The 60,948-nt window shown below is 40.8% G+C and overlaps 5 protein-coding genes across 11 annotated transcripts in view; 4 read left to right on the top strand and 1 right to left on the bottom strand.

Annotated features, from left to right (window-relative positions):
- Nucleotides 1-378: 378 nt before the first annotated feature.
- TEX30 (testis expressed 30) lies at nt 379-6,878 on the top strand. Its single transcript, XM_030477407.1, has 5 exons — nt 379-443; nt 2,318-2,548; nt 4,001-4,052; nt 5,482-5,690; nt 6,564-6,878. The coding sequence occupies exons 1-5, from the start codon at nt 426-428 to the stop codon at nt 6,735-6,737; spliced, it is 684 nt and encodes a 227-aa protein (XP_030333267.1). The 5' UTR covers nt 379-425; the 3' UTR covers nt 6,738-6,878.
- A 1,302-nt stretch (nt 6,879-8,180) lies between these two features.
- Nucleotides 8,181-19,624, bottom strand: POGLUT2 (protein O-glucosyltransferase 2). 2 transcript variants are annotated; one of them, XM_030475908.1, is made up of 10 exons: nt 19,473-19,624; nt 17,213-17,418; nt 16,584-16,789; nt 15,762-15,839; nt 11,779-11,951; nt 10,572-10,809; nt 9,776-9,985; nt 9,311-9,400; nt 8,659-8,763; nt 8,181-8,450 (listed from the first exon to the last, which is right to left on the bottom strand). In XM_030475908.1, the coding sequence occupies exons 2-10, from the start codon at nt 17,292-17,294 to the stop codon at nt 8,433-8,435; spliced, it is 1,200 nt and encodes a 399-aa protein (XP_030331768.1). In that variant the 5' UTR covers nt 17,295-17,418; nt 19,473-19,624; the 3' UTR covers nt 8,181-8,432. The 2 variants fall into 2 exon arrangements, with proteins under 2 accessions (XP_030331768.1, XP_030331766.1); XM_030475906.2 differs by lacking the exon at nt 19,473-19,624 and adding an exon at nt 19,016-19,402.
- Nucleotides 19,625-22,136: 2,512 nt separating this feature from the next.
- BIVM (basic, immunoglobulin-like variable motif containing) lies at nt 22,137-37,834 on the top strand. Of its 5 annotated transcripts, none has more exons than XM_030475902.1 (11): nt 22,137-22,489; nt 23,871-24,478; nt 25,971-26,097; nt 26,952-27,047; nt 27,154-27,258; nt 29,081-29,175; nt 29,991-30,123; nt 32,358-32,429; nt 33,246-33,329; nt 35,370-35,466; nt 36,313-37,834. In XM_030475902.1, the coding sequence occupies exons 2-11, from the start codon at nt 23,989-23,991 to the stop codon at nt 36,601-36,603; spliced, it is 1,590 nt and encodes a 529-aa protein (XP_030331762.1). In that variant the 5' UTR covers nt 22,137-22,489; nt 23,871-23,988; the 3' UTR covers nt 36,604-37,834. The 5 variants fall into 5 exon arrangements, with proteins under 5 accessions (XP_030331762.1, XP_030331761.1, XP_030331765.1 ...); XM_030475901.1 differs by having other exon boundaries at nt 22,486-22,601; XM_030475903.1 differs by lacking the exon at nt 22,137-22,489 and adding an exon at nt 22,854-22,912.
- Nucleotides 37,835-39,551: 1,717 nt separating this feature from the next.
- On the top strand, nt 39,552-54,237 carry LOC115603725 (DNA repair protein complementing XP-G cells-like). 2 transcript variants are annotated; one of them, XM_030475900.1, is made up of 16 exons: nt 39,552-39,642; nt 40,020-40,135; nt 40,761-40,936; nt 41,465-41,580; nt 41,668-41,760; nt 42,546-42,606; nt 43,593-43,736; nt 44,078-44,285; nt 44,564-45,514; nt 45,936-46,165; nt 46,528-46,647; nt 48,328-48,541; nt 50,197-50,341; nt 51,139-51,339; nt 52,165-52,249; nt 53,594-54,237. In XM_030475900.1, the coding sequence occupies exons 2-16, from the start codon at nt 40,048-40,050 to the stop codon at nt 54,128-54,130; spliced, it is 3,369 nt and encodes a 1,122-aa protein (XP_030331760.1). In that variant the 5' UTR covers nt 39,552-39,642; nt 40,020-40,047; the 3' UTR covers nt 54,131-54,237. The 2 variants fall into 2 exon arrangements, 1 of the variants encoding a protein (XP_030331760.1); XR_003989978.2 differs by lacking the exons at nt 39,552-39,642; nt 52,165-52,249; nt 53,594-54,237 and having other exon boundaries at nt 39,910-40,135; nt 50,197-50,712; nt 51,139-51,224.
- A 3,041-nt stretch (nt 54,238-57,278) lies between these two features.
- Nucleotides 57,279-60,948, top strand: part of LOC115604438 (protein-lysine methyltransferase METTL21E-like) — a 15,318-nt gene continuing 11,648 nt past the window's right edge. The window contains exon 1 of the mRNA XM_030477563.1: nt 57,279-57,414. Within this exon, the coding sequence (XP_030333423.1) occupies nt 57,279-57,414 (136 nt within the window). The remainder of the gene's footprint in view (nt 57,415-60,948) is intronic.

Here is a 60,948-nt window from a genome sequence, read left to right as displayed (position 1 = left end):
GTGCTCTGACATCGCCTGATGCCGCGCCCGACACTTAACTGATAGTAAGGATCATATCTGCACTCCTTGAAGTCAGCGACAACCTGACTCTCCAAGCAATTCCTAAGCAATTTGCTTTATTCCTTCATAAATACTAACAGCAGTCCATGTTTTCCATGTACAGTGAATAAAACCGCGATGTCCCGTAGCCCCAGCAAGGACACTCTCACACCCCTCCTCGCCGCCACCGCCTCGCGCCGCCACCTCCTCCCTCCGCCATCACCACTCCCCCCACAGGCCGGCAGCCTATCCCCGCCCTCGGGGGCGGGCCCTTGCGCACCAGTGGCCAATCAAGCACCGCGGTATCCGCCCGCTTGAGACGGGAGGCGCTCTCAAGCGATGGAGGGGAGGGTTGTCATTCACTTGACGTCAGGGGCCGGAGCGGCATGGGCGGGCGGGCAGAGGTATGGCCGCTGGAGCGGATTCTGGCTCCCCGGCGCGGGGGGTGTTGGGCTCAGCGGTCCCCGTACTGGGGGCACCCGCGGGGAGGCCGGCGGTTGAGGGTGGGTCTCCTCGGCCGCAGCATGGAGAGGGGTTCGTGAGGCCCCGAGCGCGGGGGGAGCCCCGCGGGGCCGCCGGCAGTCGGGAAGGCCCGGGCTGCTCTGGGCAGCCCGCAGTGGAGCAGCTGCCCGTGGGTCCCTGTGCCTGCTCTGCCTCTGGGGGGTCCTGCAGCATTCGCCGTTCCCCTCGGGGGAGCCCCGAGAGTCGGGGGGTGGGCTCGCTGCCGCCCGGCCCTGCCCTCCCAGCAGAGGCGTGGAGGTGGCGGTGGCTGAGCCCGGCGCAGGCTGGTGTGTTCACGGAGCAGCGGCCTGGCGCTCGGGCAGCAGCAGCCCCCGCTGTCAGGCCGCCTGCCCATGGCTGTGTGCACGTGTGGCTGCTCTTTGTGTCCGGCTGCCGTCCTCTCGCCGGTGTCTTCCCCTCTTTCCAGCGGGGCAGAGGCCTCTCTCTGAGGCCACTGACCACCTCCTCCTTCCCTGAGCGGTGCCTCTGTAGGACCACTGCCAAGGAGAGAGCCTCTGGGAGGCAGAGGTGGAATGAAATAGTGTTTCATCCCTGCCTGCCCTGGGTGGTTTTACTTTCAGCCGCTGCAGCACATACAGGGACACTTGCTGTGCAGCCCCCTGTCATTCAGCAGAACATCAGCTGGCCTTGGGCCTCATTCAGCTCCTCCAGATGTCTGTCACGAGGCTCTCTGCCAGCCGGCTTTATCTGAACGTGTGCTCTCTCCTTCCTTGAAGAAAGTTCAGTCTTTGACTATATAGAATCACAGAATAGTTTGGGTTGGAAGGGACCTTAAAGATCATGTAGTTCCAACCCCCCTGCCCTGGGCAGGGACACCTTCCACTAGACCAGGTTGCTATATGCAGGTGGCATATGCAGACAGCTCTCCACTTGTGATTACCACCGTGTCACTTGGAAATGTTTGCTTCGTGTTGTATATTTGTCTGCTTCAGGCTGCTAGTTAGAGAGTAAATGCGTTGCTTATCTCACAATATCAATTATACAAATACATGAAATATGTGACATCTGCCATCAGTTATTATTGAACACATTATGAGGAAAAGTAATCCATGTGGGGTTTTCCATATAGTTGCATGTAATTTCTAAACCTAGTGCATTCAAATCCATTTTTCATACTATTGTTTTTCTGGTCTTGTCCCTCGGTAGTGAAGCTTGTACATGGATCCTACAGCTGCAATATTAAATAGTTGCTGTCAGCATGGATTTCTGTTCATCCTATGTACTCCATATGGCTCTACAGACCCAAAGTAATTTGATCGTAATAAATGTGTAGACGCTTCCTTAATTCTTACATTTAATAATGTCAGTGGGAGAGGGGAGATAAAAATAGACCTTTTCCACTATAGGAAACCATAGTTATAGAAGATTTAATATTTCCTGTATATTTTTAAGTCTTACAGAACAGTTAATTTTTCTTTCAGTGGAAGACAATATTCGAGTCAAATATGACAGTTAGCTCTCGAATAGCTAGATGTGTAGAGAAGGTTGAGAGTTTATGCTTGGAAGCATCCTTTGAAGCTAGGAATGATTCATTTTCTAATGGAGAAAATAAGGTGTGGAGTGATAAAGTGTCCATTATTGCTTGGAACATCTTTGAGCCAGAGGTAGAGTTACGCATTTAGTACTCCTAAATAGAAGAAATAAAAGTGGACTTGCAGTTTTGGTTTCTTTCTTGTCTGATTTCTCTTTGTCATAATATGTAGACTGGGAACATGTTTCTTTTTTTAAATTTTATTGGTTTTTGTTTCATTTCCAGGTTAAAGTGAAAATACCTTTTGGAAACAAGTATCTCGATGCCGTCTTTTCTGTCCCAGAGAAGAAACCAACATATGGAGTGATTCTTACCCATGGAGCTGGAGGAGATATGAACTTCCCTCACTTAGTGTCTTTGGCAGCCTGCCTTGCATCCCATGGAGTCCTGTGCCTGCGGTTTACTTGTAAAGGCCTTAACATTGCTTATAGGGCTAAGGCCTTCAAAACAGTTGTGGTAAGAAGTGACCGAATTCTGCCAAAGCCTAAATCGATGGGTCTCATCTTCTGGGTTTCTTAAATCATGACCAGAGATTAGTCAAGCAGCAGTGGGAAAATCAGACGCAATGGTTAGCTAAATGGAGCACTGCCTGCGAACAGGAACGGTAGGATCAATTTTATATGGGCAGTGGCTGAACAGCTGCAGCACGTATGTGGGTTTGAGTGCCAGGAGAGAAGGAAGAGCTTGAGAAAAGGATGTGAAGAAAGCGAGGGTGTTCTGTGGGAAAACTTACAGCTTGAAAAAATGGAAGTATTGAGGATGGAAATGAGATGGGTGTTCTCAGGGGGCTTGGTGATGAGAGGGGAATTAAGGGATACAGCTTTAGAAGCGGTTTTGAGAGGAAAGCTGACCTGGGAGTTGTGCTGAGCCTCTGAGGGTTGGCAGCTGGGAGAACAAGACTTTGGGGAAGGAGTAGGGGGCTCTGGGTCACAGGATGAATTGAAGCACAAGAGATTAGGCGTAGCATATGGGAGGCCTAGAACCTAAATAGTCTTTGATTTCAAAATCAGTTTAAGCTGTTACATGTGTGTGTTTATCTCTGCTGCTGCTACCTTATTTAAGATGTTCTTATGTACCTACGTTTTGTTAAAATGAGCAATATTGTGTTATAATAGTATCAGCTTAGACTATCTTCCTGTTGTGGAGCATGTAGGAAGGAGAGGAAATATTTTCCTGGTTATCTAGCTACTTTTACTGGGGCATGGGAAGGCAGCTTGAGCGCTTTGCATTGAACATCAGACATTTTTATAGGGGAATTAAGTGTAGTTCTTAAGGAATTAATTGGTATGATGTCATTGTGATTATATGTACGTTAATTTGAAGTCAGACTTTGCTAGATCTGTTCTCCAGTCTTTTATGAAGAAGCATAATGTTAGTGAGTTTATATTTATTTGCCGCTGTGTAAAAGCAATTAAAAGGCCTCTGCTAAAATAACGTCTGTTATCTCCTGAAAACTGAAAAATTTGTTGCTGAATTTTATCTTTTCTGTCAGACATAACTAACAGATAACTGAATGTGTCTTAATCTTTTCCTTGAAAATACATGACCTCCATGAAGGGCATTTTTGCTAACTTATTTTGCCTTTCCACAAGCTAAGAGTGTGCTTCTGGTTTGTTACTGTAAGTTGATACACAATTGTTTATGTTTTGGTAGCTGGATAGGGCATTTGATATTTTAAACTTGCTGAGAGCTAATGTGAAATTGCCTATGTTTATTATGTTGTTGCTGCAAAATGTTATGAAATTATTTGTGTGAAAAAGAAGAGAGCAACTTGTATGTATATGGTTTTTGTTTACTCTGCCGTGCTGAAGGAGCTTCCTGTTTTGTGTTTAGTAGCTAGAAACAAAACAATCCCTAGCCTCCTAGCTGTCTTAATTCTGGCTTGTAATGTTTATCTTATTTCTTTAGGAATACCTGAAGCTTTCTGATGATTATAAACTTTTGGGTGTCTTCCTTGCAGGTATTGTTTTTATTATCTATGATTTTCACCCTTACAGTGTCTCTAATGATAACAGTCTGTAATTACTCCATTGTTGAAGTCTGTCCCACTTTGGTAGGAGGTGGATGAACAGATGTGGATGACAGGTTTCAGTCTGAGGTGGCACTAAAAGCTTGCTGCCTGACATGGGAACAAGCTGAATAAAGTCGCACTGGTCAGTATTGCCTAGGGAGAGCAATTCAGCTCTCTGTTGACAGCTGAATGCTGTGTAACCTTCATTAATTGATTAGCGGTCCACTGGGAGCAGCAGTGCAAAGCCCGCTGACAGCTCTGCATTTGGGTCTCTTAACCTGGAGCTGAATGCTGCCAACCCGGTAGCTGGTGCTGTGCAGGGCGGGTGAGAGCTCAGCTGTCTCACTGCTGCTGGGGTCACACGTGGGAACAGAATCCAGATCTGTTCACCGTCCTTGTGATGCCACAGATCTCACTCCGGAAGCAGGAAAGAAAGAGCAATAGACTCTGTACTTTGGGAGAAAACTTTCCTGTCTCTTGTAAGTGACAGGGCATGAGTTCTCTGATAATCCATGTGTACTTTTTAACTGCAGGTCTTGAAGAACTCTGGTTCCTGGTAAATGAAAAACCATTTTCCCAAAATGGGTTTTGGTAGATGAAACCTAGTGGCTGGTAAAAAAAACCAGTTATGTGAAAAGAGAAGTAGGTGGGTGTGATTAGGAATAACTTGATACAGGAAATTCTGAATATTCTCTGACTAAGTGAAACCAAATCCGCGCTGATGCAAGGTAATCCCACTGGAATCAGCCACTTCTAATGCTCAATTACAGAGCATTGTCAGCTCATATGCCCCCTCTTTGAGGAGATATTTTGATACCAGCTTGCTGTTGTTGACTGACTTCATGCTATGAGTTCACACTTCAATACTTTTTTCCCTCCCTTCTACTTTTAGGCTGAAGTTCGAGGTGTGCATAAACACTTGCTGGATTTATTTGGGGAGTAAGGTGCATAAATATTTGGTTTTCATTTGAGCAGATTAAGATTGTATGAGCAAAAATTGTACAAGGTAATAGCATTGCTATCTCAGATTTCAAGGGTCTGGAGTATAGGACCTGTCTCTCTTTTCCCTCTGCCCCCAGGATGGGCTTTGTTCTTTCCAGTATTGCAAAGGATCCCTCTCCATTTATTTTTCCTTTCCCCCCCTCCCTTCTTTTTTAAGCAGGGATGTAAAATCATAATATAATCAGACAAATATTTTAGAAGAAAATACTGGAATTAAGATTAATATTTTTATGGAGTAGGTGAATAAAAGCATCTCTAGCGTGTTTTACTACTATTGGCTGAAATACACTAATTTTTAGCAGTTGTTTACTCAGACGGAATGTAGATGAGGTGACAGCAGATGTACTTTTTTCCTTTATTTTAACATGGGATAAAGGCCGCTCCATGGGCTCACGAGCTGCTGCATCTGTGATACGTCAGCTTAGCCAGGGTGATGATGATGATGACTTCATTCAAGGTCTTGTATGTTTATCTTATCCATTGCATCGACCAAAACTTCAGTCCAAGCTCCGGGATGAAGATTTGTTATTGATCAGGTGTCCAGTGCTGTTTGTCTCGGGATCAGCAGATGAGATGTGTGAAAAAGTGAGTACCCTTGTAAATCCTGCTGTGAAGGGGCAGTAGGGAGGAACGAGTCCCAGTGATGTCTGTACTGGTGTACACGGCTGTGACTTTGATTAACAACCTTCTCTCTCTCTATGTCTATATACATATATATATATATATATATATACACATCTTCTGAAGGAAGCCTTGGGTAGGAAACTTCATCGGACATCAGGAAGCCTGGTGCTTTCTGTTGCTGGTTGAAACAGCAAATACAGTGGTTTTCTGCCTTGTTCTCTTGCAAATGGGTACCTGTTGTTCTTGAACAGTTCAGCTTGAATTTGGGAGCATGTGCAATTGGCATTTTCCATGCTTGGACAGTTTCCAAGGAGTCAATGCTTTCATTTGCACCAAAATAAGTCAGGCTAGCAACCAGCAGATCCTTGGAGTGCCCTCTTAATGGGGAAAGCTCTTAAGATTTTCTGAGCTGGCTCTTAGATGTGTTTGCTCAGAGTTGAAGGGAGTCAAGGCCAATCTCCATGGAACTGTATTGGTGCTCTGCCACTGTAGACTAATCTGACTGAAGAAGTTCTGTCATTGTATTGCTGGCGCAACCCTCTGGCAGCAGGAGCGGATACCTTCATCAGTGTGGGGAAGGAGCCTGCACAGGCTTGTCACTTGCAGTTTTTGAAGTTCTAACTTCCTGCTATTCTGCTTTTGAGTGAGGATGAACCTTTAAGCACACTCCATTAGTGAACACAGTATCATTTTTTAATGTGTATGCAGATCCATTTTGTTTTGAAGAGCTGCCTGTTACGTGTTACGTGTTGCACAGGCAAAGCAGGGGACGTAGGAGTTGCAGTTTGTAGCAGCTGTGATCCTCTGACTCTTTTATTCGTATTTTCTCTGCAGCAATTGCTAGAAGGTGTGGTAAGCAAAATGAAAGCCCCTAAAAAAATCCACTGGATTGATAAAGCAAACCATGGGATGGCAGTCAAAGGACGAACAGCAGATGATGTCATGGAAGAAATAAATGCCCAAGTGTTTTCTTGGCTTAGAGATAATATGGAACTGGAGCACAAATGATTTGCAGTGTTTAAGCAAGGTCTTCATTTAGTTTTTCCTAAATGTGGCAAATTAGGTGTTTTTTCTGAGAGGTGTATTTTTTTTAAAACATGTTTTCAGAGGTGTAAGTGTAAATGCAAATAAAACTTTTTTTGTATGAATGAAAAATGATGCAAAATAATAAAGACCTTTTTAAAGGACAGAAAGTTTACAAAATATTTAAAATCAGGGCAGCATTGTTTTCTGTGTTTCTACGCAAATAACTGTAAAACACTTAGTAATGCAGACCACTAAGTAAATGCTTTTGCCTAGTGCTTGAATGCCTTAAGATCATCAAGTTCCAACCCCCCTGCCATGGGCAGGGATGCCTCACACTAGACCGTATCGCCCAAGGCTCTGTCCAGCCTGGCCTTGAACACCACCAGAGATGGAGCATTCACCACTTCTTTGGGCAACCTGTTCCAGTGCCTCACCACCCTCACAGTAAAGAACTTCTTCCTTATATCTAATCTAAACTTCTCCTGTTTAAGTTTAAACCCATCATCCCTTGTCCTATCGCTACAGTCCCTGATGAAGAGCCCCTCTCCAGCACCCTTGTAGGCCCCCTTCAGATACTGGAAGGCTGCTATGAGGTCTCCATGCAGCTTCTCCTCTCCAGGCTGAACAGCCCCAACTCTCTCAGCCTGTCTTCATACAGGAGGTGCTCCAGCCCTCTTATCATCCTCGTGGCCTCCTCTGGACTCGCTCCAACAGCTCCATGTCCTTCTTATGTTGAGGACACCAGAACTGTACACAGTACTCCAAGTGAGGTCTCACGAGAGCAGAGTAGAGGGGCAGGATCACCTCTTTGACCTGCTGGTCACGCTTCTTTTGGTGCAGCCCAGGATACGGTTGGTTTCTGGGCTGCAAGCACGCACTGAAGCCGGCTCATGTTCAGTTTCTCTTCAACCAACACCCCCAAGTCCTTCTCTGCAGGGCTGCTCTGAATCACTTCACTTCTCCATCCAACCGGCAGCTGTGCCTGGGTTTGCCCCAGCCCAGGTGGTGGTGTTCCACAAGCATAGCACTCTTCAAACATGTTTGAAAATAGGTTTGTGGGTTTGACAGTGAGTGGCTGTATTACAGAGAAAGTAAATCCTCACTTTGGACTGGAAGCATATGCATCAACTTTAGAATTTGATGAGTTTAGACTGGACTTTAAATCCACCTATGGATCATTTTCAGATGACACAGATATGCTCAAAAGTAACAGCTGAATTAAGTTAGTGGAAAGCAGGTGTTTTTAAAATAGACCAGACTCTTGAAACAATGATCAGTTCAGTTTCAGTGGTCACTGCTCAATGCTACTTACCTCTTTTCATATTGCCAAAGAGACTGGGTTTCACTGACAGTAAATCTGTGAAAGTAACAAGCACAAGTAAAAAGTACCTGCATTTCCATGGTGTCTCAGGACAGGAACGCATGACTGATACAAACATGGTTTTTATTAAAAAAAAAATTATAAAAATGCTTTGAACAAGGCCCTGCAACCATTACATGATAAAAAGGAAACAGAGGGCACTTGGTTTTCTTCCGTATGTAGATCATGATACAGTAAACTTATTTAATATCTGTTGACATTATCCACTGGCATTTTAATCCAAATTTTTCTTCTTTCTTTAAGAAGGCAGTCTGAATGTAGGTAAATATAAAAAAAAATTACTTGATTTCTTTGCGTCAGAGTTCATCTTTGGCCTGCAGTCAAGAAACAAGAAACACTTTTCAATTAATTGGAAACTCAAATTTTACCTGTCTAGTCCTGCAAATACATTAAGAAATGTTTCTCTATGTATACTAATGGTCTGGTAACTGATACCATGGGGTGCTGAGCAATATCTCTTCCAGCGCAGTAGAAACAGTGAAAGCATCCAGCACGTTATGTTTAACACTGTATGTACTGTACCTTTTTTCTGTGGCAAGTACATGGAAAAAGGTCATCTTCAGGCTGTGGGACTTTCTCCATCCCATCTCTGATTTTTGGCTCGCTCACTTGCAAGCTGGCATACTCCTGGTTTTAAAAGAGGAAGGTATTGTTAATGTCTAAACATGTTAGATTGTACATCTGGTTGTAAAGAGTCCACCAACTCAGATGAGTGATTCTGTAAAAACTCCAGGGTTACATATGCAACCAATCATATGTATACACACTCCCTGTGTAACCAACATGGTAAACAGACCCATAACTGTAGAGGGGAGCCCCTTCTGGTGTCCCACGGGAGCTTCAGTTATCTCAGTGCTAATGCATAGTTATTTTCAGCTGTGGATCACAGGGTGTGCATCTGAGGTAGAATTCTTTGATCGCTGTAGGCAACATATTCTTGCAGATGAGGTCAAGATTTATGGGGTCCGATTGCTTCTCCCAAAGCACCAGCCTTACGGGCTTTCATAGAAAATGACTGCATACAGTGTTCATAAACCTACTGAAGTTTTCCATTGCTGCTGCTTGCCTTGTGGCTTCAAGTATTGGACTGGCCAATTCCCAGCAGCTCCATTGCCCTTCATTCTTTCTGTGTGATTTCTGTTTTTGTGGCAGTAGCTATGAAAAACATACTAACCTGGAAAAGTTTGAAATAGTAACAAAAAATGTGATCTCCCATGAGATTGTTTCTTGCAAATTCTTGTCCAGATTTTGCAATATTTTTTGCCTGTCAAAGAAAATAAAGTTGGGTTTATTTTTTAAATTCTAAAAAACGCAGTAGTTATTTCAGGCTGCCAATATTGATTCTGGAGTTAAGTATATAGTGTTGGCAGTTTAGGATAACTGCTTTATTTTTATTTAAGCATTCTTAATTTTAAAAGTAAGGCATTCTTATGAATATACTCTTAATTTTCCAAAGTTCAACTTAATTTCAAATTAATGGATGTATTATATACTTTTTAAAAAGTGTTTTTCTTGTTTGTAGAGTTTATGACAATAATTTTTAAGTCCTTCTAATAGATTTTTGTTTGTTTTAAAGCAATGCACTTTTTGCTCTATTTTGTCTAGAAACATTGCTGAGTACTTCTAAATGTGTATTTACCTCTTCATCATGATCTTTTGCCCAATGCAGTTTTTCTAGTAGATCACTCAGGTCACTTTTGAATGGGATGTAGTGTTTCCATGGCTGCAGCTCATTATAGAAATGCTCGTAGTAGATGGAGTCTTGCTTTAGCACCACGCTGTTTCCTGCTAGTAGATAAGGCAATCTGTATGCTGCCACTGTGCCATCAATGTTAATTTGGTATTTATACTGGAAAGAAAATGAGTGTCAGTTATTAACAAACCCAAGATCCTAGCAGCTTGATTAGGTTGTATTATTCTGAGGGCACTGGTATTACTGACTTGTGGATATTGAGCAATGTAGGACTGGCTAGGCAAGCGTCAATGTTTAAGTAGCTTTTAGTATTTAGTTTGGAATTCATCAGAGTGCAGGGTACACAGAGATGCCTGCTTCATCAATTAAATTCTCCAGAAATTCTCAGACGCTCATCCTCGGATGTGAGAGGAGATGTGCCACTTCATCCACTGATTTTCCCACTATGTTAGTTATGTTAGTAGTCCTGATCGCTGAATCAGGGAAAAGAAACAAAAAGGAACTTGGAGTTATATAGATTACACAAGGTTCTACAGAACCTTTAGATGTAAATCAAACATTATTATCCCCAGTGTAAGAGCTACACAGCAGTTAATCCCACTGGAGGGATACCTATTCATACTTGTTACTGGTGGTGTGCTGAAAATCTGAAGATCATTTTATTATCAGTAATATCTACACAGTTATTTGATAATGGGAACCACTAAGAACCTAGTTCTATGAAAAATAGTTAGTAGCTTACCTTAAAAAAATCAAAAAATGAAATGTGCTTAACAATGGGGCCATAGAGGCTTTCATCATGTTTGAAAAAAAAAAAGTTTGTGAAAGCAGCATCTATGATCTCTGGATATTTTCTGCTGAGTTTTACAAGTTCAAGTCTCTCCTTGCGGCTATCACGTCCTCTCCAGAATGCTGTGGTATTCTTGTCTTCCCACGATGGGCCGGTATTTGCCTGCACTGACATCATGTCCAGACTGACTCTGGAGGAGAAAAAAAAGTGACTTACTAGTGAAGCCTGCTGGAAATTCTGTTAAGTGCAGTTACTTAAAGGAGGTTGCAATGCCAATAGGCAAATACCAAGGATGAAGGTAAGTCATGAACACACCCGTCTACGTATTGTATCAGTATTTTTGCAGCAATAAAACTAGATAAGGAATGTCAAGTTCAGAGGCAGGACAGCATCAGTTCAACAACAACATAGCATATGGAAAGAGTACTTGTTGGTTGTCTTTGGAAAAAGTAGCTAAAAGTGGATGTGGTTGCCAGACACATGAGGGTAATGTGGGGTAATGCAACTAGCTCAGTACAACGTATTTCCCTTCCTTAAGTACTTTGCTAAATTAAAACACAATAAATTAGGTGGGGCAGGGAATTTAGGAAAAGCCTTGATAATAAAGACAAGGAACCTGAACTAAATGTGGTTAAATGATAAACAGGTTCAAAACGGATCACAAAGAGCTCCCAGAAGCTGGCATTGTAGTGTTTCAAGACAGCAATGGAGCAGTTACTAAGGCCAGTTATGGTGAGTAATCAAAGTGGGAGATGGTAGGTCCTAGGTCAAGAATTCTGGGTACATTGGGCTTTAAAAAAGATTCTAGGAATATCACGAAAAAAGAGACCTGGCCAGTTGTCAACATGTTCATGGGTGGGAAACACAGCAAACAAACAAAATACCTCCCCTTGAAACATTCCCTTCAAGTGCTGTTTTCAGTGACTTGACCATGTTTAGATTAATTTTGATTTTTTAAATAAAACAGTATTTTAATATGCCATTTATGTTATAGAATCCATAACTTAATTGATCTGAAGATACAGATTACACAGTTATTGCCTACCTACAGGATGCCAATGTCTCAATGAATAAATAAAAATAATATACTGTTCATACAAGTATCTTTCTGGAAGATCATTCACTGTGAATTTTGTGGAAAATTTAAGCAATTTCTTACCGTCCCATAGTCTCCAAAACTGAGTCTGTTAAGTCATATGTTGGCATGACAATGTCCTTTGACTCGCTAGACCCACACCATGAGAAGATGGGATGCAGGCTCTGCGGGGGCTTCTTTTTCTCCAGAGGCCAGTCCCCCAAATTAACAAAAAATTCTACATCTGGCATTTTCACCTAAACAGAAGCAAAGTAGGCACAAACGCATTTTAATACAAAGCAGTATTGTTCTGCTGGCATCTTGCATTTTGAAAACAACCTCACTAAGAGAAAAAATAGCCAGGTCTCTACTTAATGTACCTGCAATAAATCTCTGAAGTTTAGAAACATATTAGAAGTACTGAGACCACAGAGTAAAGCCTACAAGATAATCTATTTTTTTAAAAATTAAAGTCACATAAATGCTCTCTATTTTTTTTAAGGGATAGGAACACTCCAGTTTAGAGAACGGTCTCTCGTTATACTTTACATGATTGGCCACACAATCTTTGTACCAGGCTCGCACTGGGATCTAGTAAGCAACGGCATAGTTCCTAGAAAAGGTGAACCACCTCAATTGCTGCTGGGTATTAAATGGGTTTGCTGTCACATCAGTGAACTGATTTGCCCTGTGTCTGCCTGATGACTAAATCCAACAGGAGAGAAGTAACAGAAATGAACAGCGATGATGGGAAGACCACGTTTAGTCAGTACTGAGATTAATTATTAAGCATAACATCATCACTATTTAAAATACTTGGCGGTATGGAATCATATCTGAAATCACTGTCGCAGCAAAAAAGCAAGCAAAATACTGTTGCTGATGGCCAGGAAGTGTTGTAACAACGGGACAGAGGGCATTTTTGTTGCTACATGAAATTTACATGCACCCTCATCTTGAGCATCGTGCGTGGTTCTAGCATTTGCAAACAAAGTAAGAGAGGGTACAAAGAAATGCAGCTACTGCAATAGAGATGGACCAGCTGCTTTATGAGGATAAACTGAAAATGGTGGGTCACTTCAGCTTAGAGAGCAGAAATCTGAAAGTGACATATGGTTGAGTTTTATGGAACCCCAAAGGCATGTATCATGTCAGTGCAGAACAGATGCCCTTATCTGTTCTTAGTTCACTCGTTTCATGACATTAATTTTTTTTAAATATCAATCTCTGCTACATCCCCCTCAGTTGCCTCTTTCAAAGCAAAAGAATCTAAGTCAAATTAGCTTGTCTGTGCACACCCAAACAGCCTTCTTGCTGTGTAGTTGTTTTTGAGAAGGTGAGATGAGAAGTGCACCATTTTTACAAGATAGGCATGTCACAGGTTTCATACTGCGACATAATCTTTCTTTCTTTTGTTTTTGTCTTCCTCCTTAATAAGTTTTAGTTGGGTATTTGACCATTATGAATATCCAATTATTATACTGGCATTTTTTGAAAACTATCTTAATATCTACACAAGAAAATACTTTTTCTGAAGAAAGAACAATTACGAATGTTAATAATTCTCAAATTAAAATATACGTAACACACATAAAAATAAGTTTAAAAATATTCCTGACTCCTCATTATATATATGCATGAAAGCATTTCTCCTCTCAAATCCCTTTATTCTTCAGATCCGAATGGCTGGACACAGGCTAACATTTCGGAATTTTTCTGTGGCCCAAATAGGTTTCATGAAGTTTCTGGTTTATCTTTAAGGACAGAGATGGAAATTAATAATTTAGTAAATATTGAACACCCTTTTAAAGGGTTGATGATATTCTTCTCTAACTTGATGACATGGGGAAACCTGCAGAGACATCCAGAAATTCTAAAGACAAGAGACCCAAAGCAGTACTTTTTGTCTTCAGTATACAGACTGACAAAAAAGGTTTTCTTGTGTACCTTCATTTCAGATGGGGTTTGGCTACACATTCTAATCTTCAGCACTAAACTTTATTAGTATAGTGCCATCTAATGGTTACAATGGACATGGTAAAGCTATAAATTGTATTTTATCTACATCCTCAATGGCAGAATCATTCAACAGGGCTAATCTTCTCCAACTCAATAGATCTATTGCCTTTCAGTGACGGTGTCTTAATAGAAATTCCTGAAGTATTTAATGGGGATGAGACAAGTTTTCTAGATCTGTAAACAGTTTCTGTCTTTGGAGTTAGCAAATCTTTCCCAACATTTAGCCTGAATACTTCTGATGCAATTTAATTCCATTATTTTGTGTCAAACACTACTGACACAGAGAACAGCTTACTTCCATCTTCCCTAGAGCAATCTTTTAGATAATTAAAGGCTACATTCATGTCTTCCCTTAGACAATCTTTTAGATTTTAATATTTTAGATTATACTATTTTATTATAATTTTATATTTTAATATATAATTTTAATATATAATTTTATTATTTTTACATTATATTATTTTAGATTATAAATACCTTTTAGATGAGACAATCCCCACTTAAATGAATCTGTATTTGTATGTCTAGTCATTCTTACCACTTTCCTGTGCAATGTCAGCAATTGAACAACCTTTCTTGAAGCTGACACCCAAAGGCAGGCACAGTAGCAGAACTGACCCATTACTAATCCCGAGTATAGGGGAAAGGTTACTTTCCACTTCTTTCATGTGTGTGTTTAGCTTTTCGCAACAGCATGACACTGTTGACTCACATTAAATTTGTGATACTATAACCTTCACACTTTACTACAGAAAATAACCACTCACTCCCTATTTTAAAATCGGTGTCATAACCATATGATTTGTCCAGCCTTTGAGTAGTACCCTGTCCTTGTCACTTTATTTTACCCATTTTTCCATGCAATTTCTCCTACTTGTTAAGAAATATTTTAATTATGATACTGTACCAGGAGGTGCTTGCAGATTCCTTCATTTTTGTTGTCTGAAAATTCAATAAGCATATTCTCTAGTCCATCATTCAGCCAAAATATAACTAGACTATTAAATGGGGACTGAACCTAGGACAAATCTCTGAAGAATACTGTTGTGACACCTTTCACCTCTCTGGAAACGTTGGCAACTATTGTTAAAGTAAGGCTATCTAAGCAGGTTACAGTAGTTTCTTCTAGGCAAAGTTTTCCTGTCTTGTTTATGAGAACCTTGGGAGACTTGCCCCCAAAAGCCTAACTAAACTTACGATACTTGACATCCATACAGGAAGCTTATTATCTTGTTAGAGAAAGAAATGATAAATCCATGCTGGTTTGTACCAATTACCTTATCTTTCAGCTGTTTATAAATAATGTGTTTATTTTTTATTAAATCCTTAAGGATTTTTTTTTTAGGTGAACAACTCCACACTTCAGAAGCTACTCTCTCTTCTTTCTCTCCTTTCAAAAAGACAAAGTGCATTGTATTTTTACAGTCAAAAATAGGTATTAACTTGGATATCTTCATATTTCTCTTACTACTCTCTTTATGTAACATATGTTTGTGATTATAGTCCTGGTATATTCTGTCACCTTGTACATAATGCCAGGTTTTTTTCCAAAGTTTCCCCAGGAAAGGGTCTGTATGGTGCTTTTTGCTTGTACATCAAGGGAGGTCCCGTGGGCTTTTGGTACTCTTTCTCAACCCTCCCTGTCTTGCTTTTGACGTACAGAATTCAATGGAGAACGATATGCATTCCCCAATTTTTTCTTCAGTCATCCTGTAAAACGTACTAGCAGAAGCAGAATTTTATGAGATGCTACAGATGATTTATTCTGTCTACACAAAAAACCCCAAACCGCAGTGTATCCAAATCTATTGAACTCTCCTATAAAAGCCTGCTATTCAATTAACATTTGTGATACTCTGATCAGAGTATCTATCATTCTAGAAAATGCCAACTTCAAAAAAGGAAAATCCATCTGACCTTTCCATTATTAATAAAAGAACAAGAGCCTTTAAAGAGAAACAGCAACAAATATGATGAAGTATATTTGTTAAGCCCAGGCTTCTATAGATCAGGACACACAGAATAAATGACTGTACAGAGGTACTCACTTTTCTTGTCAAAGAAAGCAGTATGGCATCCATGAAAATTCTGAAGCCAACATGTTCCCCATACGTCTTTATATAAACCTGAAAATAAACAGATTTTACTGGTCTGGTATTTTCATTTCGGAGAACAGCTGACACAATTTAGAGCTCTTTTAATCACTTAGTAACTAGTCAGATTGTATGGCTGTATAGATTTATGAATCAGCTGGGAAGCTTTAGGAATCTCATCTCTCTAACTCCTCACAGGAAAGTGACCAAAAGAAAAGGACAAGCTTTGTTTGCTTTTGAAGATGTTTTAGGTCTGTCTCATGGAAACAGAAGCTGGTTGCCTGTTTCTGTTGTGTTCCACTGTTCTCATTGCCATATGAAACTCTGCTGAAGTCAGTCCAATTGTGTTAAAAAGAACTGGAGCTCTGATCCTCAGTGGAGATAAAAGTGGTATTTCTCTACCTCAGAATTATACTCAACGTAATTTATTGGTGCATGTCAAATTAGATGACCATGACGCTCCACAGCAATATTACTCAGAGAACAGGAAACTAGAAGACTTGGGTCTGTGCCCGGTACTCATATTGATTGCTTGGAAAGTAATTTGTCTTCACGGTGCTTAAGTTGTAACATGGACAAAAAGCACTTTACAGAGAAGGACAGATATTGTTGTGCTCACATACAAACTGCAAAGTATTCAGGAACAGAGAAGCAAACAAAGGAAGTTTCTTAAAGAACTGGCTACCAGAAGCTTTTCAACTGGGGACAGCCAAACAGCCTAGTTGTATGACTTGCCACCAAATCCCTAGATGGACTTCAGATCAACCCATTCCGTACCTCATTATCTTTGATGGTGTAATGACACAAACTCTGTCTTTGTCCAAACCTCTGTGGAATTTCTTTTGCAATCTTATCTGGATCAACAATGGGAAAATTTGCTAGGTCTCTTTGAATCTGCGGAATGTTTTGAGGGCAGTTCATCTCCTCCAGCCATGCACTGCTCTCCTCTTGAGGGCAGTCACAGTTTTCATGATAAATAGGTCCTGTCAGGAACACAATTAGTTATTTTATTTTTCATAAGTCACACCATTGAGCTGTTGAGATCACAAAAGAGGGTTAGACATGAGCATTCATTACTTAGGACCAAACTTTCAGCAACTCTAAATGGACATGTTTGAACTTTTTTTACTCCAGTGGAGTCATGCCAACCTGTATCAGCTTCTGTGGGAGCTCTCTTCTCTACATGTTATTTGCTAGGCAACAGCGTCTCAGTATTTGTTTCTTTTTATTATTTTGAACAGCATGCACAGAACATTTATAATGAATCCATAATTCCAATGGCATGTGATAGTCTGGAGAAGTACCAAGGTTCCATAGAATGCTATGCTAATCCTAGAAGACATTCTGGGACAGAGTTTGTGAGGAAAAGCCACAACACGAAATCTATGTGTAGTGCTGCTTCTTACCTTTTAAAATGTATGGAGACTTTGCAACATGTTTATCTCCAGTTTTGATTTCTATCTTCAGGCTTTTGTAGCTTGCATACATCCTGTACCTCACAAGGAAGGAACCATCTTTCCTATCTAACACCTGCACACCAACCCGAGTGAACTGTTCATCAGGAGCAGTGATCTTCACCTGGAATGCATTTTCACCTGGTGACGAAGTGAACCTGCCCAGAGAACAAGTGGGAGCTTAATAAAAAAGGAAACACACAACAGCTTGCTTAGTCTGACCCATTCCTTTTCAAGTTGACACGTGACTTCACTGAGCCATGCTAGGTCCTTCTGAGCACATACTGATGTTCACAAGCAAGGCACGATTTTTCTGAAGAGAATTTTGTTAGGCCACCTAAAATGTCTCATGCTGTTAGAAGCACTAGGTATCAGAAAGGTTCCACTCAAGATACTCCTGAACACACCTCCAAAATCACTTGGTGCCCTACAACTTGAACAGTGTTGGAAATACGGTCTTTGATTGTATCAGAAAAGAGCACTTTTAAAAATCCCACATAGGTCTTGATTAGTAGCAGCTCTAGTGCAAAATGGTAGGTAGAGACCAAACAGATAAATGGATCTCGGTAGATGCATCCTGGTGTCCTATCTGTAGGAACAGGACAACGGAAAAAGTTTTAAACTGAAAGAGGGTAGATTTAGATTAGACATTAGGAAGAAATTCTTCACTGTGAGGGTGGTGAGGCACTGGAACAGGTTGCCCAGAGAAGCTGTGGCTGCCCCATCCCTGGCAGTGTTCAAGGCCAGGTTGGACGGGGCTTTGAGCAACCTGGTCTAGTGGAAGGTGTCCCTGACTAGATGACCAGTAGAAGTCTTTTCCAACCCAAACTATTCTATGATTCTATAGATATATATATAAAAAAATAATACTAAACAAGCTTCACTTTAGCAGCTTAATAAGTCTGTTATTTTACATACAGAAACAAAATGTTACTTTATTTTCCTGGTACTATTTAAGGAAGTAAAGAATGAAGTTAAACTTCCTTATCATTATGGTGGCTTATACAGGAAGAAAAAGGATATTACAAATGCCAGTGTCTTGGTAGGGAAAAAACATTATAGTGGGATGATGTAATTCAGTATGTACATATGAGATTCTGGTAAAATTCACCATACATAGAAAAACCTCTATAAAACCAAATAAAATTTAAAACATCATGAATTTATCAGATATTCATGACACGTGTTGACAAAGTGACATGTATTAACAAAGTTGGCACAGTCAAAACACTGCATCTGCCAACTTTCTTCCACTTCTTTACAGAGAGTCCCAAATATGAAGGAAGAGCTTGGGATAGAGAGAGGAGGTGAGAATAGCTCGACTAATGGATTGCAGCCTGGCAGCCTGGTCACCTTTCCTGACACTCACCAACCACACTAGAGAGCTGCCAGTTCAACTAAATGCAGGAAATATTTGCACTCTCAGATAAACTGAATTGGCAGCGAGCGCGGTTCAGGTGGGACATGGGCAGGCAAGGTCGGCCTCGCTGAGGATGAGGCACCGCTGCGATTCAAGGCCGGGGGGAGCAGGGCGCTTCCCTCCCTCACAACAGATCCTGCCATTACGATGCGGACCCAGGGCCCGCAAACACTCAAGTGGGGGATGCCGATGCCGGGGGAAGGGCGCAGAGGAAGCTCTGCCGCCCCCCGACCGCGACCGGGTGGCGGGCAGGAACCCAGGCACTTTTTAACCCATCTCTTGGATGTTTTCCTGCCCACCATCTCGGTGCAAAGCAGCCGCCCCGCCGCGCTTACCTCTGCCCTTCGGCGTCCACGGCCTGCACGTAAAAGTACCGAGCGGGGAGGGCGGCCTCGGCGCGCAGCCCGGGCCCCCATACCGCGCTGCGCTCGGGGCTCAGCCGGCCGCCCGCGGCCGCCACGGCTCCCAGGGCAAAGCAGAGCGGCCACAGGCCACGCATTTACAGCGCTTCCCCCGGCGGAGAAACACCGCCGAGGCGCGGAGGCGCGCAGCCGGGGCCTTCCGCCTTCCCTCACCGCGGCACCGGGCAGTCCCGCCTGCGCCGCGGCTGCATGGAGCGGGCCGGGGGGATCGCGGGGCCGCTGCCGCCCTGACCCTGCGCCCGGCCCCTCAGCGAACCATCCCCGCGGCGCCTGAGGGGATCGGGGCGGGCCGATCTCCCGCCGCACCCACCGGCTCTCGCGGGGCGGTGCTGCCCGGGGGCGGCTGAGGGGCGGCTCTGCTGGGACCCACCTCAGAGGGACGGGAGTGAGGAGAGCCGGCTCTGCCTTCGGTGTCGCCGTTTTCTCGCCGTCCTGCAGTGCCTAGAGCAGAGGTGAAGAGGCACCTCGCCAGCCCGCTGCACACCGTCTCCGTGCAAAGCAGGCGCTGCCGTGCGGCCCATCGCACACCCTGGGTGACCTGGTGGCACTTTGTCAAACGATCCAAACGGGGGTTGCAGAAACCTAGTGCTGATGCTGTTCTTAACTGCATATAGAATCATTTAGGTTGGAAAAGACCCTAAAGATCATCGAGTCCAACCGTTAACCCAGCACTGCCAAGTCCACCACTAAACCATGTCCCTAAGTGCCATACCGACATGCTTTTAAATACCTCCAAGGATGGTGACTCAACCACTTTTCTGTTCCAGTGCTTTAAAGCCCTTTTCGGGAAGACATTTTTCCTCATATCCAATCTAAACGTCCCCTAATGTAACTTGAGGCCATTTCCTCTTGTCCTATCACTTGTTACTTGGGAGAAGAGACCAACACTGGCCTCACTGCAACCTCCTTTCAAGTAGGTTGTACACACACATACCCAAATGCTTTTCTTTGTCATATAGCTGCAGAAAGTTCCCCAAAATTAAGGCTTCTTTGTGAAAGAACTTCAATCCCAAAAGATACTTTCATTGTTCTTTACTGCTTTACTCTTGATAATGTAAACGATACAGAAAATTGAACTTCATCATCAAGGAACCATAATATCAAGGAGTTTTTTATCTTGCATTTTGAAATACTGCAAATATATTTATAGAAAAGCACACACACACACACACACAAAAGTATCACGTGCTTTGAGAAAACTGCAAGCTGAGAAAGGACCACTTCGGTCAATGAACGTAGCCTTTTCCAACCAGCAACCACATCAAAAATTCCTTAAAATATCACCAAGCTCCCAACTTTTGAAGCCAGTTTTTTGCCTCCCCCCTTCTCCCCGCCCTGTTCCTATTGACATGATTTCTCAGGACATTCAGCAGTTAGGTGGTTTGCAATTTCCAGTCTAAAAATTCTTGCGGGCCCTACTTTACATCCCTGACCCTTTAGCTCCTCTCCCTTCCCCATCTTTACTCCCCTGATGTATTTTACAGGCTGAAATCACACTCCTCCTCAACTTATGTCTTGCTGTATGAGACAAGCCAGCCTCCTTTAATGGAAGAGAACTTTAAAAAGAAATGTCACAGCTACAGAATTCACAGAACATCCTTCCTCTTCCTAGCAGGGTGGCACTGGCATGTTAAAAAAAGCACAGCAGCAATGAAGTCAAGGTGACACACTTCTACCCTCCTGCCATTCTCTCCTCCAGCTTTTCTCCCCCACATCAAATGCAGCTTGGGGAATCTGTGTAGAGATCTGGCACTATTGGTTAGCACCCAAACAAGTTGTAAAATAAATCATGCAACCTAATTTTAGTCGTGGCTGGCAAAGCCAACCTTGCTGCTACCCTAATGCCTATAATTTGGCTCAAAGAGGCAGAATCGTTTAATTACTTCAAAAGCTGTTGGCCAACTAAAGCTCAACAGGCTTCCAGCTGGCAAAACCATAAGGGATGCTCTCCATAATGAGAGGCAGGTTGCCTCAGGACAAAATCACATAAAATTCTGGATCTGATCTGAGTTTTGTCTGCCTTGTGTCCAAGGGATGGCAAACTCGGCTGTGCTCACAACCACTACAGATCTTCTGCAACTCTGCTCTGTCTAACCACTGAACACTATCAAATAACTCTAACATTTGAGGATTCTTCCCATTATTTGCAGCACTTCTTTCAGAAACTGTTGCTGGGGGTAGGGGCTCCGAGGGCACCAGGCTGTCATCACTAGTATTGGACCCCCTGTCAGCAGGACAGGACACCATGTAACCTTTTGATCTTCCTGGGTTTGGTCGGTATTTTTCTTTGTTGTTCTTAATTTTGTAACTACGTCATTATAAAAGCAGTAATTAAGTATTACAAATATGAGTCTTTAAAAATTAATAAATTTTAAATAATTGTGGCAGTACCAGAAGCGCTCCGCTCATGTCTTCTGTGTCACTGCGTTTAAAGGTGTTGAAAATATGCTGGCTGCAGTGAAGATGAGATGGGAAATGCTGTCAGTAGTTTCAGACCTCAAATCATTGTTTGCCCTTCTTTACAGTTTTCCGGAAGCATTTCAGTTACATGTATTCTTACTATGGTCAGGGAAACCAAGAGAAACCTGGTGCAAACACAAGGCCCGGACGCCTGCCCCTTGCTCCCCAGGAGCCCAGCGCTCCCCGTCATGCTCCTACACCTCACCGAGAAGGTGCCACCACGCGAGCAGCACGATACCAAAGCTGAGCCAACACTTGCCCTCAGCAGAGCCTACTTGAACCCTGGCAGCAGGGACAGCACTCGGAACTTCGGGCAGGGAGAGGCGGCCCCAGCCTCGCCACCACCGGCAGGCCCGGGGGCAGGGGAGCCTGTCTAGGGGAGGCGGCGGCACTTGAACGCCCGCACCCCAAGGGGATGCGGCGAGAGCGGGGGGTGCCCCTGGTCTGCCGGGGCAGGCGCCTCTGCAGCCGGCCGTTCGGAGCCGGGCACCTGCACTGGACGGCCAGCGGCAGCGGGCGGCTGACACCAGGATTTTCCGCAGCCAACACCGCAGCGAAGGTGGGGCCTCCGGCGGATCAGCCCGCGGAGCCCGCGGCAGCATCCCCATTGACGCCCGACGCCTCCTGGCCCTCCGCCGCCAACCCTGTGCTGCTCCTACCCCGCCCGCCCGCGGGGCAGCGGCGGACGAGACCATGAGGGCGCATACGGAAGGGGGGAACAGCCAAAGCGATGCCTCTCGCAGCGCCAAGGCGCAGCCGCGGCCCAGCAAGGCGACGCGCGGCCGGTTCCTCTGAGGCACCATGAAGGCCCGCAGGGACGGCATGGCCGCCGCTACCGCCGGGCAGGCCCGCGTCTCCCCCCGACGGCCGCGGGAGTTGGTGGCGGCCGTCGGCGGCGCTGAGAAGGCGGGGGCGGTGGGGGCGCAGGTGAGCCCGCGCCGCGCCGTGTCTGTTTCCGGCGTGCTCGCGTCCCCGCTCCGCCGCGGCCGGGGGAGGCGACGCAGGCGGGCGCCACGCCGAGCCGAGCCGAGCCGCGCAGGTAACGGGCCGGGAGCGGGGCCGCGCCGCCAGCAGCCGCCCTTCCCCTCCTCTGCCCCGACATCGGCGCTGAGGAGCGCAGCGGGTCCATCCCCCCCTCTCTGCTGGCCCCGCTGCCGCCGAGCTGCGGCCTTTTCTATTCACTCTGGACCCGACTGACAGCGGAGCGGGGCGGGGCCGCAGAGCCGCGCTGAGGCTCCGATTGGCGGCGCCGCAGCCCCGCAGTCCCTCCCCGGCGCTGAGGCCGGGTATCCTTCCCCCGTCCTGTGGGCAGCTGTGCGGGCCGTTCGGGTGCGTGACCCCGCGGAGCCGGTGAGAGCGGAGCCTGCCGGGGCTGCCCGGGCGGATCGGGTTTGGCGCAGCCTGGCTGCCCTCACCGCTGCTGGGTGTTCCGACGTTACCTTGTAGGCTTTCGGGTAGAGCAGGGCTGCTGGACCCGCTCTGGCGGGGCCGGGTTGTGTGCTGCAGGGTCAGCTAGCGGAGCAGAAGTCGGTGCGGCCGGAGTGGGCTCTCGAGTGGGACTCCCGTTTCCTCTGTGCCGGGTTTCCCATCTGCGGCGTGTCTTCTCGCCGCGGGCGTGCGAAGTGCTGCGATGACAGATAACACACGCTGTCAGTTTGCTTTTCTGAGAAAAAAAGGTTGTTAAAAGCAAGCCAGCCTCCTAAATTTGCTTTTGGGAGTTCTTAGCTGCTATAAACAAACCTGCTTTTCCTACATCTTGAAGAATAGGAGGCGCATAAAAATAAAAGGAAGCCTTAACAGCCACGTGAGGAAAGCAGTGAAACAGATTGAGGGTAGTTTTGTCAATTTGCAGTCAAGTGAGGTAATAATTACTGTAACTTTCTGTAAGCTCGAACTTCACTAGGGGCAAAAGTATGCCGAATTCTTCTTCTTAAGTGACCTTAAGTTGGTTTTGTGATTTGTTAGTTTGTATAAATTGTTTTGTACTCTACCTGTGTGTTCTGACTGTAAGGAATAGAAGTGATCCAGAAAGCCTTTATTATTTTATCATATTTTAATTTTTTCATTCATGTGCTCATTTACACATGTAATTACGAGTATCTTCATCGTGGTATCACTGTGGTGTATGCTGGGCACCTCAGCAATAGTAAATGCTGTTTGTAGAATCTAGAGATGCTTTGGAAAAGACATGGTGTATGTTGTGACATAATCTTGAAGGGTATTTCAGCTTTTATTGGACATGATTACTCAAAGATGAGCTTTGTGTTGTTGATTGAGACACCTGTACTAACTTCTCATTTTCTTTCAGGTACATTGTCGATACCTTGCAGAGGCAATGGAGGTAATGATGCAAACTCTGTTGTAATTAAAGCATAAGGAAAAAAAGAAACATTCTTAACTCTACAGTACTCTTTCAGTATCATTCAATGCCTAACATTTCAGAAGATGAAAAGGAGAATGGTTCTGGAAATAATGGAAACACTGAAAACAAACCTGGGAAAGAATCCCCAGAAGCTTCTCTTCATGATCCTGTGAAGCCGTACTGCATGTCAGATGCCTCCACTGCGTCCTTGGTGTCGAGGGGAAATGGGCATTATCCATGGGGATGTCCTGTGACTCATACACGAGAGAAATTTTATACCATCTGCTCAGACTATGCTTTTTTAAACAGAGTGACATCTATTTGTAAGAGCCCAAGTGCTTCAGTTAGTGCCTGCCTGTCAGGCAGTTCTGCCTTAAATGTCGGAAATAACACACCTAGCTTACTCGGAATTCAAACTGGTGCTTCAGAGATAATCTACAGTGAGGATGCCAACTTGGAAAGCTTGTCTAGCGACCTTGGAAAGCTTCCCCTGGCATGGGAAATCGACAAATCAGAGTTCAATGGCATCACCACCAATCTGAAGAACAAAGCAGGTGAGGTGGTGAAGATTTGATGTTGTGCTAGGAGAGGCTTTCCTGTTTACAACTTACTTGTGGAGGGGCCTCGTCAGCTCATCTATCTCTTGAGGAAGTCCTATAGAAGAGCCTGTACATCATGTCAAACAACTTGCTCTCAAACAACCTGCTCGCTAGGAAAGGAAAGAGCGAAATGGGAGGAGTGAAAGTCAGCTGTAGCTGCCTGGGGAAGTGGCTCTAAAACAGGGCTGGCTGTGTGTGGGGCTTTTGGGTATTGTTTGGGATGGCTTCTGGTTTTGTTTATATTTGGTTGTGTGCTCCCCCCCTCCCCTTGGGTTTTTGGAGTGTTTTTTCTTTCTTTTCTTTTAGTAGGACCTAGTATGTTGTGCAGTGATTGCTTCTACCTGTTAAGTACAGGGTTGTCACTTGCAAAGTGTTTCAAGTTACTTCAGTGATCTATTTTGAAGTTAAAGACCTGGTTTACTATGACAAGAGGTTATACAAAATTACTATAGTTACCAAGGACAACACTGGTTTCTGTTACAGAATTGTATTTATTTTTATTTGCTATTTGTATGCACTGTTAGGGAGCCCATTTCTTTGAAACTGGCTTCTTTGCTGCCTCCTATGTTCTTTCTCTGCCTTTTTGCATTTCTGAATCAAACACTTGCATACACACCTGGTTTTCTTTGTCCTGTAATCCCTCCGCTTACTTAAGGAAGGCTGTAGATTTTTTTTCTTAATGGCTCGGCTAGCTGATCAGATTGCTGCTTTCTCTACCTTAGTATGAAACCAGTTTAGCAAAACCTAAAAACATCTTTGGCAAGTTGCCATTGCCTTTTCATGTGTGCATGGAGTGTCCTTAAGTAAAAATAAGAAATGAATGATATTATCTTACAGGATGGTCATTTTTGTTAAATGTATGTGGTATATTTCATTTGGATATGATGGCTTCAGGATGGGACAGCAATACTACTGCTCTAGCATGTGGCCCAATTTTTCATTTCCACTCCCTTAGTGGCTTACAAAAAGGAAAAGACCTTGGGGGTGTATTATTCTTACTGGATTTACGTATAATTTTTCATCAGAAAGTGTAGCTGGTTACAGAGCTTGGCTGTGGAAAACGTGTTTCATTATATTTTTTCTGTGCATTTAATGTTAAGAGATGGGAAGTCCATGGTGGTCTAAGAATCTATTTCTGGGATGGCTGATTTATCACATTAGAATAATCAGATTGACTGCTCTCTAAACAGTCAGGCAGGTCATCATTAATGCTATACATGATCTAAACAGGATGATGTTTACAGAGCTGATGGTAGCTTTACAAACCTGTTGACAGTCTTGGTTACGAATTTGAGCTTTTTCTTTCAATTAATGTTTAGTGCCAGTTTGCACTTACTAACACAACCAGCATCTCTATTCGAGGTGTATGCTTTTACTAAAAATATTTAAGAACAAAGATATGAAAGGCAAATCAGGCATTAATTTGTTTGTGAAATCTGTTTTGCAGGCAACATGAAGAAGCAGGTGACAAAGAAAAAGTCTGTCGACAAAAAAAGCAAACACCACAGGGAGTGTCCTCAGCATACTGCCCTTGAAGACGTGAAGGAGAGGAAAGTGTTGGACCTCCGAAGATGGTAGTGTTTATGAATTGTATTTAAGATTATCCCCATACTGTTTGTCAGTAAACACTGTTGCTGGTTATCTGATTTCAAACTTCTTAATAATGTCTTCATACTGCTTTTTTAGTAGAAATGGGGATATGTTAAGCATACATACCTGAAATCTCTTACTTTCTACGGGAGGAATGAAAGCTTCCCTCCCACCTGTTGAAATTCTAAAAACATTTTTCTTTCTAAACATTTTTTTTTCTTTCAATAGGAAAAAAAATTACATGGGGATTCATTGCTGAGAAAAAAACTGCAAGTTCATTAGCACGGTCAGGCAAAAAGTAACCTTAAACATAGCACTGAAATGTTTTACTGCTGATCTTTCTTTCACTGGGAAATATTTGGTTGGAATCTGTCAGTTCTATTCAACCTATATCATATGAATATAGTTCACTAAATTCACTTAGTTTAATGAATCCATCTGTTTTTTACTGCATGTCTGTGACATCATAACATTAGCCTAGGGCATCTGTGTCTCGGAACAACATTCGTCAAGTAGAGGTGCAGTTTACTGCAAGTTCATGTGTTAGAAGAGACTGGATCAAACCATACATTGTATTAGTACAGAACCATTTTTTCCTACTGATTTGTATGAAAGAGGGTAGTAGGATCTCACAAAAAAATTGATTAACATGTTTATTCCTTTTTTTAAAAGGGCTCTTTTTATTCTTTTTTTTCTTTTAATTTAAATACAGGTGACATAAAAACATTTCAGATAACATGGCACTTCAGTGGCATGGCACATAGAAAAGTAATTCAGGTTGCTCCTGTAACTAAATCAAGAATGCTTACTAATGTGCTTGGGTTTTTGTTTGGTTTAGGTATTGTGTTAGCCGACCTCAATACAAGACTTCCTGTGGAATTTCATCCTTAGTGTCTTGCTGGAATTTCCTATATAGTACACTGGGAGCTGGAAGGTAAGTCACACATAGACTGCTTTGCCTCCAGAGAGTCTAAAATATGTTGCTAATTACTTCATTAAACAATTTTTTTTCTTTTTTCTCTCCCTCCTTCACCCCCCAGTTTACCACCTATTACTCAAGAAGAAGCTTTGCATATACTGGGCTTTCAGCCCCCATTTGAAGAGATTCGGTTTGGTCCCTTCACTGGAAATACAACTTTAATGAGGTATGTTTGGGTTTTTTTTATGCAGCTAACTTGTTAATGTATGCAAAATAATATGAAACTAAGAGATAGAACCTTTAAAAATACAGTAGTAGTTCTGTTATTAAAAAAAAAAAAAGGTGGCTGACACAAGTTAGTCTTCTTAAGTTTTAGGATAATGAAGCATACCTGGGTACTCTGCCAGTAAGCAAAGAAACTTTGTAAAGAGTTTTTCGCACTGGCCATTTTGTATAGTGCAGTATTGCTACACAGATCAGGTGGACATGAAATTCTATTTGATTTTTGGTTCAATTTGTTTAATGGTTGTAGAATAGTCTAATGAATCCGGTCTCCTGGTTAGGAAACTTTTTTCTTTACCTTAATTTTCCTGTTTTTGAAAATGTATGTTAAAGTCACTGGAACAGCCTGACAAGGCAATTGATATATTAGTAGCTTTATGTAAAACATAATTTGAGAACTGAAAATGAGATAGTGAGTGCTGCATCTTTGCTGCAGTGCAGCTGTTCAGGAGATTATATAAAATAAAAAAGAAAAGGTGGGGTTGGAGTCATAGAACACTTGAATTTCAAATTCTGTTTCACTTCTGTTCTGCTGTTTCCTGATCTTGATGAGTTGGGTCTAAAATTTTTGTCCTATTTATTCAGTTCTGTTAAGGTCAAAAGGAATTTTAGGATTAAACAGGGTCAGGAGCATATTGTACTTGAGTGTTGAACATATTGACAGGTGTGTTACCTTCTGTGAGATTTAAAAAACTTGCTGTGTTCTTGCCTGTTTCATGAGTTGGATTTGATCTAGATAGTATTTTTTGAAGCCAATATATAGGGTTTGGCACAGAATGTGGGTGCTGGATTTGAGAATGTGGCAGCAGTCTATTCTTTAATGGTAACATACTGGTTAGATCAGTGGAAAGTGTCATGAAAACTTCCTTCTCTCCTTTAGGAGATTTATATCCAGATTTTTTATATCTAGGAGTATGTCAGGTTACAGCAACTCTTATAGACCAAGCTGATAAATCTTTATATAAACAGTCTATGCAAAAGTTAAACTTTTTGGAGTTCGTCTTGAGTAATTCGTCTTGCTTTTCCCCCTTGAGTGCCCTATATTGCTGCAGAAAAGTTACTCTTATTAGGTTGTGTTTTTTTTTTTCTTCCTGGTAAATAATTTTTAAGTACTTGTCAGGTTGGTAAGAAGGAGGGCTGGGAGCCAACCCCATCACCTGACATAGCTTTATGACTGTGGTATTATCTTCAGAGATGTGAATTTGAATCTTCTAATGTGGAAAAATTGCAGACCTGTCTTCACTTACTGCTGCTGTGAAGAGTTGCAGTGTGAGACTTGTGTAACGCTTGGGCATTGTGAGGCTTATATGACAGAAGCCTCACATGGTCTCACTTGAAGGGTCTTGCCTTCTGGTGTCTTACAAGATTCCCTTTGTGTAGCTTACAAATCATGATTGAAGATCGGCATCTCAGAACCTGAGTGTCTTTCTAAAGGCTGAGTAACTGAAAGTTAGAGGTGACTGGACTGAACACACATAGGACCAACATTTCACATCCAGCCCTTTCATTATTATGGATCCAAGTTGGGTCTGAAAAAGCAAAATGAAGGAAAAGGCTTTGAGTATGTATTTATCTCTCTAGGATATTTTAAGTTTTGTTTCTATTAGGGTACCATGGTTATCTACAATCTATATGCTAGTGTGGTAGGCACTTAGTAGCACTCGGAGACTTTTTTTCTGAACTGTCCAGCAGGGGAAAAGTGGGAGGAAAGAAAATTACATTTAATAACTCTTGAGTTACTACAGTCTTTAAGCTTATTGTTTCAGGTGGTTTAGGCAAATAAACGATCACTTCCATATCAAGGGATGCTCATATGTTCTGTATAAACCTCATGGGAAGAACAAGACCGCTGGAGAAACTGGTACGTAATCCTAAAGCATTAATTTCACAGAGTGTAAACTGAAAAATCCTGCAATGTGTAGCATTTGACAGGACAAAATCTGTAAGTAGTATTTCCAGTTTGAGATAAGCTATCAAATAGCTCCAAGTTGCCTGATATTTCTGGATTACTTTTTCTCTTATTTTGCTAAAACTTTCATTTGTAGTTTTATTTTGATAAAATATATTCTGTGCTATATATTCTGCTATCACAGAGCTGGAATTTTAAGGTATACAGGAGGACACTGCACATCCAGTTCTTGGTATCCCATGGGAGAATTCTGTCGTGTTTGAGTGCCTTTTCTAATCTTTTCCTGAAACTGAGCACTGCAGTCACATTACAGAATATTGTATGCCCAAATGTGGAATGTGTTCCTGAGACTAGGAAGCTCCAAGAAGCTCATGATACCAAAACGTTTGAAAGCTTGTAAAGGTTTCAGTAGTATCATTGATGTGTGCTACATCTAACTTGGGGTGGTTGGACTGCATTGCGTTGCAGTGTGTTTTTTGGTTCTTTTTTTGCACAGCAAGTAACTTTTAATGTGACTTTGATCTAAATAGAACACATACTTTATATTTTGTTTCCCTAGTACAGACTACGTGGCAGATAGTATTTAATTTCCCAAAACAAACAAGAAGTTTGAAATCAAAACTGTATTTTGTGCATGCCTATCAGGTCATGTCCTCTAGCTTTAAAAGCAGTGTAACTGTTCTATATTGTCAAATAGGTCTTTTTTTGCTGAATATGTTATGCTAGATCCAAAGTAGTCTGCCTTGTAACCTGATCTTTCTTTGTAGCTGCAGGGGCCCTTGCAAAGCTAACGCGTGGACTGAAAGATGAATCAATGGCCTACATCTACCATTGCCAAAACCATTATTTTTGTCCAATTGGATTTGAAGCAACCCCCGTAAAAGCCAGTAAAGCCTATAGGTAAGATACTGTCTTTATGTTTGTTTTAGTGCAGAAACAGTAGTACAGAAAAATTTACTACAAGTTGATACTGTTTTTACCCCTAGATAACATTTCAGTGTATGTTGTAAAAGCATTTATGTCTGAACTAGCAAAACACTGTGGTGTGATTTGAAAGGATTGACTTAAAATGAAACACAACTAAACAGACTGGATTGAGAGAACTCGAACAGAAAACTATGACTGGTACTAAGAAATTGTTTAAATACATTTTAGCAAAGTAGAGAGAGGGTAGTTATTTACCTGGAGGACAAGTGAAGGTAACTAGTCTGAAAAGTAGCACCATATATGGGCTGAAAAAAGACAGATGTTTTTTAAGGGGGGAAAAAAAAAAGGCAGCTCATTATGTGGGGAAACAAAAGAAGTGAGTGTGTGTGTGTGTGTGTGTGTGTGTGTGTGTGTGTGTGTGTGTTGTATGTGTGGTGGGATTTTTCTATATAAACTAAAAGCAAAAAGCCCACTGCGATATTAATCCGCTATGAAGCAGGTGTGATAAAATCTGCACTTACAGAAACACTGTATGGCGAGAACAGGGGATGTGTATGTACTGCAGGATGGTGGTTACATACTTTTTTTGCACTGTTGACTAATAATGATGATGAACTGCAACTACTGAAGTGTAAGGCTTAATAAAAGATACCTGAATAATTTGTTACCAAGAATTGGCAGGGCGTGGGGAGAGAAGCTAGAAGAGGTCTCTGGACTATCACAGTATGTTTGGCTTTTTTAAACAACGCCGGGAATGCTGGAGCACTTCTCAAAGACCAGGAGAAACTTAATATGCCAGTTATTTTAGAATAAAAAAACAATTACCTGAATAATTCCAGGTTTGTCAAGGTGACATTACCCAGGATAAAATAATGGAATAGTTTCTACAGGTTTCAGTTAAATATAGGTTTTAAAAGAGGATAATAGTATTGATATTCATACTGAGTTTAGGGAAAGTCTTCCATTAAAACCACAAATTTTAAATTTGAAAAATTTTATAATCTGGAGGCAATTTGCTTTTGTGAGGCATTTAACTTGCTGCTGTTTGATATGCTGAGCGTAGTTTGTTTCACCTCATTCACGGAATCAAACTGTTTTTCTCTCTCAAAGTAGTGGCAAACACAGTATATAGTGGAGGTTTCTGTTGGACTTTCTCAAGGTTCAACTGTTTATCAATGTTTATTAGTAGTACCATTGAGCAGAAGGCGGCAATCCCTGGCAAAATTAGCAGATATCAATAGTGGGGAATGCTAAACAATGAAAAGAATAGGTCATTGGTGTAAGATGAGCCTCAGTCTTGTACTCTGATTACCAAGCAGTCTACCTTTGGCTTGAAGATGTAGAGTCACATCACGGAGTGGAGAATGGTAGATCTACTTTTAGAGTTCAAAGTGGTATTTTTTTTGGAGATAATAAAGCATAATCACCTGAATCTAATTTGTTCCCAGTGTGAGTGTGACCATAGGGTTAATGAAAGCTTTTAGTATATGAACAAAAGAAAATAGAAGTTTTTTATGAAGACTGCATTCACTGACATGCCACATGAGTGAGAAGAGTGTGGAAAATATGCCCTAAATAGAAGTCTCACTGTATATGTCTGCCTAAGTTTATCAAAAGGTTAATGTCTTGCTTACTTGATCAGTTACTAAGAATCTGCACTTAAAGAGCCAAGTAAAAAAAAAAATTGTTTACGAGATCAAAAATGTAGTTGGAGAAATAATATGGTCCACTGTGTGGAAGTTTAGTATGCCTTATGTCTAGTTTGAATTTATATTGTTTAGCAGTGAGCAAGAACAAAAATTTTGATACTTTACCCATGGTTGAAAGGGGTTTTCAGTCACTAGTGATGTTATTTTAAAGCCAATATTAGACTTTAATCCTAACAACAGATCTCTTCTAACAATGTAACATGAAGTAATGATTTCAGAGAGCCTTATTTTTGTCTGGAGGTCTGACCAGAAGAACATCCTGTTCTTTTTGTATCTTCTAGTATCTTACTGGGAAAAAGTATGTTCCAGAAGCCCTATCAATAGATTCTGCAGCAGTTCTTGTTTACCTGATTTTGCATTCTAGTTATAAAGGAAAACTTTTATTTAAAAATCAAGCTAAGAAAAGTTGAAATCCCAAAAGAAATGGGTAGATGGGTTGCTAGGCTGAGCTTAGGAGACAGTTCTTAGGTCACCCACAGACTTTCTGTATGATCTTAGGTTGCTGGATTTGGACTCGGGAGACCTAGGTTCAGTTCCCAGTTCAACCACAGACTTCCAGTGTGACTTTAGGTAAGTCAGTTAATCTCTCCTGTGTCTTGGTTTCCCATCTGTACAATGATGGCATACATTGTTATTTTACAGGGAGTTTTATAAGTAACAGATTACTACAGGAGTCAGGCTATGTGCTGTCTAATACCCTAGGCAGAAAAATCTCAGCTTTTGTCACAATTAAAACTGAAGTAGTTTTTCATGGGATAATTAGACACAGGAAGTCACAGAACAGTCCTTTGTATCTCATCAGTCTGCTCTGATGTCTGTCACAAATTTTCCCTGGCAAGGTTGCTTCAGGCTTTGAGTTTCTTGGATGTTGCTCACAAACTTGGAACTAGTATCAGTTGAGGGTTTTGGTTTTTAATATGTGGTACTGGATGCTTAGGAGGAAGCAGTTGAAGTTACCAGTTATTTTCTTACTGGTTACTCTGCAGCTGTTAGCAACAACTGTCATCTGGGTATAGTTTAAAAACAGTGGAAGGGGCTCTTTCGTGACTCTATTAGACATCACAGATAGGGAGAAAGATGTTTGTTTGGATCTTACATTAGACTGCCTTTCATCCAAGTAACGCTTTTTTTATGAAGGTTTGTCCTTTTCCTGAATAATAAGCAATAGCTTCTGTCTTCTAGCTATGTTCCTAGCTTCTCCCAGGCCTTGTGAAAGTTTCCCCATATGCAATTGCAAACACTGTTTATAGCACAGGAACTGGTTTTTAGTTTGGCTGAGGAAACAATTTTGAACATTAGACAATCCTAAAAAGGACAAGAGAATGTTTATCTCTCTTTTTAGTATGCACAATAAATCTTACTAGGATTGTATCTTCTATTGAACAGAGGTCGTGTCTTGCAGCAAGAAGTAGAATATTGGATCTTAATTGGAGAGCCAAGCAGAAAGCATCCGACAATACACTGTAAAAGGTATGTTACTTGGTAAGAATATAAACCAATCTGGGGTTTTCTTCAGAACAATTTGTATTTCTCTACTAAGGCTCACCAAGTGACTTTTTAGTTCTTTTGAGTGAATATAATATAGTTCTATCAGGAGCAAGTGCGTTAGTGAGGAACTTCATGTTTCGACCTGGAGGCTGGCTCTGCAGTTTTGTATCATGTGGCAGAACGCACGCTAGCTGCTGAAAGCCAAAGCCTGTTTCTCTTGTTGGAGTGTGGCACAGCTCACATTAGTCAGAAGATGCCTCAGCTGTCTGTGATTTGTTGTGACTTACAGGCTGTATGAAACTTGGGGAAGTTTATGGTGCAGTTGAGGGACAAACACAGGCTGTGTGTGGGGTGTGCACAGGATATTATGCTGCTGCCAAGATCTCCTAGCACAGGTGCCGGTACAGCCTGTACTCCGTTGTGTTATTAGCTTATCATAGAATCATAGAATAGTTAGGGTTGGAAAGGATCATCTAGTTCCAACGCCTCTGCCATGGGCAGGGATTTTAAAAATAATAATCTATGAATTAAAACAATTATTTATTTACGATAAGCTCATACAAAGTTGGTGTCTCAACTAGACAGACTAGGAGAGCTAGAGGGTGCTATGTAGAAATTACATTGATTAGTTACATTTGTCATGATAAATTAATAGAACAGCTTTGTCAGCATTGACATGCTAGTTCATAATGCTTAATATTAATTTGTGAAATGAGAGAACAGTACAAATAAATACTATTTCTCAAGAAACCAATTCTGTGGTTAAAACATAAGTTTTAGCAAATAGCTTCTCTGCCACCCCTTGAGTTAATTATGGAGTGATTTTTCTTGACGCATTAGGAAAAGAGCTGTGAAAAAATAATGATAGTGATAATAATAATTAAGAAATCACACAGCTTCTGTTTTGCTTCCTCTTTTTTATTCTCTAATTATTTTGAAAAACTGAAAGTGTTTATCTGACAGTTTCATAGCCTGTCCAGTCTAACCCAGTACCTAAATGCCAGATATTTTTGTTTGTTTGTTTTGTCAGTGATGTGACTATGTCAATAACTGTAAATAGCTGGATATTTTGGGCTAATGAGATTAAGTGCACCAAAATAAAAATCACATTATGCATGTGGTTGCTGTGCTAAGAAATAGCATACTATACATCCCACTGACAGAATTTTGTCCTGTGGTATATAAGCTACAAATGATTACAGGAAAAGGTTTCTGAAACATACTGCAAACCTTTGTAGTAGTATTTTTCATTGTGGAGGTGAATTCTTCCTGCTGCCATCCCAATGAGAGCTAGCAGAAAGTTCAGTGCTTAAGGTAGGATGGCAAGGGTTGGGGTAGAAATGAATTTTCTGAACTTGGAGGGTGGTGTTGGAGAGAAGGTGGTAATTAGACATTTACAGAAATGAAAAGGCGATGTGTAGGCTTAAAGAGGTCTGGAATATGGGAGTATTCGTTTCAGTTGGACAAGAAGCAGCTATGAAATTCTGAAGCACTGGGTGAATGGGGAATGATTGAATTGATGGTTTGTTACAGATGGGAATTAGATACAATGGAGGAGTGAGTTATGGTAAGAGCTCTCTGGTGAAAACAGATTTAGTGGGTGGACCCCCCCCCCAAACAAATAAGAATTTGAACAAAATTATATAAAAGGAGAAGAGAGGATTAAATAAAGTAAAAGTTAATGTTTCTCCTTGCCTAAACCACACTTTGCTTCTTCCTTTCACAAACTGATGAACTGGTAAGGGTGAACCACGCAACTCATGACTCATGGTGCTCTTTACTCATCTTGGAAGGTGTTTCCCAAGAGCAGGAATAGTAACTGTGAATGCTTTGATTAAAAGCGACACTTTTATATCTAGCTTGATGTCTCTAATACAGAGGCTTTTACATCTTTACACATTAGTTTATCTTTAAATCACTGTTTAAAGCTTCAGATCTGTATTCGCATGTGTGTGTACGTGAGTCTTAGTGGTGCTGATGTTTCACAGGTGTCAGCCAAGTGGTAATAATCTTATTCTGCAGGTGGGCAGATATTGTCACTGACCTAAACACCCAAAATCCAGAATATCTAGATATTCGTCATCTAGAGAGAGGATTGCAGCATCGAAAAACAAAGAAGGTAAGGTAAACTTATGAAATACCTTACATTGCTGAAGTATGAATAACTTCACTAAAAGAAATTTGTTACAAAGTGGTGTTGAAGGCCAAAGTCAAATGTGGGTACTTGCATACTGGAGTAATTTATATTTACTTGCAGGACAAGACACAAAGCAGCAGCAGCCTGGCATTTGCAAGGATGAACCAGGCTATCTGCATATACAATATATTTGGTCACAATATTTAACCTCATTGGCTTAAAATGTAGCTACAGCAAGTATAGAAATACTCTACAGAGAAAATAAAGACAGATCCTTTTGGTACATGACCTTCTAGCTACTTGTAAGCAGGAAAGAAAGTACAGTCAACTAGGATCAAACATAAAAGAACGCATGTGTTGGTCTTGAGCAGACTTCATGGGTGGGGGATGTATTTTTGATTTGCACATTGAAAGTCTATGGGAAATAATAGGTTGGAAGAGATGATTTCAGATGTGGAGACCTTATGGAAGACCATGTCAGCAAGATGAGAAGGGACCAGAACAGGTATTTGTGTGAGGGTGACTAGAGAGTAAAAAAAGATTAGCAGAAGCTGTTATACTAGCCCACCAAAGATAAAAAAGATAACTATAAAATATGAGAAACAAGGCAGTAATTGAACCTGGGGAACAATCAAAATTGATTGAGTTGTTTGTTTGTGGATATGGTTTTGTGGGTTGTTTTGTTTGTTTGTGCGTGTGTTGTTGAGGGTTTTTTGTTTTCCTTTCTTAAAGAATTCTGTTACCCACCAAGATGTTAATTTCAGATATCTATGTATATTATAAATGCGCCTGTGTGCATTTAACAGTGAACATTTTTACTTTGGTTAGGTTGGAGGAAATCTTCATTGCATCATTGCCTTTCAGAGACTTAGCTGGCAAAGATTTGGTCCTTGGAATTTTCCATTTGGAAACGTTAGACAGGATAAACAATCGCAAACACCAGGACAAGGAATTTCCAAATCTGAGAGTGAAGACAATATCTCTAAGAAACAACACGGACGACTGGGTCGATCATTCAGTGCTAGCTTTCATCAAGAATCTACATGGAAGAAGTCTAATCTTCGTGAGAGGAGGAACAGTGGGTATCAGAGTTATAATGATTATGATGGAAATGATTAAAATTAACTTTAGATAATAGAGTTAATACATTAAAGTTAGTTTTAATCAAGACATATTAGGGATCTATTAGTCCTAGAATAAGTATGAATAGAAGTTATGGTATAAGATACATCTTCATAATTATTAAATAAATCTAATTATATGGTTGCAGTGGATGAGATGTGATGTATAAACTGACAGATAAGCACAGGTTATTGTACTTCTGCAATCAAAACTAAATATGACTGCAAAATCAATCATTTCTTTTGAAATTATTGTATTATGTCCTCATCTGTGAAAACAAAAGAGCAGATTGAAATTAATCAATGTAATAAACAGACTTCATTGAAAATACTTAGCATTCAAAAGCATGGAAATTTATGATATGACGTTATAAAAAGGATTGTTCTGCAAGTGATGTAAAGATAAAAGCAAACATTGCCTTCCTTTTGAACACTCCATTTTATTAAGGCTGCCCATGTCCAGTGAAAAGGAAAAAAAATCATACAGGTTAGAAAACCTTGTCAGATTTACACAGTGAATGTACGTTCTCCATTTAGTGCCCAGTAGACTTCTGTCAGTCTGATAATCATATTTTGTCAAGCAGGGCTCGGTTTCTTTTCCCTTAGCTGGGTGGCTGTTTTAAACTGAGACGAATCACCTGTGGCAGAGAAAGTTTGAGGATGGACCTTCTATATCGCTTTCGCTCTGTGGGTACAGTGGCTGAATTCTTACCCTGGAGCCTCCTGGGAGCACGGACTCTCTTAACACAAGCTTACGGAATGCAGCGTTAAATGGCTGCGTTTGCTGTTAGCCAAATGAGCTAGCTGAACGCTGCGTTCTGTTGGCAGTTCTTTTCCTTGTTCAGTCTTGAAACCTCTGTCATTTTTCTGCTGCTCTTTTCATTTTTGTGTGAAGGGGATGCAAGTGCTGAAAGCTGCTTGCAGCCTTGATGACATAACTCTTGGCCAGCAAACAGTTCAAGTTTTTTCAGGTGTCTGTGTGCAGTCTCTTTTTTTCTTTTTCTTTTTCCCTAATTTGAAATTTATCCAATTGTTTTCCCGAACACATCTCAGCAGTTGTAACTTTCTGTGTACAAATGTCCATACCTGCTCAAGGATTAATTTTTTGACATAAAAAGATTTGTCATGGAATGCAGGGGTTTTGTAGGTTGCTGCTTTTGTTAACCAAAAAAAAAAAAAAAAAAGGGAGACTTTTAGACTTTTGGTCATTCAATAAAATTTGTTTTCTACTTTGTTGTTTGCTCTTCATTTGTCTTGGGAATAGAGTCCCCATGTTTAGTGAAGCTTTTCAGGCAAGTAGGTAAGTGAAGGATCAGAACTGCACCGCCTGCTTAGCAAAACGTAGTCATAGAATCATAGAATCATAGAATCGTAAGGGTTGGAAAGGACCTTAAGATCATCTAGTTCCAACCCCCCTGCCATGGGCAGGGACACCTTGCCCTAAACCACGTGGCTCAAGGCTCTGTCCAACCTGGCCTTGAACACCGCCAGGGATGGAGCATCCACAACCTCCCTGGACAACCCATTCCAGTGCTTCACCACCCTCACTGTAAAGAACTTCTTCCTTATATCTAATCTAAACTTCCTCTGTTTAAGTTTGAACCCATTACCCCTTGTCCTACCGCTACAGTCCCTAAGGAAGAGTCCCTCCCCAGCATCCTTGTAGACCCCCTTCAGATACTGGAAGGCTGCTACGAGGTCACCATGCAGCCTTCTCTTCTCCAGGCTGAACAGCCCCAACTCTCTCAGCCTGTCTTCATACGGGAGGTGCTCCAGCCCTCTTATCATCCTCGTGGCCCTCCTCTGGACTCGCTCCAACAGCTCCATGTCCTTTTTATGTTGAGGACACCAGAACTGTACGCAGTACTCCCAAGTGGGGTCTCACAAGAGCAGAGTAGAGGGGCAGGATCACCTCCTTCGACCTGCTGGTCACGCTTCTTTTGATGCAGCCCAGGATGCGGTTGGCTTTCTGGGCTGCAAGTGCACACTGCCGGCTCATGTTAAGCTTCTCGTCAACCAACACCCCCAAGTCCTTTTCTGCAGGGCTGCTCTGAATCTCTTCTCTGCCCAGCCTGTAGCAGTCCTTGGAGATAAGATGTTTACTTATAAGCCTGTGCAGCCACTGTGACTTAACTTCTAATATTTAATTGCCCAAAGTCTGCAGGCTGATGACTGAACAAAACTCATGTGTTTTGAAAATTTATTTTCCAGATGAGCTATTTTCAGACTTTATTTTTGCAAGCTGAATTTGGGCTGAGGACTCAGATTTCTTTAGAATGCAGTAGTTGTGTTGTTTGGGGGACTTCAGGCTTACATGAGTTACATAAATGTCTCCAAGTTTTGCTTAATAATCAGTTGCACTGAGGGCGTCCCCTCTCTGACAGTAGCCTTTTGCTGTTTGTGTCGTGATAGACCTCTCTTTCTGCAGTTACTTTATTTGCTTTTGGGTAGAATGTCGCACTTCATCAGTGAAGTGCATGGTGTATGCCATCCTTCCGGAATTAGCAGGAGGGTGCAGGTTCCTGGTGCCCGGCTGCTGGGAGCTTTCCTAGGGATTCCCGGTGGGAGCTAGGTGGTGCGGGGGGCAGTGGGGATGTGTAGGAGCGGGGAGAGCAGAGGCGAGGAGGAAATCGTCTTTAGAGGAACAAAAATACGGCGGTTTTTGTATTTGCGAGGTGGTGTGTGGCACTTCACCCTCCTCGCGGGCAGGCGCCGAGCCCGCCCGCCTCAGGACCCCACGGCAGCTGCAGCCGCGGGGTCCACCTGCAACGGCGGCGGAACCCGCTCGCCCACGGCAACTAGAACCACAGGGAATGCTGCCGGGGAGGGAAGGAGGCTGGGATGCCGCCCTCCCGTCCCGCAGGCCTGTCAAGAACCAGCTCCCCGCCGGCCCGGGACAGCCATCGCCATAGCGCACGCCCCCAGCGGGGCGGGGACGTGCATGCGCAGGCCGCAGGCGGGTTTGCGAGGGGCTCTGGGGCCGGAGGGGGCTGCTAACGCGTCTGGTGCCGGGCTTGGCCCTGGGCGCCCACCGCAGGTGAGCGCAGCCGTGCTCCGGCCGAGATCCCACCTTCCTCCGCCCTCCCCAGCCCTCCTCCCTCGGGCCGGGCCTCCGTCCCTCCCCTGGCCGCCGCCGCCCCGCGGAGCGCCTCAGCGTGTCCCCGGGCCCATGGCCGTGTGGCGGCCCGCCCGCAGCAGCCGTGACGCCGTGCTTGAGCGCAGTTTCTAAAGGTTTTTCACATGTCGCAAGCTGACGGAGTCGTCCGGAACTGGCTGGAGCGGCTCCCGGGCGGCATTACCTTCCCCTCCTCAGCCTGCCGCCTTGCTTGTAGTTGCGGTAGTAACGCGTTCGCGTTAATACGGTGTACGCGGAGGGTATAACCTTTGGGTTATTCCTTCTTTCGTTCCTCCTAGAGTCTCTCAGGGTATCTAAGAGAGGGCAATGGGAGTTCAGGGACTTTGGAAGCTGCTTGAATGCGCTGGGAGACCGATAAACCCTGAAGTGCTGGAAGGAAAAATTCTTGCTGTTGGTATCCTTTGAAAGTAAAGCCGAGGAACTGGATTGCGAGGGAGATTGTTTTAACTATTGCTCTTATTTCTACCTCATTAACTTATGTGCTTATTTCTATTTTAAAACGACCATATTTTGATAAATGGATTTTATAATATGTGGAACACTAAGCTGCCTTTTTTTTTTCCTCCTTCTTTTTTAGAAAGGGACTCTTTTACTAAGTTCCTTACGCAAGCAGTAGGATTTTGTGCTTTATCAATAAATGTGCTGCTCTTGGTAGCACATTTATTGATAATGTAGGACTATAAGATGAAAAAACATAAACACTTTTACATCAGCTTTCCCATCATACATACTTGGTTCAATACTGGAAAGATGTGGTAAGAAGTTACCCTTTGTTTATTTGTAAAAGCAACTGGGGAGGTACTACTTGCTGCACAGTTATTTTAGCTCCCATTTTTGTCCAGGGCAATAGGGGCAAGAATTTCTTCTCCAAATTTTGCAAGTGTTTGGATAGTCTTGGTTTCAATAAGTCAAGCCTGGAACAGTGGGCAAAACCCACTTAGTCAAATATGTGCACTTTTTAGCAACTATTAATACGGTATATGTATAAGCACATTTTTCTTCTTAACGGTTCTTTCAAGATATCAGTATTTGGTTAAACCAAGCAATAAAGGGAGCCAGAGATCGCAGTGGTAATTCCATACAAAATGCTCACCTCCTCACTCTGTTTCGTCGGCTTTGCAAGCTACTGTTTTTCCGGATTCGACCTGTCTTTGTGTTTGATGGAGGGGCCCCGCTTCTGAAGAGGCAAACCTTGGTAAGTGTCTTTCTTGAGTCATTGCAGTGCAAAATAGGGTGTATGTTTGCTGATGCTAAGTAGCCATTTTCAATTTCCTTGTTATTCTGTTTATGTACCGTGAGGATGGAGGGCTTGAAGTGCCTTCACCTGCTTTGGAGTGCAAACACCTTCTCTGCAGGTGTTCTTTGCAGTCTCACTCTTGGATTGCTGTTGGAGCATGCAGCACCTCCTTTTGATATATTCAGGTTTGATTTGCATAGAAACTATGTTGCAGAGAGGTAAATGATGGCATAAGCCTGGGTCTAGAATGGACCTGAACACTACACTTGCAAGTGTTGGTACCCAAAAGCTGAAAACTGTTCCTGAGTCTCAACAGAGGAAATCAACATAGAGGGGTTTGGAGGACCTGAGAACTATGTCCCCATTGATGTTGGATGAGTTAGGAGTTGCTCATAGACTCAGCACAGAGAATTATAACAGTAGTTTACTGGATTTGTATCTTCAGCATCCAGCAAAATCTTGTTGGTGTTAATCTTATTTTCACAGGCTGAGCGAAGACGAAGAAAGGAAATTGCCAGCCATGATTCCAGGAAAACTGCAGAGAAACTCTTGAAAACGTTTTTGAAGAGACAAGTTATCAAAAATGCTCTTAAGGGCAAGAGGCAAGAATAGAAAGTATTTTACCCTTGTTTATAAGTGGCAGGGAAGTTTTTAGCTGTTAATCACTGGGGTTTTTTTCTTTCCCTAAGCCATGAAGCATTTCCCAGTATTACAGAAGTTCGAAGAGAAGAAATTGATGATATATATGCATTGCCACCTTTACAGGAAGAGGAGAAGAACAGGTAGGTAGAATTAAGAAATATAGCTTAAATGGTGATAATAAACTCAGATAAAAGTATAAACCACATTTTTTGATGCTGCTGAAAGGCCTTTGACCCATGAGGCTCCATAATATGTAAGGTATATCTCTTTATGTTTTATTTCAGTTTCTTTTGGAAAGTTTAGTTTATAGCTCTGGGTACAGAAGCCTTCTAGTTATTTATGCGAAAATAACAGAAGCACCTTAGAGTCCACAGACTAAATTTTAAACTGGATTCATGTTTAAGGATGAAAGTGCTGCCTCAGTCTCTGTGGCCATGTCTGTGTGACTAAATGGAACTGCCTGTTCAAGCTTGGGTAGCTGGTGTGTGGCAGCTTGATTCCCTTCATTTAGTAGTGCAGACATGTTCAGCAGAAGTAGGCTTTGTATGAACTTGTCAAACTTATGACATCTTCTTAAGTGTCATTAAGTGGGAATATGGAGATATCTGTTGGATTACTCTTTGCATATCTTTTATATACTATAAGCTCTGACCAAATATGAATCAGGCAATGATTTAAACAGCAACAGTTGTCTCAGTCTAGTTTTAACTGACATAAGCCTGCCTTCTCGCTTTCTGTCCAGATCTTTTCGACTTGTCTATGTATTTATATGTGTTCATGAGTGTGTGTATGTATATGCGTACATATATTTGTACGTGAATTTTTGTACTTGGTGAAGTGATGATGAATGTCCTTTTGCTTAAAATAGGAACTTTATTTTCCTAGGTAAATATCTATTTTTTTTTTTCCTCTTTGTGATTTTTAGCTCAGAGGAGGAAGATGAAAAAGAATGGGAAATGAGAATGAACCAAAGAAAGCTGTTGCATGTAAGTGCATCCTAATTGAACTATTACTGTGAATAGTCCTCTCATTCATGCGCTATGCCTAAAATACAAACAAAAAAGTTAAAAAAAAAAAAAAAAAAAAAAAAAAAAAAAAAGAAAAAAGAGAAAAGTAGTGTTTGGGGAGGTATAGGTCCTACTATAGCATTAGTTATCAAGCAAATAAGTCGATTTTCAGTATTCTGTGAATTCCTACTAAGGAAATACAAATGTATTTTTTCTCCACAGCAGAAATGCAGCAGAATCGGAATTTCTTACGGTATCTTTCTTTTTTGACTACTTTTTCTGGACATATGGAGAAGATATAATTTCTTGTAATGATATAAGTGAGATGTATGCGTTTGTGTGCATGTGTTTGTACATGTAAGACAGCATATTTAGCAAAATTCCTGTACTTCTCCAAATAAGAACTGATACTGAAGCACCTCAGTCCCTGAGTTTTCATAGATAAATTCTGTATTCCTTTGGATGTGCTGTTCTCATGGGAAGAGGAGAAGAGAAATATATAACCTAAGAAGATGGCACAATAGATAATAAAATTATCTCTGCTTTCATCAAAGAAATCAAACAAACAAAAAAATCCCCAACCAAAACTCGTGAAACTTGGTAATACTGTTTATCTTTGAAGTAGTTCACATTCAGGAGAACCTCCTTGAAAGGATAAAATCAGATTAGCTGAAGCTATAGAACCTGCTTCTGTGATTTAGACTAATCCTTTTGTAAAAAGAATAAACGCAAGTTTTTCTGTATAGAATACATCAACAATTTATTTTATTGGGTGTTTTATTAGGTAGTTAGCTTTGGTTTTTGGTTTTGGTTTTGGTTTTTTTTTTCTTTACTGTTTTCTTCACAGTAGCAACAAAGATTTTGGGGGTGGGTGGTTGTTGTTTCAAATGATGCTCTAAATATTTTATTGTTCTTGCTGTGCTGTAATACAAAATAGGTGTTTATGTTGTTTTCCATTTTTATAGGAAGTGTTATGTGAAAATCCTCACTCTGTAGATATTGAATCAGAAGATTTCAAGAAGCTGCCTCCTGAAGTAAAATATGAGATCTTGACTGAGATGAAAGAATTTACAAAACGAAAAAGAACATTTTTTGAAGCAATGCCAGAGGTAATGGTTTTTAAGCCATCAGAATGGAGCTATTGCCATTAATGCAGATGAAGATTACATAAGAGTATCCCATCTGGAAAGTTTTACACCCAGGCCTATTTAATAAGAGATGTTACATTTAGAGGAAAAAAACCCAATGCGATAACGACTCTTAACAGAGACTTCACATTTGTCTATTCAGGACACTATCCTGAAGTATCCAGGAGTGCAGCAGTCACTGAAAGACAAATGTTACCTGCTTAAACCTGTTACCTCTCCAGAGCATGGTAGATGAACTTGCTTAAAAGGTGCAGTTAAGTGGCATTTTATTTAAATTGACTTGTTTGTTTGTTTGTTTTAAGGAGTCCAATGCCTTTTCCCAGTACCAGCTTAGAGGTTTGCTTAAGAAAAGCAGCCTCAGTCGGTGCATAGAAAACGTACAGAAAGAATTGAGTCAACAGCACACGGGTGAAATCCAAACACAATATGAAAATGAAGGTGGTTTTGTGAAAGAAGTGGAATTTAGGAAGGTAGTCTCGGAAGATACTTCTCACTATATCCTAATAAAGGGTACGTCAGGTCTTAATTTTGTAAAACCTCTTGTTTGGTGTATGCAGTCTACAGCTTTGTTTAAAAAAAACCCTGATTATTGTTTACAGGTGCATGTAGCCAACAGTTTGTATGAAATCAGTGCATTACTGTTAGACATTATTAACTATGATCTGTAAATGTGTAGAAAACTGGTCTATATAATGGATGTTCATTCTGTAAAATGCAATATTAGTATAAAGCATTTTTTACTAATAAAAAAAATTAAAATAAAAACAAACCAACCCCCTTTCTTTTAGGTATTAAAGCAAACGAAGTTACAAGTCAAGACTTGGAAGCAATTGCAGGGCCCTCATCAAAAATGCCTGAACTTACTAAATCGAATCAAATCAATGAATCTCCTGCTAATGCAAAGCTAGTTGAACCTGAGAAATTGCAGACAGAGAAAGATAACAGTGTGGCGACAGCACCACCCTCTCCTCGGACTTTGCTTGCCATCCAGGCAGCTATGCTAGAAAGCAGCTCAGAAGAAGAACTGAGGAATGAAGATACAGGACGACTGAACATGGACCAATCTGTCACAGAGGAAGGCAGTGTGTCTCCAAGAACATTGCGTGCAATTCAGCGAGCTCTGAGTGATGATGATGGTGCAAGAGAGGAAGTTGTTCCTGTTAGAACTGATGGAGTGCTACCAGAAAGATCAGAAGTGAAGGATTTGCTGCTTAGTAGCTCAGATGAGGAAGACCAGATTCCCGAAGTTAAGGAGGGAAAAATACCGACATCTGCAGTTAATTTGTCAAACCAGGTGATTTTGCAAGATGCTGAATTTGAACAAAAGAGTCGGGAGTTGGACAAAAATCATATTACAGCCAAGGACACCAGTATATCCAGACTTGAAAATTATTCTTGTATTGACAATACTAGGAAAGGCAAAGAAGACGTAGACAAAGAAGGAAGTGGTTCCAAAATAGAATTAAATTGTTTGGGAGATAAGGATGTAAACTTGTGCACACAAAAGCCAAGCTGTTTTCCTGTACAATCTAGTATAGGGGATTTGATTCATGCTGAAACAGCAGACCTTTCTGAAAATGCAGAAAACTTGAAAATTTCTGAAAATGTAGAGGAAGAAGTGTTGCAAACAGAAGAGAATGTGTCTGAGGTACAAAAGGATATTATATTCTTCCCAGAAGCAAAAAGCCCTGAGAAGGAAAAAGAAAGGATATCACAGTCTGAAGACAGTGATTCTGATGGTATGTGCTTTTTAATTGTGTAAAAACGTAAGAAAACAGGACCTTACTGTGTTAGTAGTCAGTTGAAGTTAAACTCTTCTAGTAAGAAATGCTTTAAAATACTTCTATTCTCATGTATGGAGAAAGTGGGAAGAGAATCTGAGCTGTTTTTGGCCCTTGGTATTGTATCATTGAAACCTGAGTATACAATACAAAGAGTCAGAAAAGCATGTTCTTGTGTGCATTGAACTTAACTGGTGTAGGAATGGTCAACTACTAGGTTTCTGTAATTTCACGATCCTTATATCTATTTACTGCATATAGAAAAAAAATCACTGCCCAAGTTAAAAATTCTTATGAATACTCTTTTTTTTTTTTTTTTTTTTTTTTTTTTTTTTTTTATAAGCAGTGGCAAGTTGAAATCTTTATTTTCCATTAATAGGAAGTTTTATTGAAGTGGAAACTGAAATAAGTAGCGAGGCTGAGTTTTCTGCTAAATACGATGAAAAACTGGGTGATGAAACAACACTTCCAGAAGCAGAGACAGACAGACATGATACTGTCACACAGGACTTGCTGAAGGAATCTGAAGTGCAGTTGGCAAACGATCAGAGTGTTGAAAGAGAAGATGGTGGTAAAGATGCAGAGGATGAGTGGCAAGACATCGGTTTGGTAACTCCCTGTTACTTGTTTTGAGCTAGTAATGAAGTGCTGTGTCCCCAGGTAGTTCTTAAGGAAGACTGTTGGACAGCTACTTACTGTTTTGTTGCTTTCTGATATGTATATATAATTCTATGGGAACTTATTTTTCCTTAAAGATGATGGTCCATCATAATCTCCCTGAATTCAGAGGGAAACTTTAGCAGTCTGATGAATAGACCTCTCTGGTTTTATAATTTAGAGAAGCTATGTCAACTTCCAAGTGTGAATTAAGGAGCACATACTACTAGAATAACTATAACTGGAGACTTAGTGATTTACTTAGTTAAGTATACCTGAATTGTTGAAGTAATGAAAGCTTGTTTTGATTTCAGGAAGAACTAGAAGAATTAGAAAATGACCTTTCTGCTGAGCAGAATATGCTTCAGGCTCAAAAACAGCAGCAGGAACGTGTCGCTGCTTCTGTAACAGGACAGATGTTCCTGGAAAGCCAGGTAGTATTTGTTGAATCATTTTGGTTTGATACAGTATGATGTCTACTCCAGTCAAATGTTTTCTCAAAAGCTATTAGTAATTTTGCTTAATTATAGGTTACCTTTTTTCCTCTTAGGACCTTGTTTTCTTCAGTCTGCTTGATTTAAAATATTAAATGTATTGAGATAATCTTGAATTCTAACTTTTTAAAATAACTTATAACATTATAGAATAATGATAAAATTATGAATAAATCAACACCTTTTTAAGCACCAACTTTTTAAGGTTGAGCTGGTTTGATTTTTATTTTTTTTTTGCCTGTTGCTGTGAAAGGTGCAAATTGAATGAAAAATATTAGGAAGTATGGAACTGATAAAATCTGGGTTTTAGCTAAGTTGTGATTTCCCCGGAGGATTAAAAGATAAAATCTTACAAGAAATCCATGTGGTAACCCAGGTTTATGCCCTGGTAACTGATCTTAAAGAATCTCACCAGTAATACCTACATAAGCCTGTAATCTCTGTTTCAGTATTAGCATTTAAAGGTTGATACAGTCTAATGCAAGGACTACTTACAACACAGTATATTAGGGTTAACATATCCATAATACAGTAGACTAGTCATAGTATCTGTCACGTAATAAATTAATTATAAGAAATATAGAAATGCTTTTATTTTAGTTGGTCTTAAAATGCTTAAAATTTTTGTTCCTTTGTTAAATACTTGCTCATACTTTTTTCTTCAGACGATTTGTTTTTTTAAAGGCCAGTGCTTTTGTAATACTATGTGCCCTATAATGGTAGATACACCATTATAGTTGTAAGTCTCTTGACCTTGTGCTTTTGCTCTTCATCACAGTAGAAGTTTTAAGTCTTGAGATGGGCTTTGTCAGGGCACAAAAGCCAGTTGCAGCACGGAGAAAAGAAAAAGTGTGTTTATGCACAGATGTATGTATACATATCAAATATATATTTCATAAATTTTACAGCTTAGGTTTTGCAGTGATTGTTACATTCAACTTGGGATGAGAGTAATGGGAGCAGGAGAGTAAATGGAATTTCTGGAGATGACTTAATCCAGAATTGTGTCTCTGGCCCAAGCCTGTAAAACTAGTGTGTGTGAGATAGTTAACTGAAGTTAAATAATGTATTCCATACAAGCAAATTGTCTAAAGTGCATTAAATACGTGTATATCAAAATACCATCCAAAGGATGATTAGTCTGCCCACTGTTTCCTGCTTGATATGAATGTTTCTCATAGGCTTTCATACTATTTTCTGAACTGATGACTGGGTTTTTTTTTAATCTTTTTTCTTTTTTTTTTTTTTTTATTTATTTTTTTTATTTAACCTGCATCTTTTTTTCATGGAGGCCACATAATTGTAACACATAGACTTTTCTCCATGTTATGAAAAGCACAATACTTAAGTATGCTTGTGCAAATAAGATAGCAGGCTCTCAAACTGTGTAGTAATAGTGTGACCAGGTAGTCCTTGAGTCACATGGCACTATCTGCCTGAGAGGTGTAAGTGGCATTTTCCTTTGACTTAACTGTGCTTGGCACTTCAGCAGAAATTAAGGTTTACTGTGAAATATTAAATACATCCCAAATGTGGCTCTAGCAGTTCTGAGTCAAGCAAAGCTGTAATAGAAGTTCATTCGTTATATTCAGTATTAACTATTTCCTCTCCATCCTATAGGAGCTTCTCCGTTTGTTTGGCATTCCATATATTGAAGCTCCGATGGAGGCAGAGGCACAGTGTGCTGTATTAGACCTTACTGATCAGACCTCTGGGACAATCACGGATGATAGTGATGTTTGGTTATTTGGTGCACGACATGTTTATAAAAATTTTTTCAGCCAAGACAAATATGTGGAGTATTATCAGTATGTTGATTTTCAAAACCAGCTAGGTAAGCCTCAGGTATTGATTTGTTAAATACAGTCTTTAATAAGACAGCACTGCCATCTATCTTTTTGAAGTTGTAATTTCTACAGAATTTTGTGTGTCTGTTATTACAATGCCTGTTCTTTGGAGAGTCTGTAAAGACGTTCCGTTGGGTTGCTGTTGTTACTGCCATGTGACCCCCCTGAATTTTCAGGGACCTGCATTTAATACACTGAGTGTAATGAACCTCAAGACTGGAGGTATGAACCCTGGTACCTGTTTCTGTGTAAATGTCAGCATGGCTTTTCTGACGTGGTGAGAAAATTATATTCTGATGTCATCGGATTTATAGTTTTCTGGAAATGGAAGTGAATTTTGGACGTACTGATGCACAATTGATTGGGAGAAGATCTGGCCTGTGTATATGCTCTGTAAAAGGTTTTTCAGTTAGTTATGCTGACAGCTTTTTTTCTTCTTTCAGCTTGCCCTTGTACTAGTCTAATCAAATTGTTGCTAATTATGAACTACTAAACTTCAGTGTCACATAGTGTATTAAGGCAAATATAAGCCAATTTTAACTTATGCCTTGTTTAAGCAGAACTCTTAAAATCAGTTTTGACATTTTCAAAGTTTAGAGAAGCTGTAGACTTTGAAATAATATTTTAATGTCTTCAGCATGTAAAATACCACGTTTTTATGTGGTGAAATATGTCTTTGGTTTCTTCTCCCAGCAAACTGAATTAAATATTTTTTTTACCCTACTTATACCTACTTAGGTATGCTACTGTAACTTACTTGAAAGATTTGCTGTGGAAGCATGTGTGTGATTTTTTTTTTTTTTTTTTTTTTTTTTTTAGCTGTTATTAATGTAATAAACCAGAGCTTTTATTTATTTACTGGGGAAAAATAGTCACCATCGGTCTTCATGTAATATTCGTTTGTGGTCTTGTTCTTTTTATTCCTTTTCCATGCATGGCCCAATTCTTCTTTCACCACCGTTGATGGATATCCTGACTAGCATGCCAGTGGTCTTGCTTTATGTGCTTAGACACACATCCTTCCTTTTATCCACTGATTTATTTATTTATGTTGTTCTTTTATCTAAACTCCTGAAGCTAGTCACTGAAAATCAGCCTGGTTGCCTCAGATCTTACTGCATAACAAGTACAAGTGGTCAGCTGAGTTCTTCCTCCTTTCTGGCAGTTTCGCAGGCTCTTTTGGTCCACTTAATAACTGTACTAGCAAAGGCTTCCAGTTTGGGAACACTTTTAGGAAGCAGAGGCATTGAAACTATGAACTAGAATTCAAACTGAATGCTTTTTATTTCTGATGCAGGGGTTATTAAGTTCAAGTCAGCATTAGAGGAGAACAGGAGAGTAACTGGGGAAATATATGTAAAATAGTATCTCTTAGCTCTTAGAGTTTCCCGATGGTCTCTACATTGTAACATCTAATTTTGGCAAAGATGCATTTGCCAAGTTTGCACAACTACCTGTGCTTGAACTAGAATGCTCCAGAATATCATTTAGCAAATTCTGATGTTGAATTAAACGTACTTTTACAGAGTTAATGCCTTTGTGTTCCTTTTGGTTTTTGCCTTTCAGATATTATTTTTTAGTTTGTAAGAGAACATATGCTAGATCCACTGGTTTTATTTGGTTTATGCACTTTCTTTTACAGGGTTGGATCGAAGCAAGCTAATTAATTTGGCATACTTGCTTGGAAGTGACTACACTGAGGGTATCCCAAATGTTGGCTTTGTGACAGCGATGGAGATTTTAAATGAATTTCCTGGGCGTGGCTTGGAACCTCTCTTGAAATTTGCGTATGCTTCATCATATTTTGTTTTTTTGTCTCTCCGTAATATGAGTATTAGTGAATATACTTTTCTGCTGGCTAAGCATACAACCGTCATTAAGGAGACTGAGTTAATTGTAAAACATGTGACTCCATTATGTCACGATTTGAAATGGCAAGTAAATAAGGTGACATGTCAATACAGCAGTTACAGTGAGACTAATGAAGACAATAGACCAGCTGTAGAACTGTGCGACTGCCTCTGAGTTCACTGCAGAGCTGGATCCATAGTGGAGTGGAGGTTTATTCTCCCTGAGTTTGTGAGAAGGTGCTGTAGCTTGCTCATAGAGAAAGAGACTTGAGGAGTGAGGAATGGATGACCTGGAAAGAGACAGACAGGTAGGCTGTGGGTAAGAACAAGATTTGTAGAGGGCCAAGCCAGTTGTATTGGCGATGGCGAGAATGGTTAGACCTTTATTTTATTTATTTATTTTTTTTTCTTGCATACCAAAAAAACTTTAAAAATGATCATAGTATGTGGAACATCCTCCCTATATGTGGCTGAGTTTAGGGCCTTCCGGTTAGCAGTTTATGGGCAATCCAGGTGATGTTTGCTGCTGTGGCTTACAACAGCTGCGTTTACTGTGTGTGTTTGTCTTTTCTGCTTTCAGATTATATGTCCCTTTGGCCATTTTTATTTGGAAATTTTCTACTCATGTAGTAACTGAAGTAGGGTGACTAGGGCTATCGAAATTAGCATGGTGGCTCTTGGTATTCCAAATTGTATTTTATGGAGGCAAATGAATACTTTCCTCTGTTTTTCAGTGAGTGGTGGAATGAGGCTCAGAAGAATAAGAAATTGAGACCTAATCCACGTGACACCAAAGTCAAGAAGAAGTTGCGGGACCTGCAGCTTTCCTCAGGTTTCCCAAATCCAGCAGTGGCAGAAGCATACCTGAGTCCTGTGGTAGATGAGACAAGGGGTTCGTTCATCTGGGGGAAGCCTGATGTAGAACAAATCAGAGAATATCCTTTTACTATATGGCAGGACTTGTTAGCTAAAAGTGCTCAGATTAAAGTTCATAAGACTTGTTAGTGAGTCAGTAAAGGAGTATCCAGTTTTTAACATCTCAGTGGGGTGAGGGGCCCTCAGCCCCATCTGCATGCGATGTCTTACAATGATGCCAGCTCTGGAACTGAAGGGCATGCAGCCATGCATGTGTGGCACTTTGGGGTGGCTCTTCCCTCCTAAGAGAGGAGGCTGCTTCATATTGCATGTAAAGAGAATCTCGTAGCTGTCAGGAGAGTGCCACTTCGCCGTCTTTCGCAAACAAGTTTCAAAGCCTAGTCAGAAATGGTGACTCAGGCTGCATTACTTACTGCATTTCTTGCAATGATGTCTATTTTTTGCATCCATTGCAGCTTGAGCTGCAGCAGATTGTTGAAAAGTACATGACAATGCATACAGAGCTAGCGGTGTTTTAAACAGTAAATGAAACTTCCAGTATGTGCAAGTGTAAAAATAAGGTTTGCTTTGTCCTATAGCAATGCTGTATAGCCAAAATGAGTTCCGTCTTCATTGAGACGTGCTCTTAGAAATGTTGATATTAGAGGAAAAAAATCTGTAACTAATAGAGATGTAGCAGTATGATTAGGATACGTAATGTAATACTGGAACTATCCACATAAGTCAGCTGTAATAAGAGTATTTTCTCTGATTTCATAGTAGAAAAAGCTTTGAAGTAGAGTAGCTTTCTTCTAGACATATTTTATGTGAGGAATTATTTTCATTTTATGCGTTTGCAGAGTACTAGTAATGGCCATTGTGCAAAGTTCCTTAACTTTCTGCACATTCTGTCAGAATCGCTTTGGCTGGACTAGGACGAAGACAGATGAAATCCTTTTGCCTGTGATGAAACAGCTGAACTTGCAGCAGGTAAAATATAAAACTGTGTGTAGTTTGAAGGTATCTAGAAAATTGTAAGAGCGTTTTAGAATGAACAGCAAGGTTTTAATCTAAAATACATTTCTCAGAAACTGGGGTTTGACCATTTTTTAAAAGTCTTCATATATATTACATTTAAAAATTATTAAACTTACTTCTCTGGACTTCATTTCTGTATGATTTAGGTGCCCTGTGAGGAACTCTACATGATTTCAATTGCTGGTTTCAAATTTTGTTACCTATCAAGCACCTATCTCAGCTCTGCATTGCTGTTTGTTCTGGATGTAGCTGAAACCACAAGTACTTCAAGCACCTCTGGTACTTTTAAAAGACAGCATGCTGTCTCTAAAAATGATTTATAAAAACACCTCTAAGATTTTGGTGAAGGGAGGCTGACCATTTGGTACCGTCCATATTCTTTCTAGAAGAGTGCAGACTGAACCACTGAGCAGCAACATTAATAATATTACTCTGATTTCCATATAAGTGTTCTGTCAACTTTAATAAAACTTAAAAGTGAATAGTGGTGCATGCTGCTGTACTGTGAAAGCCAGTTGTAAAACTGATCACCTAAGGTCAGATTCTTTTCTCCTTTTGCCATAAGCAAAGTAGATCCTTAGTCTAAACCAGTGTTCTAGGTTCTCTCTGTTGCTCAAAGGAGTGAAAGGTACCAAATCCTGTAGTTAAAGCCGTTCACTTTCAGATTGACTGGAACATCCTTTGGAAGCATTGATTCTTTTATACAATTTTAGGGAGAATATAGAGGACTAGCTTAGTTTATACAGCAAGTCTAGCTGTGGTTGAGTCACACAGACCCTTTGTGTGTGACTGCTTCTAGTTCTGCTCTTAAATCTGTATACTGTAGCAACATGTGTTACAATGAACTTGGGCCAAATAAGCACAATTTGTTGCACTAGCATAGGAAATGTAAAGTGCACTTGTAACACTTGCTTAGTAAACATTCTGGAGTTTTACCAGCTTGAAGCTAAGGGTGTGTTGGTAAGGACATACTTAAGAGCGCTACAGAGATTGTCAGTATTAAGGTTGAAAATAGCAACACATGTCTAATCATCAAGCAGCACGATGTTTGTAAAATTTCACTGGAGTTTGCTGCTTATTTAGTTTCTGTAAAGGTTCTTGTTGCAGAACTTAAAGTATAGGTATTTATATAATATTGTGTCTTATTCTTCGCATCTGTTTGTATTATTTATATTTATATTAATTTTGTTAGTCCTTTGTCTTACTTTAATTTGGGATGCTTTCTAGTGTAGTTGAGATAACTGAATTCCTATCAGGAGAACCTCCAAAGGTGTTTCTCTGTTTTATTTCTGATAGACTCAGCTTCGAATTGATTCATTCTTCAGACTAGAACAGCACGAAAAAATAGCTATTAAAAGTCAGAGACTGCGCAGAGCTGTGACTTGCCTGAAGAGGAAGGAAAAAGAAGCAGCTGATGAGATTCATGAGATTGAACTTAAAGAGCATGAAGAAAGGAAAGGGGAAGATACTGCAGGCTGTACAGATCATCAGGCTATGGCAACCGAAGTCCAAAACGGAAAGAGAAGAAAACATTCAGGTTCCAGAAAAGAACATGTCTGTGGAGGTGGTTTTATAGGGAATTTGCGTCTTTCAGAAGCTTCTAGTGACTCCTCAGTAGAGGAATCAGAAAGCAGAGATTTAGGCAAGAGCAAAAGGAGGAAAAAGGTCTCTGCAATGAAGACAGCAGACTGTAAAGAGAAGAAGAGGTGCAGTAGCTCAAGTGGTGAGGATGAAGAACTGGGAAACGTAGTCATGGTGACTGCCAAACCTGTGTTTGAGGGCAAAAAAAAGAAATCACAGAGTAAGAGAAGAACAAAAAAGAAAACATTTTAAAGAAAAAGTGTCTTGAAAAAGAAAGGCTATGTGTGGGGTTCATGACTTAAGCGTTGTAAATATTGTGATGAATTTTTGATAAAATAATAAATTATCTCTATTTGCCATATATTTGTCCTATAATCTTATGTACGGTGATTGTTTATGTTCTGAATGTGAATGTCAGAGATTTGGAGTTACATGACCATATCCAAAGACACAATTTATTTGCAAAAGTGACATTCAGAGGTATCCACTGGTTGCAGAACTCATGTCAGGTTAATTTGTGAGATAAACAACGTGTGTAGGCTCAGACTTCCCCACCTACCCTCCACCTCTCTCCTGGAACGATTGTAGAATTTATTTATAGCTCCTGTGGGTTAGGGTGGAAAAGCACAGAAGCTGCCAGTCATACCTGTGTTCTTACGTTACGTTTTGGTCCTTGCTGTTTTTCGTCTTCTCATTTGACATTCCGACTTCAATTCTCATTTTTTCGTTGTTTGAAAGTTCAACTCTATACACTTAAGTTTCATAGGAAACTTAATGATGAGGGAAACTTAAGGATGAAGAGCTGAACTGAGCTGTCTAGGATTTGGCCCTTATAGTTGCAGAGTCTAATACTTCATATATGCTTACTGGGCAAAAATTTTGTTACTACTTTTGGAAAATATTACCATATTTTAAGCAAATTCTGAGTCTGAACAGCCAGTTTACAGCAGTGTTGTAAATCACTCATAGAACTGAATTTTGCTTAAATGGTGTAGATCAGGTCTTCATGATTTGTTAATAGTTTTTAAGTGGAGAGGAGATCTTACTGATTTCTTCTGCCAGGTATGGTAAAATACAGAGACTTTCAGTCCTCTGAAGTATTTTTGTACAACAACTTACTATTTTTCAACAGCACCTAGAAAACCCAGTTGAGGTTGAAGTCTAACTTTGCTAAAACCTCTGTAAGTGACAGCTCCTGTCCTGAATTTATTACAGCCTAATTAAGAGAAGTGTTAAAGATACCAGTATTTGTTCCTATGGCATGAATGCCTTGCAATCTGTTGAGTGAATGTGCATCTTGCCTGTGCTAAAGAAGAATGTTATGCACATTGACAGCTTTCTTATGAGGTGAAGTGTGCTAGGACTTTGGGGGTTTTGTACCTTGTTGCAGTTCTGTGTTCCAGTGTGAGCACAGATTTATATACCCCTGACCCAAATGCACCCTCGCCCTTTTGCAAATTGACCTCTGTGCTTGGAATCATAGAAAGGTTTGGGTTGCAGGGGACCTTAAAGGTCATCTAGTTCCAACCCCCTGCCATGGGCCCTTTGACTCTGAAGAACGACTTTTTGCTCTTTTTATTGGCAGTGTTTGCTAACGCCATGCTGCTACCTTATTTTGTTAAAAACTACTCTGGAGTTGGTTCCTTTGTTGTTTGGAGCTCCTTGACCGGGTGCCTGCTGCTGTTACAAAATTCACTCCCTTACGTAAGGGACACGGTGTGTGGTGCCCACTTTGTGATCGTGCCGCAGCTGTCGGGTTTTATTATTGCTTCTGGTGTGGGGATGTTGGCAACGCGTGACACGCGCATCAGATCACACTCCTGCCCGCGGCTGCCTGCGGGGAAAGCAGCCCAGCAGATAACGACTTCTCTGTTCTCCTACCGTCTTTGTAAAGCTGCGAGAGAAACAGGTAATGTTGACTGAAACGCAGTGGATGCCTGTGCCGTTTCAGGCGTCTGTTTCTTTGACTCTAAATTACTTTGTATCCTTAACTTTAAACAGTGTTACTCGGCAACTGTTTAGTTGCTTGTAGTACTGCTGAATTCATATGTTAAAGTCAGACAGGTTATTGCCTAGTTCAGTGTACCTCAGAGGATATTTTTAGAAGGAAATAGAGTACCACAAAATACAAAGGCTTTCCTTTTTAGGGTGATTTTATACTGCAACATCGCTTGTCCTTCAGAATGCAAAGGGACTGATTATCAACCTGTTCTTTTTATCCCCTAACGGAAGGAAAATGTGTCTTTTTATACTTCTGAGGTAGATGACAAGCTGATGGATGTGTGTAACATTTACTGCTTAATGTCCCAGTAGTTTCTAATGCTGCATGTTATTCTGAACATGCATACAAAGATTTTGGATCCCATTGAATCCCTTTTCTGTTTTCCGTATAATGATGTTACTACTGCTAAATTCATAGACATAAATATAACAACAGTATTTCTGTTCTGATATGGTAATGCGTAGAAGCCCCCTAAGTTATTTTTCACCTTCAAATAAGTTAATGGCTGTTGGCACTGTGGTAGTAAAGTTAAAATATTAAACCTGTGTATCTTCTGTAGGGTGAAGTCAAGAAAGTATGGGGCATCCTCCTAACAAGACTGTTCTACACTGTCCTCTTTTGTCTGAAGTTCTGAGAGGAAAACCTTTCTAAGGCTTTGCTTAGAGGAAGCATAAAACTATGAAGAAGTTTTCTCAGCATGTGTTTTTACTTTGATTACACTCATTGCTTTATTTAGTGATCATTCCTGCAAAAATTGGTCAAATTTCCATATAACAGTGCAAGACCTTTAAAAGTTTTTCTCCTGTGAACTCAGATTTTTTCTGGTTGTAAAATATCAAGAACTGGAGGCTGCTGGTTGTCTCTGCTTTTCTGCAGGCAGCTTAAAATTGTATTGTCCTCTGTCATACTTTTCCTATTGCGTGAGTCTGCATGTTCTGTGTGTGTTCATACAGGCACATACATATTCTGTTCTGCATGTTGTCTATAGATCCTGCTTCCTACTTACTCTCATGTGCAACTTTACTAACAGGTTGTTTCCTTCCCTTCCAAGCCAATTTTTTCAAACAAGATGAGATCTTTTTGGTGCAACTTTTGTTCTCTTTCACAGCTTTGTTGCTACCTTTCCTTCCAATTGTTTATAAAACTACCAACCCTGATTTGAATTTTTTCTAATTTTAAAATTTTTTAAAGTTTATCAGAGGTCTTTTATGTATTTTAAATCTACTTGCTTTTCCCCCTTTTCAGAGTAAAGCAGTTAAACTAGTTTGCTGCTTTTGGGTCTTTCATGCTTTAAAAAATCGATGTTTAGCTGTCTACATGTCAATATTGCCAATAGAAGTAAATAAATACATGTAATTTAATTTTTTTTTTTTTTTTTTTTGTGTGTGTGTGTGTGAAATGTTAAGTGGGGAAAAAGTCATTATATTCAGGCAGGCTTGTGTTTCTTTGTCCCAGGTTTTGTGGCATAGTATGGATTTGACATCATCACAACATAATCGTCTTCAAAATGAACTGATAAAAGAAAGACGAGAAGGTAAATGTTTCTTATTTCACTATGTTTTCTCATTGCACTTAGGAATATTTTTAAGTATAATGAACAAGGTGTCATGCTAACGATGAGCTATCTTCTAATTAGTTTTTTTTCCAGAAGAATTGTGTTTATGGCGCTTGTACAGAAAATACAACAGATAGCGCTGTTGTGGTATTTTAGCTATGCCATAAATACTTGCTTTATGTGCATACTCTGGCCGTGGCAATTTCCTACCAGTGCCTGGCATCTGTCCTCTAGCTATTTGCCTGTGACTGGTTCCAGGGAATGAAGCCATGTCTATGATCAAGCTATTCAGGAGAGGTTTGTTTGCAGCCTGTCAGTTAGGGAGAAGTGGTTATTACAAGCCTGATTTCTGTACAGACAGCCTCAAACCTAACCTTCAGATACCTTCAGGGGCTGTTGGCAGCTTTTTCTCTTAAGCAAGTTCATGGCTGCATGTCTTTCAAGATCCTAAAGCGTCATGAGTAATCCCCTTTTTAGGGGTTACCAGAAGCAGACAAGGTTTTAGGGAAAGTGTGTGTGTTGTTTTAGGATGGAATCTAGTTATGTTCCACAGCTGAGTGTGGAAAAAAAAGGAGGGTTTTTACTATTTTTAATAATATTTTTGTTCAAAATCTCAGCTGAATCATGGTCCATATAAAGCCAGGCTTTTGGGCTCAGTGTCCGGTTTTGCTTTACTACCTCTTCAGCGTGGCAAGGTGGTACCCCAAGTTGATGACCCTCTCCAGAAAGCTGATATTGCACCAGAAGATGGTGGCTGATGGGGATTGGTATAGATTGCTGTTCCACAAAGCACTGTTCAAGTGCCTGAATTTGGAGATTTTCTTTGATGTAATTCGCTTTCCTATTCCATAATTCTCACTTAGACAAAGAGCTCAATGAAAGCTGTGCAATGAAGTATAATTGTTGGGGGAAGAAATATCTAGAAGAATAAATATTAAAGATAGAACTACTGAAGACTGAAATATTAATGACTGTCATTAGGTATTTTGTAGTACATGAAGGCTGATGTAAAGTTGCACAGGCATTTCTATGCTTCTGCAAACTTGGTTATCTAATATTGATTCTCTCTTCATGCAGGATTCAGGGCAGGGAGGAGTGAGTCTGCATGTAATTTCTTTAGCTTTTGAATTATGAAAGTAAATTGCGTTTTGGGGCATTAGGTCAATCTTTGCAAAATTTGTTGGTAGGGCAGAATCTTTAGAGCAAATGCAGAAATGTATTTCTACTTAGCTAACAGAGTAACTGGGTTTATAGCAGTAGCAGGTGGTTCCCTTCTATAAAGTGTCTAGAAACACTTGTTTAAGAGGATGAGGAGACATGAATGGAGAATGAGATATCTTTACAGTTCTATCTGATGCCAGGCTTTGGTATATTAAACTCCATACCAGGGCCTAGAGGTGAAGGGTGCTGAACTGCTGCACAAAGACTTATCTGCTGATCACCCTAGGCCTATACCTTCCTTGTTTTCATTCTTTCCCTCTATCATCTTCCCATTCCTATTTCATTAATTTCACCTACCCAGTGTCAGTCTCTGTGTCTTTGGGTTCATATTCTAGGTCAGTTTCTCTGCTATTTACAGTCTGAGTTCTTCATACACCTTTATGTGCCTTCCCCTTTCCTTCTGAAGTGGCTTGTCACTAGCTCTCCAGGTTAAAACTTCTTATTCTTGTTCATGATTCCCACTACTACTGCTTCTCAGCTTACAGGTAGATCCTCAGACTGTATGATCTTTCTTCTGGTGTCTTTATCCAACCAGCTCTCCATCACATCTGCACCGTTAGATGTCTCTTTTCTTTCCTCGCATGATTTCTCATGATCATTAGCTTTAACTGCCCTTCTCTAAACTTTTCTGAGATCACATTTTGCCACTCCCATTTTAATTTCTTGGAATACTAAATTACCACAAGTGCATAATATAGATCCACCCCAGACTAATTTTATTTGAGACAAAAGGAGGAGAGCAAGTTTGCAAGGCGTACTTGTCCTTGACACTCCATCGTCTCCCTTCACTTGGCCAGGGCTCAGTTTTTAATCCATAAATATCTGCGGAATTGCTGACCTGGTAACCTTCACATATCTCCTGACATTCTAGAAGGGACACGCTCCTTCTACTCACCCTGCTTGAGAGATGTCTTAACCGATGGCAACTAGCGCCATCATTTCAAGTCTTTGGGTGGAGTCCAGAAAGGTGCCTTAAATGGGATGCAGTTGGAATGGAGGCAAGTGAGAAGCAGCCTAAGTCTGTGACTTAGAAGTTAAGATGGGAAGAGGGAGTAACTTAGTCTCTCATTCCTATTTCCTGTGTGATTTTTAAAGGTATTTGTCTTTCTCACTCCCTTTCTCACTGACACTATTCCAATTACTTCAAAGACTTGGCTGTAAAATGTGAAAACATCCTAGGATGAAAGTGTGGAGCCCAAATCTGCCTCTTTTTCAGTGTGCAACTCATAGCTGGGCTTTTGTTTGCTTGTCCTTCTAGCACAGTTCTTACAATCCTGGTTTCCTGATGGCCTGCTTCAGACAGCAACGGAAGAAAGGAGAAGCACCTGGTTCTGTAGGGTGGCTGGAACACACCCCTCAAGTGAGTGAGTTGTGAATGTGAATCCTTCTGAGGAATGTCCAGCACCTAGTTCCTCCATTTCCTGAGTCCTTAAATTGCTGAATCATTCTTTATATCGTGGGCTCTGGAGTTAATAGTGCTGGTGAAAAAATGAGCCTATTTATACTATATATATATTACACTTTTGCTATCTTTCCACTACCGATCTTCCCTTCTTTCATCTTCCTCTTCTTTTGTCTCTTAGCTTTGAATTATGCTTCTCTCTTAAACAAAAACCCTTACAAACAAAAAACAAAAAAGCCAAACAACCTCTTCCATTAATTCTCATCTCAAAAGCATTAACCCTCTGCCCCAAGCTCATGGAAATTGCACCATTAGCTACCTACATTTTTTCTTCACTGCAAGATTGACCTGGAATAACAGAATTCAAATTCTGTTCCTCTTAGGCAACAAACTGTCTCCAAACAAAACAAACCAAAAAAGACTGAAAGAGGTAGTGTGGCATAAGGCTGGAGTATAACCCTATTAAGGAGTGACTAGAGCTAAACCGCACTTCACAGCAAATTAGAATAGTCTAAAAATACCTCTTCTCTGAATTTACCTCTTGGCTATCTCGTAGTAACTTACCTTCGAGCTCTCTTGTTTGAAAGTGGCAGCATTCAAGTACTATAGTAAACATCAGGTGTACTAATTTAAATTAACACTTCTCAGTTCCTTTTCTCTCCCCCCAACAAGTAGACCTGCTTTTGCTGAAGGCATTGCTAAACTCAAATAGAAAATTCTTGTTTATAGATGAAATAGAAGTTGGAGGTAACACCCAAATAATCAAATTACATTAACTCTGTAGAGAAGTCTGTAACATTCTTCCTTCTCAGCCTTGTGCCTGTCTTCCCTGTTTTCAAGTTTCCCTTTGCAGTAGCTGCATTTCAACAATAAATCAAATGCTTCTCACT

Source organism: Strigops habroptila, chromosome 2, assembly GCF_004027225.2.
Source record: "Strigops habroptila isolate Jane chromosome 2, bStrHab1.2.pri, whole genome shotgun sequence".
NCBI classification, from domain to species: Eukaryota; Metazoa; Chordata; class Aves; order Psittaciformes; family Psittacidae; genus Strigops; species Strigops habroptila.
The sequence above is the reverse complement of the archived record's forward strand: the minus strand, read 5'-3'. Positions and strand labels throughout refer to the sequence as shown.

What these genes read in the sequence shown, in the direction of transcription:
- TEX30 (XM_030477407.1), top strand. An exon ending in TTTGGGTGTCTTCCTTGCAG is followed by an intron (nt 4,053 to 5,481) that starts GTATTGTTTTTA and finishes CATGGGATAAAG; the next exon opens with GCCGCTCCATGGGCTCACGA. An exon ending in CAGATGAGATGTGTGAAAAA is followed by an intron (nt 5,691 to 6,563) that starts GTGAGTACCCTT and finishes TTTTCTCTGCAG; the next exon opens with CAATTGCTAGAAGGTGTGGT.
- BIVM (XM_030475902.1), top strand. Translation starts at nt 23,989, where the DNA reads ATGCCTAACATTTCAGAAGATGAAAAGGAGAATGGTTCTGGAAATAAT. An exon ending in AGTACACTGGGAGCTGGAAG is followed by an intron (nt 27,048 to 27,153) that starts GTAAGTCACACA and finishes TTCACCCCCCAG; the next exon opens with TTTACCACCTATTACTCAAG. An exon ending in GGAAATACAACTTTAATGAG is followed by an intron (nt 27,259 to 29,080) that starts GTATGTTTGGGT and finishes TTATTGTTTCAG; the next exon opens with GTGGTTTAGGCAAATAAACG.
- POGLUT2 (XM_030475906.2), bottom strand. Translation starts at nt 19,179, where the DNA reads ATGCGTGGCCTGTGGCCGCTCTGCTTTGCCCTGGGAGCCGTGGCGGCC. An exon ending in GTGGACGCCGAAGGGCAGAG is followed by an intron (nt 17,419 to 19,015) that starts GTAAGCGCGGCG and finishes TTCTCTGGGCAG; the next exon opens with GTTCACTTCGTCACCAGGTG. An exon ending in ACACCATCAAAGATAATGAG is followed by an intron (nt 15,840 to 16,583) that starts GTACGGAATGGG and finishes GTTTATTTTCAG; the next exon opens with GTTTATATAAAGACGTATGG.
- LOC115603725 (XM_030475900.1), top strand. Translation starts at nt 40,048, where the DNA reads ATGGGAGTTCAGGGACTTTGGAAGCTGCTTGAATGCGCTGGGAGACCG. An exon ending in AATGCTCTTAAGGGCAAGAG is followed by an intron (nt 41,581 to 41,667) that starts GCAAGAATAGAA and finishes TCTTTCCCTAAG; the next exon opens with CCATGAAGCATTTCCCAGTA. An exon ending in GATGTAGAACAAATCAGAGA is followed by an intron (nt 51,340 to 52,164) that starts ATATCCTTTTAC and finishes AACTTTCTGCAC; the next exon opens with ATTCTGTCAGAATCGCTTTG.